Raw genomic sequence first — 60,948 nt, forward strand, 5'->3', positions numbered from 1 at the left:
AATAATAAATAAAGTAATGTAACTGTGATTGATTCAGCAAATGCACTGCCACTATGTAGTAAAATATGAGCACCTCACTTTAATGTTCTTTTAAAATAAAGGCTTTGCCATATTCAACACCGTAGTTGTATTCAGAAGGATTATAGCAAGTTTTCATTGATCTGACATTATGTCAGATCAAAGTCAAAGTTAATCTAACATGATCTGACATTGTATGGCAATGCTTAGCAGCATGCGTAAGCATGCCTGCTGAAAATTTTTGGGATTTTTAAAGCTTGGATGTAAGTATTTTGACAAACTATACTTGAGGCTGGTTTCAACAGACGTCTTTTCTGGGTGGTGTGTAGAGCTTGAATGGTGGTTTCTGGTCTTGTGAAGGACCTGGTTTGGCAAGAATCACTGGTTTACTGATGGACAGCCTCATAACGTTGGCCAGACGTTTTTTGTGTTAATTTTGCTACATATCAGCCACTATGGGGAGCCAGCACAGCCCTGTAATCTCATGTCTGGACTCCAATCGTGGTCTGCCTTCATTTTGAAGTCTATCCCTTGCCCATCCTGCCACCCCTTTGTGAGCACTCATGATACTATACTTTGCTTGTCCAACTGCTCAGATTTTCTATCTTATTTGGCGGGAAACTCTACAAGCAGCTACAAGTACTGGAAGTGGCCTGAAAGGTAATAGATTGATACATCTTTTGTGTAAATTTCATGCGCGTGCTTGCTATCCTTGGCAAGTTATATATATGCTGACTTTTGAATTCTTTAAAACCATTTATCTTGAAGCTTCTAATACGCAATTTGGATCGTTTTCCCATAATCCAGTCACATAATAAAGCAGAAGCCATACTATTGCTGACCACAGCATGCTATACAATTATTCACTGGATATATCAGTTCAATAGCAAGGAAACATTACACTAGTGTTTTCTAACTGGTAATATTAGCTGACTACTTAATAGTTATGTACTGTACATGATGACTAACTTTATGTACATGTTTAGTACTGTGTAATATCAACACCTCTTATTATCGTGTTAGCTATCCATAAATGGATTTATATGTAAACAAACTAGTGTAATAAAATTAAAACATGTGATAAAGATTGCTGAAAAAAGTGGAGTCAAACAAGCCAGTATGTTAAACACACAGAGATCTCTAATAGGACTCAACTTTTTAAAATATAATGAAGGTGCTTTCCAAGTTTTGTCACATGTCTTTGTTCTTGACACACATGTATCATTATGACACAGAGAATTTCATGTAAAAAAATTATGCACTCAAAAACAAATAAATTTAAAAAGATGTGAAGAATAGTATAGCAGTATAGCCAAAAAATTTAGTCAAATTGTGTATATACTTTTTCATAAAACCATGAAACTTTCCACGTAAATAGTATTTCTCATGACATGTATTTTTTGATATAGTGCCATCGCAGATTAGACCTTTGGTGACCTTTATAGCCATTTTTGCCCAGAAATTTGTGATTATTTTTGTCTTTATCTCCCTGAGGCATTACTTGGCATGCTAAAACATGGTACCAAAGTAAAGGTCTTGTTGAATGAAACAACTTGGTTTTTATTTACAGTTAATAGGTAGTTCTGTTTTGAAGTTATGCTTGTTTTTATCATCCCTAAAATTCTCTGAGTTTATCTGCCCTTGGGGCATAAATTACCCATGGAGAGGTAAATTATCTCTAATTTTATGGGTAATACGGTCGGCCATTGGACATTTACTGACCAATTAGCTTGAAGACAGCCCAATTACCTACTGAACTCTGACACACCTGCAAAACCTCGCCTGCAGGGCCGCCCACAGGGGGGGGGGCAACTGGGGCATTTTGCCCCGGGCCCCAGCCTGAAAGGGGCCCCAGGAGGCCCCATGAAGGGTCCCCTGAATACCTGTTTAAAAGATCGATATACTCTAATAGAGCAGTCAGATCTAAATACACTAATAGAGCAGTCACAGTATTCTTCAGAGGAGCAGTGTAGCAAGCTTATAGATAAGGAGATATGGTTGGTGATGGGTAGTTATTGTCATTGCCAGGTTGTGACCTTTTTTTTTTTTTTTTTTTTTTTTTGGTCTTCACCTTACAACTTGGGTCAAGGGCCCCACTTTAACTCTTTGCCCTGGGCCCCTTAATTTCTCTGGGCGGCCCTGCTCGCCTGTAACCATGCGCTGAGGTCTTGAAACTGACTGTGTGACTATATCAAAGCAAATTGTTATCCGGAATGGTGAGACGTTTAAAGGGTAGCCTCACTAGCCTCACTAGCCTTGAGTTGCAATTCGTTGGTGCATGTTCATCCAGGTATAAACATGCAAACACAACACCAACCTATACAGCTATGAAAACAGATATCAGTCTTGCTTTTTTTTATAGTATCTTGCTTGTCACATTGTATTGGCATATGTCGACTAGCCGTAGATATAGCTGCTATATCACATGCAGACCGATGCATGAATAATGAATTGTTTTTGTGTGTATTACAGCAACATGCACTACACCTATGGAGCAGGTTACAGTGATACTAGAGATTACCTGGTTGTTTGATATCCCTCAACTGCATTTGATTCTCAGTTAGCAGACATGGGGTATAGTTGGATAAATAAATATTAATGTTACCAGAACTTCTACCAAACATATCATAAAGATTGGGAAAAGTCTACTGCAGTTTTACTGGAAGTTGGAGGTGGTCCATGTATCTACCCCCTCATTAATGCTGCACCATATGTGTCTGAGATTTATCACTCAGACTATGTGAAGGCATTTTGGGATGAAGTGTTGATGTGGAAGAACAACGATCCAAATGCTTATGACTGGTCTCCGTATTTCAAACATATTGTCCAAACACTTGAAAGTCAAACCAACCCTGAGGCAGTGGCGGAATGACAAGAAAAGCTGCAAAGTTTACTTAAAGATGTTGTTCCATGTGACCTTAAAGCTGATGTTGTAGTTCCAGCTATCAAAAGACCTGTGAACATCATTAGTAGCAACTACTGCTTAGAGAGCTCTTTCAATTCCTTAGAATGTTCAGCTGCTTTAAAGAAAATTTATGATATGCTAGTTTCAAAAGACTTTTTTGTGTCACAAGCACGTCTAGAGAACACTTGGTTTAACCTTGTAGATGTAAGACACCTCACTTCCATTTCCTTGTCATTGCAAGAAATACAGAAACGTTATGAAGAAACTGGCTTTGAAGTTGTTCATGCTGAAATGTATGATAAGCCATTATCAGTTAGGAATATTAAAGATGATGCCATAGGCTATGGGTTCTTTATAGCACGGAAGGCTTAATTTTATCTTTGTATATATATTAATCATTTGTTGTTCTTTTAGTTCTTTGATAGTTATTTATAAAACATATAGTCATGTTCAGAGCCTACTATATGCTTCATGTCACCAAATCTATTGGTATATGGTTATAGTTTGGTTGTTTACAGTTTACACTAACATCATATGACTGTCATGAAATTCCAATGTCTAAAATAACTCATTAAAACACTGGTCATTCTTTTACTAAATATGTAACTACTCACTCCTTAACTATATATGTAATATAAGCTTCTAATTTTATGCTATAATATATGGATATGTTGATGATGCAGTTACATAAACCTGTGGAATAATGTAGCACAGAGAGCTCAAGTTCTGTTTTGTTTAGGAGCTCAAGTTCTGCTTTAATTAGGTAAATATACTATAGTTTATATATAGGTATAGCCACTTGCATATGTATGAGTGGTAAATTTACATGTGCTTTCATTATTTTCATCGTCTATTGTTAAATATGCATACCTGTGTCAGAAGATATGAAGTCCTATGGAAAGAAAGCTACAAGGTCGTGTATGCAAGCATCCACCATAAACAATAATCACATTGGGAGACGATACTCGTATTGGGAGTATGCTATATATATGCAAGTCATTGGCCCATAGTTTTGTGAGGAACACATGATCATGCAGTACATCTAGTTACATGGAATGTGTACTGTTTAATTCATCATAATGGTAGTGAGACTTGAACTACCCTTATACATCATGGCCACCATTGACGTAAATTGTGTAAGTATTTTCAGGTTATAAATTGAATAAGTAGTCTTTTATAACCACAAAATATTAAATTATATATATATTTCTGAATCTACCAACCCCTCCCTCCCCCCCCCCCCCCCCCCAAGTGGGGAATTCATGCAGTTCAACATTTTATGTAGCTAGAGCTTGGAGCGTTAATTATAACAAGCATGTATAAAGTTTATGCAAATTACAACAAAAGAGTGTTTGCATTCTAAAAATACTTCAGTGGCATGTTGAACCTTGAAATTTCTACTGCTGCACCACTGCTTCACAATCCCTTCTAACAAATGACCAGGCAGGAAACCAGAACCATGCATATAGCTAGCTTTGATAATGGTTACGCAAATTTTCCACTACAGACGGAAGAGTTTTCCATCAACTTTAACTGAACTATACAAATTGTTCATAGTGATTATCCTAGCTGTGTAGGGAGAAGAAGAAGAGCATTGAGTTTGTCCAGCTAATGCAATATACTGTTGAAGAAAAATTGCAACTACGGTGCCAGACCTTTCCTAGGGAAATGACTGAAATCTTGTTACTATTATGTACTCATATTCAGTATGGGAGGTCTAACCTATGCAAACTGGATAATGATAATAATAATAAAAAGGCATAGAACTGCCCCTGAGGTATAGTACTATATATGAGTCCAAATTGTGTCTGAATCAGGAGCGGTGAAGCTGCCAGACCAATCATGCAAAAGGTGTGGGGTTGGTGGAAATAAGTTTTAAATACATGTACAGTTTAGTTTGAAACGTATATACTATATAGATGCTAACCGCAGTATTGTTACAAGTAAAGGTAAACTGTGGCTGTTTTATTAGAGTGTATGCATGCATGCTCTATTCAGAACAATAGTGTTACCAGCAAGTATATTGACCAATAACATTAACAGTATAGAAGGCCATAGCCCCACCTTCCATTTCCACCACACAGCATGTCATGGCAATTAAAAAGTGTATCTATTAGAGACAACAAATCCATTATATAAAGAGGTATAGCTCATAATGTATGTACACTAACATCATATTATTATTCTAGCAAGCTCCACTCCTATAATACCATAACAATTTATCAAATATAATTATTGAAGTATATCTACTGAGAAGTTCACCAACAACTATCTAGTGAAACAACATGTACAATACTATAGCTAGGTCTGTAGCTATATATAACTAATTATGTGTTGTATGTACCTGTTAGCAATCACCTAGCCGGCCTATAGCTAGTTATAGTTGCCTTGACCCATGCAGTACCCTGAATCATAATCATAATCCAGCATATAATGTAGCTAGTCTATTCATTCACTTGCAATTCCTACATACATAAATTTTGCAAAGCTGATTATTCTCAGTCTTAATTATGGCGCTTGCATGCAGTGGCACTATTGCATGCGCACTAAATGGAAAGTAGCTAAGAGATTTTTATGGGGTTTAAAATATTTGGGGAGTTGTCAAAACTATAATAAAAAGATTGTGGCTTGCATTTTGGAAATAGGCAGCTAATTGTACACGAAAGGCAGTGCAGTAGTGGCTCTCAAACAAATGGTAGCTATGTTGTCCCAGTCAGGATTGATAAAATGTTCCAGCGGTCGAATGGCAGGGGCGGATCTAGGATTTATAAAAGGGGGGGCTAACTCAAGGTACTGATGTCTTGGGTAGAGGTGTGTGAAGCACATTTCCCTTTGGGTATCACACATTTCCCAGCATGCGAAACATGCTGGAACTAGGGGGGTCTGGGGGCATGCCCCCCAGGAAAATTTTGAAAAATAGATGCTAAAATACTGCAATTTGGAGACATTTCCACATAAAATTCATAATATTTTCTGCCTGTAGATATTTTATATACTGCCTTTAGATTATAGGTATGGCTCTCTGAAGTATTTCGCTAATGGAAAAGTTTGGGTAGGTACAGGCAACCAAGTACATGATGCACCCCTCTCACAATTGCACAACACTGAATTTAGAATAATAATGTTGAAAGTGGAAAATTTTGAAATTTGAACAATACAAGATTGAATCTGAGAGCATTTTCAATGGAAATTGTGTACCTGAATTAAGTATTGTCATACATATTAACTACACAAGTAGATGAATGAAGCCCTTTAAACAGACCAATGCACTTCATTGTATGTATAGGTGCAGGCAGATTTGGAAAAATTCCATAACAGAACCAACTACATGTTTCCAGTGAATGTTCTATTAGAGTAGTTAGCTGACTGCTCTATTAGATCTTGTACACCTCCAATGCTGATCCGGGTCCTTGCAGGCCTGCCAACCTGGAAAGTAAAAAAATCTTGAGATTTCTGTACCTTTATTGTAGTATTGCAGTGTGTAGTAAAAAAAAACTGGTAGATGCTATGCTGAGACCAAAAAAAAAAAAAAAAAAAAAGGTCTTGACTTTTTAAACTTGAAATCCGTGACATTCGCGCTACAAACCGTGAGAGTTAGCAGGCCTCAAAAACCGTGAGATTCGATCTGCTGCCCTTGAGCAGGGTAGTGAAACCGTGACACTCACGGTAAACCCGTGAGAGTTGGCAGGCCTGTCCTTGTTGCATAAACTTTAGCATAAATCCACTGATAATACCTTGGAAAAATGTTTATAAGGTGGTTTTATGAGTATTTGTATTATTAGTGATCATATAATTATGCTAAGACAGAATTTCATTATAATTTTATTTTTTTATTTTTTACAAGCACGTGATTGTGGGAAACGTTTATGCTGTTTTTGCTCAGGACTGTTTCCTCTCGTGTTCTCCGCCACTACGTTGAGACGCTGTTGTACCGTGACATGTTATTAATAACGGTACCACCTAAGGCTAGTCACTGTGATTTCAGGTTCGTTTTTTCTTCATGGTGTTCTTTATTTAGATTGAGGCGGCAAAATGACAACAACCCCACGTTCCAAGAGGAAGCGACCACCGCCAAACTCACCTGGTGATTCTGATGCAACGATCTGTCCAATCTGTTTGGACCCTATCATAGATGCCACAAAAGATGCAGAAGGACAAGAAGCCATATACTGTGAAAGTACTTGCAACGCCTGGATTCACAGGCAGTGTGCCGGTCTCTCACAAACACTTTATAAAGTCTACCAAGATGGAGATGATCCATTCTATTGTCCCCACTGTCGCCTAGCCATTCAAGAGCAGCAACTACATGAGCTTACATCCGCCATTGATAGCCTCAAAAAAGAAGTCACAGACTTGAAAGCTGAAAGTCCCCAACCCAAGGAAATTGTTGGTATCACTCAACATATCATTCCAGAGCCACAACTGATCACTTCAGAATCTTCTACCAGCAAATCACAGTCTACTCCTTCACCAAACAACAAACATGTAGCTGTGCCTGACAATCCCATAGATCGCAAATTCAATGTCGTGGTTTATGGCATCAAAGAGAATCCCACTGGCACTCCTAGGAGTGCCCGCACTAAGTCAGATATCGATTGTTGTGTCCACATTTTGAAGGAAGCAAATAATGACATCACTGAACAGTCTATTAGAGACTGCTTCCGACTGGGAAAGTTCGATTCAACTAGAACAAAGCCAAGACCTCTACTTGTGAAATTATCTCGTGCTTTTGATGTAAATACTATCCTTTACAATAGATCCAAAATCCCCGAAGGCACACAAGTCAAACCGGATATGAAGCTGAGAGAGCAACTACTATTAAAGGAACGTTGGAGCCTGATTAGTTCAGGAACTGATAAAAAACACATTAAAATTCGTGGCACTAAAATTTACGTTAAAAACCAAATACATGGTGAACTAGTTGATTCAACCTTTGTACCTAAATCTAGATCTGAAGCATCAAACACTTCTAATAGTAATTCTACAATGGAAGTTGTCACACCTACTACCTCTCAATGACTCTCTTTTCTATACCAATTCCAGAAGTATAGTAAATAAACTCCAGAAATTCCAATCTGTAGTTTACTCTAAATGGTTCGATATAATTGGCTTAACAGAAACTTGGCTCTCCGATAGCATATTTGATAATGAAATTCTACCCTCCAATTATACCCTGTTTCATCACGATCGTCAATCTCGTGGTGGTGGGGTCCTCATTGCAGTCAACGACAAAATCTCCCAGAAATTAACTCCACCTGTAAACTTGGAAGCCGTATGTGTCATACTGAATCTACCTAATCCTGTCACCGTTTGCACAGTTTACGTACCTCCCAACAGTACTGCTACTTATTATGAAACCCTGTTCGATTTTCTCTCAAATTTATCTAATGCTTCTGATCAATTAATCATTCTTGGTGATTTTAACTTTCCAGACATAGACTGGGACTCATTGTCAAGTCATTCTCTTCCTTCCAATCAGTTTTGTGATCTGGTTTTCCAGACTGGTTTAAGTCAGCTCATCAACATACCTACCCATAATCATGGCAACATACTAGACCTGGTTCTTACTAATTTAGATGACAATATTTCCAATTTACAAGTCCATTCAACTCCACTACTACCATCTGATCACTTCAACATTACCTTTTCACTGTCTACAAGTACTACAATGTCTTCTAAGCCAACCACTTACTTTACATTTGGTTATTCCAAAGGTGATTACCAAGGTTTACATGACTACCTATGTTGCTCTGACTTTACATCATGCTATTCAAGTGATGACGTTGAGTATATATGGCACATTGTTGAATATCAGATAATTACAGCCATGGAACTGTTCATTCCTGTAAATAAAGTTCATTCAGACCGACACCCCATATGGTTCAATTCAGAAATAAGGCACTGCATCAAACGTCTCAGAACTCTTCGACGTAGAAATAAGCGGCACCCAACATATCACATTTCCCATATCATTGACTCCCTTGAGAACTCTCTTCAAGACAAAATAAAAGCAGCCAAACAGAACTATGAATTTCACCTTATAAACAATTTTGCCCCAACTAACAACAACAAAATATTTAAATATCAAATCTATCACTAAGTCTAATACTAATCCTCCTATCATGAACTTTGACTCTTCATCTGCTAGCACTGACTCCAGCAAGGCCAATTTGTTTAATCAATATTTCCACTCTGTTTTTCACAATCCATCTTCACCAGCAAACCATGACAATTACCCAGCCACACATGAATCCTTAAACTCCATAACTATTACTGTCACTGATGTTTTTGAAGCTCTCATTTCATTAGATGTTGAGAAATCTTGTGGCATTGACAGAATTGCTCCTAAAGTACTTCACAGCTGTGCTGGACCTCTGTGTGAACCACTACATCATCTGTTTTCTATGTCACTACGTCATGCCACCTTACCTTCTAGCTGGAAAATTCACAAAGTAATACCTATCTTCAAAGCTGGCGACCATTGTTCTGTAAGAAATTATTGTCCCATCTCGCTCCTATCCAACACATCTAAAGTTCTTGAAAGACTAATCTACAACAAAATTATCACTCACATTAGTAAATATATTAGTTGTTCTCAGTTTGGTTTCACTAAAAACTGTTCAACCTTACAACAAATGCTAATTTTCCTAGACTACATAATTAAGAGCCCCTCACAAACTGATGTGGTGTACTTCGATATCATGCAGTAAAGCCTTCGATACCGTATCTCATGCCATCTTGCTCAACAAGCTTTGGTCTGCTGGAATAACTGGTACACTCTGGGCTTGGTTCGGGGAATATCTGACTGATCGATATCAATGTGTTTGCATTAACAACTGTTACTCCGATTTACTGCCAGTTCTCTCAGGTGTGCCCCAGGGCAGCATACTTGGCCCCGTGCTATTTCTAATTTATATAAATGACATGACATCATACATACACCAAAGCCAACTCCTAAAATTTGCCGATGATACCAAGTGTTTCATGCACATCTGTACTACATCTGACTACATCGCTCTGCAAGAAGATATCATCGCTTTATTTAATTGGTCCAGAGAGACAGATCTGAATTTTAATCTAAAAAAATTCGTACATTTATCATTTAAATGCAAGTTAGAAACCACCTACACCATTTCGGATATTACTATACCACATAATGACTCACACAAGGACTTAGGGCTCATATTATCTGAGAATCTAAGTTGGGACAAATACTACAAATCAATCTCTGCTCGTGCATACAAGGTATTGGGACTAATACGTCGTACTATTGCTTCTACCCATTCTACTTCTACATTGGTCACATTATATATTTCAATGGTTCGATCTCAGCTGCTCTATTGCACCCAACTATGGCGTCCACACCTGATGAAAGACATTTTAACTCTCGAGCAAATCCAGCGCCGTGCCACTAAGTATCTATTAAATGATTACACCAGTAGTTACAAAACCCGTCTAGTAAAACTAAGGATCCTTCCTCTGATGTACCTGTTCGAGTTACAAGATATATTATTTGCAATCAAATCAATCAAGGTACAATCTAAACAGTTCAATATTCATGATCATATCAACTTCAGCTCAGCTAATACTAGATCCGGCACCAGCAACAAATTGATTATCCCTCATCATTTAAATAACGTATCTAGACATTCTTATTTCCATAGATTACCAACTCTCTGGAATGCCATGCCTATCCTTAACTTGGATCTAGCATTTCCTCTGCTAAAATCAAAACTAAAAACTTTTCTCTGGGATCATTTTATAACTAACTTTGAAGATAACAACAATTGCTCATTGCACTATCTCTGTCCTTGCTCAAGATGCCACCAGTCACGTCCACCCACCTCAAACCTGAACTACTTGTAGAATCTGTATGTATGTGTGTATATAAGTAAGTAGGTAAATAAGTAATGTAATGTAATGTACTTTCGCGGCTGTTGGTACATGTTACCAACAGACCTTTGGTGTGTTTACACCATAAAGCAATAATAATAATAAATAATACTCAGCATACAAATCAAGTAAAGCCTAAATATGAAGGGGGGGCTTCAGCCCCCAAAGCCCCCCCTCCCTCCCTCCCCTGGATCCGCCCCTGAATGGCGTTGCCTCTGAGCTACTTTCGTCTGCTCTCATCACCTCAATCCAGGTATCTGTGGGTGTATATTGCATGCTTATAGGTGCAGCTAGTAATTGTTTGCCATATCTCTATCGCTAATTTGGCATTAGATCTTGGCTAGCAAACTAGAGGCGTGGCTGGCTCAATGTTGCCCTTTGCTACTAGCTAAAGGAAAGTTTTGATAGCTACATTGGCAATGGCATACATGCGCATGATGTAATGATTTTTGAATTTAATTATAGCTACCATGCTGCATGTTCTTCACAGCTAATCCGTGCGCAAAGAATGTAGCTAGCTAGCTATACGGCAGACAGAATCAGTGTTATACGTATGTGCACATTAAAGAAAATTTCAACGCGGCTCCCTTATGCCAAATGGTGCAATATGAATCGCAGTAATCACTGGAAAAGCATATAACTCCCTGCTATACTGAGCTAGGAGGCTGTTGCATGCAACTTGATAACTGAAAATTAGCTACCTTCTGACCGCATTACAGATGGGTGGAACCGGCCTGCATAGCTATTCCGGCGTAGGCATAAGTTAGTCTCTGGCCCTCAAACCACAGGGCGCATGAACCACGTGACTATATTATATATAGACAAACGATGGTTGCATTAATTGCGCACATGGCTATAGTGCATGTGACTGATGCATGATTTACACAAAGGGATATATAAAAATTCTTAACCTTTGAAAGGAGGCTATTAGGGTGCAGGGGTTCCACAGGGGTGCAAGCACTGCCAAGCAGAATATCATCTCTAATGTCAAAGTCTATAGCTATTGAATTGATTATAACATACCATTGCCCAATTAGCCAATGCTTGTGGAGCGACAAAGAATACTATAAGATTCTCCTGCTCATACAGGATTTTTAATTACAGAAACTGGAACCTATTGGTTTGCCCAATCTGAACTTTTCTGCATGCTATAATTATTATCTGCACTAACTACATCATTTATGTTACAGTGCCACTGATACAATGGAACATCGCTACAATGATGCCAGGTACTATCTGCTTACCCGGAATCCCAAAGATGTGTTTGATGAGAAACCAGGGCCAATTTATGTTCTGCCATGGCTTATCCATGGATCAATAAATGTTTCCATAACTTCTACCAGACATATCATAAAGAATGGAATAGTTCTACTGCAGTTCTACTAGAGCTTGGAGGAGGTCCATGTATCTATCCCCTCATTAGTGCTGTACCATATGTGGCTGAGATTTACCACTCTGACTATGTGAAGGCTTGTCGGGATGAAGTGTTGATGTGGAAGAACAAGGATCCTAATGCTTATGATTGGTCAACATACTTTAAACATATTGTCCAAACACTTGAAGGTCAAACCAGCCCCGATGCAGCAACCAAGCGTGAAGAAAAGTTGCACAATTTACTAAAAGATTCTCTCCCCTGCGATTGTAGAGCTGACACAATAGTTCCGTCTGTTAAAACTCCTGTGAACATAATTAGCTGTAACCACTGTTTGGAAATCTGTTTTACTTCACTGGAAGAATATGCAGCTGGTTTGAGGAAAATTTATGGCATGATAGTTCCCAGAGGGTTCTTCATTTCACTGACAGCTATAGAAATATCTTGGTGTGAGTATGCAGGCAACAGATACTATTCCTCTTATCCTTTGACACTGCAAGATGTACAAACACATTACCAAAAGGCTGGCTTTGATGTTCTTCTCACAGATAGTTTTGATGAACCACTGGAATCCAAGGGTGTGATCAACAATGCCAGTGGCTATTCCTTTATTATAGCACAAAAATCATAACTGGAACAATGTTTGTACTTTTTTAGTGAACAATCACATCTTTGCACCTATAAATGTTTTATGCCTGCAGATAACATTTATGTGTATAGCTATCGCACAAAAAGTAGCATGCTACAGAACTTAGATTTTAGTATGGTGACCTGGGATGCTGAGAGTAGATCAGAGGTCAAGAAGAAGAGTTAAAATTGAGACTGCATTTACACCTGCACAACAGTCTAGAGAGTTGTAATGAAATCAGCAATCAACTAGCTGTTCCAAGGTATTTTGTGCTCTAAGTTTAAGTCTCACTCCTGCATGAGATTTAATTTTTCATCACATCTCACTAATTTTACAGCCCTTCCCCTTGTTTTAGCAAAAACCTTGATAGGGTACTTAAGTCTTGGTTATGGTACACCTGCACCTAAATCCTCCCCTGTAGCTATACTTTAGGATACGTAGCTATTAATAGGATACAAAATATTATTGTGTTTCAAAAGGGCACTCATTTAATTCCACTTTGAATGTAAAAGATCATAGATTTGCTTCAAACAAGCCTGAAAATTTTGATTTGTGCTGTTGCTCGCCATGACTGAAATCCAAGCAACCAATTGCATGGTCTGGTGCTCCAGTCTGATATGGAACTTCACAAAGTTGGTAGCTATATTTGATGCATATATGGAACTGATAACCATAACCATCATGCAATCAGAGGCAGATTTCCCAGCATTAATATTTATCCCTCTTCAGGCGTTGCGACTTACTTTACCATGGACAAGTTGAATAGCATTCAAATAACAGACATACATTATACATAAATATGTTTTATACAAATAATACCACAAGGAAGGGAAGTTGGAGCATCTCTATTTTTTTTAGAACTTTACAGTAGCCAGCACTGAAAGTCTAACAGCAACATGTACTGCAGCCATCAGACTACCTAACCTAACAAACAAGAACTAGAGACTTCCACACTTAACCTACAGTAGCTAACAATAAGGTGAAACAGGAAATGAAAGGAAAAAAATTCCTCCTACCCCAGGAATCAAACTGCAGGCCACCCTATGTATAGTTAAGCACAAAGCCTGAAGTGGTTTAGCCTGCACTTGAGATACTCTAATAGAGCAGTCGCAAAACGCAAAGTTTAATATAGCCAGGGCAATTCATGATCAATCATTTATCTCTGTAATTACATATGCATCTATAACTCCTATAGTCTAGAGAGAGTTGTTGACTGCATCAAAATTGAATGAACAATAAATTTTCTAGATACTAAATTATCAAATGTACATGTAGTCCATGTGGAGTGTGTACTGAGTGGTGGGGAAATCATACAAGCAATTCATTTACTATTACTTGGTTAATATATACTACGTAAGCATAATAGACCCCAGCAAAAATGATCAAAAGTCTCATTATTGATGTTCAATATGACTGACAAGTACTTGTTTAGAAGTAAATCACTTACATGACGAAACTATTCCTAAGTCACTGTTTATGGTTAGTCACTTAAAAGTCAATAAAGTCTTTGTTGAATCTCATGACCAGAAGTCTCTCAAACCATACATCTGTTAATTGATTTCGTTTCGGTGTTAATACAAGTGCTCCTGAGCTGAAGAGACGCTCTACTGGAGCACTGGAAGGAAGTGTTGTATTGTACTTTAAAAAGACCTTCTTTACAGTTGGATAGTTCTGTAAGCATTCAAGCTTTTTTGCATCTCTGAGATACTCAGTGGCTTCAACATCTACTGAGGTTTCATCATCAGTGTCAAATTCATAGAAGTCTTTCTTCTTCTCTTTTTCTTGGGATTTTGAGCTGACCTCTTCCACCTGAATTTCATCATTCCTAAGAAGTCGCATTTCATCAAGCAGCATTTGTTTGTACTGATCTCTTTTCTCCTGTGCTTCCACCCATCTTAGTTTAAACTTTGGCAAAGTTACAGCTGCAATGATTGCATCATGGCTGTCAAATTGTGTACTAAAGCGTCGTCTGATTGCATTATCTATGGAATCAACAAGTCCAACTATTGTTGCTGAAAGTTCAGACTTCTTTGCCTTAATTTTCTTGATTATGGTTTCTAGCGTTGGCAGCAAGGTACCATAGTAACAGTCATCTTCATCCTGGAGTATATCCAATCCTCGCGACAGTGGCTTCAGCACAGTACAGTATTCTTTCAAAAACATGATCTCTCCCTCATTAAAGCCACACAAGTCAAGCTCAGCACATAAATCATTTAAATCCGCAAGGGAATTCTCAACCATCCTTTCTATGGCATCATAATAAGTGTTCCAACGAGTTGGAGAAGGAACTAAAAGCTTTCCTTCTAACTTGTCTTGCAGTTGATCTGAAGCAACAGTCAAGCAACTGACCCTGTTCCAAAGAGCCATACATTTACCAAAAGTGCTACTGTATAGGCTGCTAGATGCAAGAGATGATGAAAGGAATTTGTCGACATCAGTACTGGCAATTAAGTTGAGAATGTGAGCCGCACATTTCTGGTGAGGTGGTAATCCATTCTCAATTTGTATTAAATAATCTTGTGTATCTAGTTGATCAGGCACCATCAACTCTTCCACATCTAAAAAAGTCACTTTCTCTTCAAGCTCAATGTCATCTTGATCTTCTACAGTATCTGATGGTTCTAGTGCAAGGGAAACATCTGGAATTGGAAGCACAAAAGTGGTAAAAGCTTTGACAAAATTAAACCCATTGTTGGTAACTGTGGCACTTACTTTACCAGAAAGCCCAAAGGACTCATGGACATTTTCAATTTTAGATGTAAGAATGCCGTATATGTGATGACCCATGACTCGTGTACAAGCAATAGCAGCTTTGTGGCGTTTCAATGTACTGGGATCTATCCAGTGCACGGTCATCCCTAGGTAACTTCTTCCGTTAGCTGTCCACACATCTGCAGTTGTGCATACTGTTTCCACCGTTTCCAATGCACCCATTACTTTTGCTATCATAGAGTCATAGGCCTCTTCCAAGAACACAGTGAAAGATTTTCTGTCTGGCAATTGCACATTGCTTGAAGATATACCACGCACCAATTTATTAAAGGCTGGAGACTCTACCGTTGATAGTGGCAACATGTCTTCAACGATATATTCAGCAGCCAAACCTCGCAACCAAGATGGAGTAAGTTTACTCATTGATGGCAGTGTACACTGCCTCTTTGATTGGGTTTGTTGTTCATCATCATCATCACCGTCCAATTTCCGTTTCCTAGTCTTATCTGGTGTGAATGGTACTAGTGGCGTCGAGAGTGGCGTCGCGGAGAGTGGCGTCGCGGAGAGTGGCGTCGTCTGATGTACTTTATTCAAATGCTTCCTAAGGTTTGCAGTAGTACTACGAGCGCTGGAGAGTGTTTTGTTACTTGGTGCACACAACTTACACCGAACTCGCATGTTTTTATCACCTTCTTCCACCACGGTGAAGTAGTGCCTAAGATTCCATTGGTAGAACGTTGCTTTCTTTTTAACATTCACGCTTGCATTAGTGCCACCGCCATCATCAGAGTCTTGTAGCTCCTCTGCCATTACTGAAAATGTCAAATTCAGTGTTGAGCGGTTGCGTTACAAGTAATACAACTCCAAGTTACTTGACTTACAAATGTAATGCGTCACAACAAGTAACGTAGTAATTAATCTCGTTTAAGCCACTACTGAGTAACGCCTAGCAACGAAGTAGTAATGAAGCCACCAATCAATGATTGAAGATAACTGACCACTCTTGAATACAATTGTAACCAAAGATAACACAACAACAGCTGAACTCAAGTGCGATGCATGTCACTTGATAAGGTGTATTCGTGTTGTTGCTCAGGGGTGGTAAATATTTTTTCTGTATATTGTTTGTGTGCTTTTTAGTGTGTAATGTAGTCTATGTAGCTACCTAGTTTTGTATGCGGTATGTAAAGTTTTGGGAGCACCACGTACACCAGTTAAAGGCTTTCAGTAACTATAATGCAGCAAGTCTGCATCATATACTTTAACAGTCTGCCCACAGCCTGGGTATACGTACAGCAATTACAACTACAGTACTGAACTAGCTACAACTATATATGACTACTCTTAAGGGAATATGTCTACAATTTTATGTTGAACCACGGGTGGTCACAAATTACAAAGGGACTGCTAGTTATAGTCAAGAAGGCAGAAAGTGTTAACATCAGAGGCTACAGGATTGTGGGGAAAAAAGCCTAACTATAGCTATACTATGAAGAACTCCTGTGTGCATAGTTGACTGTTGTTTAAGCTGGAATGAACTGCTGGTATATAGCACAGCAAATGGTATGTGCCTGTGTACAGTGTACTCTAGTACTGAGATAGATACATTAGTGGATGATATATAGCTATGTTATATTAGTAGGTGAAAATTGTACTGCATGGGAATATATGCATGGTGGTTGTATTGGTGTACACGTGGTGCCGGTGTTTTGTGTGTTGAGGAGGTGTTTGAATAACCTGACATTGAATTTCTACCTCTACAAGTATACTAGCTGAGTTACCTGACTGCGTTTAATGATAGTTTGTCATGAATTTGTTCTACATGTGGATAAGGGTTATAAGATAATCATGCGATAGTTGTGAGGATATATGTAGTAGATTTTGCTGCACTAGTCTGACAGTGTCCAAACTTATGCATGAACATAGGAACTAAGCATACATGACTTTTGCAGGCTGGGAAAATGACTAGCTAATTATAATCGGAATGAAGAATCCTTTAGTTTTTCAGTTGTCATGTCGTCAATACAAACACATTCATATTATAAGAATAAAATGGCTTTTCAAAGGATAAGGGTTATACTGAAAGATCTGTTGTAATGTTTAAAGGATTTTATAACACATGTGTATGTACAGTCACATGAACGGTTGACTGCTGCTGCCATACCAATGTACCATGGCCACTAATAACATTTTGTGGTATAGTTGTGTGTATTGGGTGAGGTGATCCATTTAAGAAGTGATCTTTCAATTGTTTCTTGAGGTGGTGGGTGTATTTATGGTGTCCTGATATTAATATAGGGTGAGGATCAGTTCCTCAGTGCATTTTTAGTTACTCATGCAAAGCAGCCAAAACATTTGAAAAGGCTATAAAGTCATTACTACATGGCATGCATTAGTTTCAACCACTTGCTGGTTGCTTTAGTTTAAAGTTCTCACAGTCAGTATTGCGAGCCAGGCATCACTCCATCCCTATGGTATACAAGTACAGCAGAAGTACAGTAAAGTGCAAAACTGACATGGTTGCTTCTTGCAATACACAGGCTAACTGGTATACTTTATTTATTTATATTTTTGGCAAAAAGCCTGTACACCAAATCACGATAGAAAAAGATACATATTATTAGTTCAATGCATATCCAGCTTTGACTTGAAGTCATTCAATGAGCGTGCCTCAATAACATGCTGGGTAAATTGTTCCAATAATTCACTACACGATGAGAAAAAAGTTACTTCGTAGCAAGCAAGAAGAATGGCACTTGTAAATTTTTTAATGATGTCCTCTGGTAATTCCTGGTGACTGTGTGAAAAAAATCATTTACAATGATATCCAATAAATTATCAAATATCTGATATAGAAGTATCATGTCACCACGCTGATGACTATTAGAACAGTTAAAGTCTTCAAACTAATGAAATTTTGTATAGAACCACATTTTAGTAGCTACAGATAAATATAATACATAATTCTATTACTTTAATAATATTCTGTATGCAGGTAAAACTGTAACTTACAATCATCAAATGTTCAGTCAATTGAAACAAGATATTTCAGGCAATCAGTGTCGGGGATGACACATAAAATGTGTTATGTAATATTATTACGTTTTGTATATAGTAACCAAGTAATATGGTGAAATATACTATAAAAACTAGTAATATAACTCAGGTTACTTTACTTACAAATGTAACATGTTACCTAAGTAATGAAGTTACAATAATGACTCAAATGTTAAGTAATTTTATTGCATCTAATCTTGTTACTAATCCACTTAGCCACAACTAAGTAAAGAAGCCGTAACAAAGCCCACCTCAAATTAATGAATGTGATAACTTAAGGCTGTGCAAACAATTATAATTACTTTATTTTATGAGTAACTGTAACTAAATAGTAATAGTATACATTTAGAAAGTAACAAGTTACGTGCTTTTAGAAAGTGACTACCCCAACACCATGTGTATATGTATATAGCTATACAGAACATAGTCATAAAGTTCAATTGTAACATTTCATTCATAATGACTGTTTTTTTTCTCCATATCCTTCACACTTTAGTGCCTGAATACTTATAGGCTACCAAGTATGTAGAACACTTTCAATTTCAACTCTCAGGCATGCATCTTATTAGATTAACTAATCTGGAAATTAAGAGTATTTGTTCAGATTTAGTCAAGATTGTAAAACACATACAGGTTTCAAGCTTATACAGGTTGACCGAGATAGTAAGGTGTTAGATTTTGCTTCTATATCTGATATAGTGGTATATATTGGTGCATCTGCGGAAGCACAGCACACACATGCAGAGTTGTTAATGCCATCCATATGATGCTAAATTTATCTGTGAAAACACATGTGTGTCTGCTTTTCACGAAATTAACGATGACAATTCACAGAGAAGATTATACAAACATCTAGGGAGTTCATGCATATTACTTTAACACAGCAAATGTACGAAGTACAATCCATGCAGATTCCAAGGGTTCTAAACTCTATGGTTATTTGCATGGATAATGTTTATATATAACAAAAATAAATTAGTTGGCATTGATACCTGACTTCCATACAAGAAAAACAATAATTGTGACTGAGATTCTACATCATTTAAAGGCTTGCACTGTACTAACATAATTTAAGCCATTATACTTTGAACTTACTAGTGTTACAAATAGAAGTCTGTGATCCACAAATGCATGCAGCATCCCTTTGTTACTGTGTTATTTGCATTTCAAGGGTATGTCGTAACTGTTAATTGTATTTGTTGCTGGATATAGAAAGTTTCATCAGACATTAAAGCACTTGTAGCTATACTGCAAACAATTGAAGGATAACTTAATACACAGGTACACACTTCCTGGGCAATCCTGGCTATAATTAGGCATTAACATCATAAAGAATTGAGTTAAAAAGAGAAGGCACTCACTGTACATGGGACAAACAAATAGACTAACCAATTATTGGCCTGCCCGTGCCTGTATATCTGCCGTACTTGCACATCTTCACATTAACCACAATAACGTGAATCAGTGCTTTATGAATGAAGCATGTCCTAAACTGAGTAGCATACATGGTGATATCATCATGAACTTGTTTCGCCATCATTCAAGCCTAATAGTTAAAGTGATGTGAACATGGAGTTAACTAAACAGCAGAATTGCATGTAATCTAACCAATAATTATCAAGACATGTGCAAATTATGTGGTGCTATCCTATCATGCAGGTACTGTAATAACACGGTCAACAGTATTTAAAGCACTTGTAGCTATACTGCAAGCAACTGAAGGTTTGAGCTTAACTTATTACACAGGTACATACTTCATCACATCACAAAGAATTAAAGTTACAAAGAGAAGTCACTTAATCTAATAGAACACACAGGAGAAACACAGACAAGTGTACATGCACCCAATTGGCTTGCCCATGCCTGCCCTATACCTATCAAATGTGCTACTGTATACTTTTCCAACAGTCTGTATGCTATGAACTTACTATAAGCAAAAAAAAAGTTAAATTAGAAGAAGTAGCTATACACCAAAAGGGTAGACAAAATTAAAAAAAGTTATGCCTGTGGCTGGGTTCAAACCCACATCCTACAGTAGTAACCGCAACAACTTCAGGGAGGTACTTTACCAGCTGAGCTGTTTACTGTGTTTGTGGTTAGCAATGGTATGCAGCTGAAGTTTTCTCTACATCATGGCCTTCGACATGCTGTAGCATCGGACGAAGGAACGACCGTACATGTAGGACCATCGTAGTTTACATTTTCACATTAACCACAATAACTGAGGTGTTTAAACAGAGATAACAAACAATAACATGAATCAATGCATTAGGAATGAAGCATTAAAGATCATGTCCTAAAGTAGCATGCATGGTGAACTTTATTCCACCATCATGCAAGCCTAATAGTTAAAGTGATGTGAACATGGAGTTAACTAAACAGCAGAATTGCATGTAAGCTAAACCAAGACATGTGCAAATTATGTGGTGCTATCCTACCATGCAGGCACTGTAATAACATGGTCAACAGTATTTAAAGCACTTGTAGCTATACTGCAAGTAGTAAAATTAACTTAATACACAGGTACACACTTCATCACATCACAAAGAATTCGAGTTACAAAGAGAAGGCACTCGAACATGCACCCAATTAACCTGCCCATGCCTATCAAGTGTGCTACTGTATACTTTTCCAACAGTCCATATGCAGTATATAGCAATACCTGGATGCTATATGTGAAAAAAAGTGAGTTAGAAGCAGTATGTACCAAAAGGGTATATAAAACGGAAAAAAAGTTTTTGTCACTGGTGGGATTCTAACAAAGTTAACAGGCCATTGCATGGCTCTTGTTATGTCTATTGAATTTCTTCCCAAAACATATTGCAATTTGTTCTTAAAGTAATTAACTGATGGGGCATCAATTACATCACAGGGTAAAGAATTCCATTGTCAATTGATTATATGGTCAGTAAAAACTTTGATCTTACGAGGAGCTTGGATCTGTGTTTAGAAAGTTCAAAACCATGTCCCCTTGTAAAATTGATTGGTGACAGGGAAAATACCTTATGAGTACTATTTGTAGGGGGGATGGATGTATGGGGCACCCCTTCCAAAATTTTATTATACGCTAGCTAAAAAGATAGTAGAAGTTACAGAAAAGGTGCAGTTGCATCTAAAGCATATATACATGGGTAATGAAAACATGGAAAGAGTGACAAGAGAAGAGCTAATCTCTTCTAGGAATCATCAAGAATAGATAATTTGTAAAACTGCTAAAAAATGCTAGCCATCAATATACTCTAATAGAACAGTCAACTACTTTAGTGAAACATCTAAAGACTAACTCCTAGACCCACTGCTGATAAAACATCAGTTTCTACCCATTCATATACTTTTAGAGCAGCAGTTTACATTATTATTGGAATTCTACTCTCGAACTGTTGACTATACAGAATAAATTTCTGGGTATAGTTCCTCTAGAACAGAATAATATTGTCTTCTGTGGAAAAAACTGATGTATGGTTTACCTGAAAAGCAACTTTCTTTCTTATTGCAAGCCAGTTGTGACACCTTACCAACACCTTTGAGTGTGGCTCACTGGAATATAATCGCTAGTCCAGTATATGTACCCTTTGTCACTCCACTCAGCCTACAACCAAGCATATTTTAACTGGTTGCTCCATTGCATTTGATCAAGAAAGATACAGCATCATGACCCCATTTGCAGGTTCTTGTTCGCAACTGTAAGAAGGATTTATCACCATGTTATAAACTTTATGCTGATCTTCCTGGCTACCAGGCGTGTGTTAGTCCCCCAAGTACTATTGTCACATCTACTCTAAACAGACCTGATCTCGTGCTAGTTTCTACAGATTCCATCATGCTATAGCTATTAGAACTCTCTGTGGTTACTAATACTCAACATCACTTTTTGGCTGCAAGGAATTGTAAAGAAGATTGCTATGGTTCAAGCTTCAACATGATGGATTTTTAATTGATCTTGTCACAGGCTGTCTAGGCCAAATTTCATGCCGGTGACCATTACAAAGCTTAGCAATGTATGCCATCTTCTGAAGTGTAGCTACAATACGTTGCATACTTCAGCAGGCAGCTCGGGTTGCCATCTCCTGTTTGTACACGATATTTAACTCTCAGGCTTCAACATCATGGGATGTAGTTAGTCGATCTGTTGATATGCCATGTATAATTATGTTTTATAAGTAACTTATTTTTGTCTTGCCAGGGCTCCAGGTATTATTACTTTTTTAGTAACTTGAGACTAGACTCCTGACCCTTTGTAATATGTAATTGTCAAATTATTGTGATGTCTCTTGAAATTGCAGAGCAAAAGCAACAAGACAATCTTACATCACTACAGTCAACATGCATACTCACACATTGCCTGAAATCACTGTTGTTAAAGTGACTCACCATACTTTTGATCTCAGAAAGCTAATTTTTCTGTTCCTAGATAAAGCATGCTCCTCATGCTGAGTATACTTCTCACACTGCACTACTAGTTGCATCAACCAGTTGCCACATTTTTAGCCCAGCCCCCATTTATAGATTCCCCTAGCTTAATACCCAAAGGAATCCTAGATACTCCCCTGTGTCTGTATCCTGGACTCCAAGCCTTAATGCAGTAGCTACTCAATACCGATGTGGTTGGATGTGTGTTTTATAAAGGATGTTAGCTAAATAAATCTGTTGTAATACTTTGAGTTGCAATATTATGACTTTTGACAGTAACCACTCAGTGGACGTTATCTAGACTCCAAGATCCTTTTCACAGTCTGTGGTGGAAAGACTATGGTCAATCGTAAGGAACTAACACAAATTTCATTGCCACAAAGCACATTTATTTATTTATTTACGTATCCTTCAAATTGAAAGTGCACAATACTGAATGGAAAATAACAATAATAATAACATTGTCTGGATCTGTGATGGTGTAAGACATGGGAATTAAATGTGGTCAAACTGGCATGTATTTACATTTCTTTACAAAGCACAAATCACATTGCATCCCACAATTCATTCACGCACTTGTGAAGTACATCGCTCACGTGATTATTAAAACATTAGATTCAAATAATCGTCCATTCCTATATAATTTGTTGTTTGGAGTTGGTTGGCCCTTTTCATAGCCTGTAAAAGCCTATTTGGTACTGAGATTCCGGAGTAAAGTCAGATTAACAATCTATGGTTCAATGGAACCAACTTTTGGTTTCAGTAATAACCACTAGTACTTCCTTTATTTTTATATTATGCGGAGATATTATGTATCCCTCCAGGGGCCATCAAGGAATCGAAGCTACAAAAAGCTTTATACCTCAAAACTTGAACTATAGATATTACTCTAATATCTTTGCTTGAACCACGCCCAAAGCCTGTATGACCACACCCATTATTGTCGCATCATGTTTTGAATGACGCCATTTTTTTGTCGCCATTCACTAACGTTGTTGTTTAATGACATCCAAGGATACTCCAGCGAGTATACCACAAACTGGTGAGTGTACTTTTGTGTTGTACTCCATATAGGCTAGGGTCCTCAATCCGAATTTTTTTTACAAATCGATCCCCCTACCCGAGCCCCTATAGCTACCATTGTGGGACGTTCATGGACTGGTAGTATATCCCATAGCTAGATCTACCATGAAACCGGAGACACGATTGTTATCTTCACAGAAGTTTCGATTTTAATGGGGTGGAATAAAACGACGGGGACTAAGAGAGATAAAACCGGGGCAGGGACAGGGGACGGAAACAGCGAAAGTGGATAGTACTAGGGACAGGGAAATGAAGGACTACAGTCAGGACTCCCTACTAGAGTCACATACAGTGGATGTGTATATATATTAAGGATGGTTTTTATTTATTTATTATATTAATGTTTTATAGTGCGCACACACACAAGCACTTGATGAGCTCAGGTACACACACAGCCGATACAAGTATGACAATGCACATGGTGTACTAAAGGTCTGTAGGCTTATGCTACAGCCAAAAGTAGTATTACAAAGTTATAACAAGTTGATGTGCTACTTCTAAAAACCAGGTGCCATGCAGCTAGCTAACTTATCTGGAATTAACCAGTAGGTTTTTGGTTGTGCAATAATACATAATTTATTGTAATTCTTGGATTTCATAATTCATGAAATTTTTCTTCAATTATGTTATGAACTGCTGAGGAAGCGCTTGTTATACAAATCGCTTTTAACAACATATTACGCACAGAAGTATCTTCTAAACTGTTTTATAGTTTGACTATTGTGTTTTTTTCCCACAAATTCTCTTGACAAAACCTCAGAGCTGCTCGTCATTTTCGTTCGCGTACGTAGGGGATACACACCCTTCCCAACTTGAAGAAATAGGCTATTCGTGGTAGTCTACGAGGCTAGTACTGTTGTTTCTCAATTGTTAAACGCCTGTAAAACCCAAAGGGAAGGTAATTCATGAAGTCTGAGGAGAGTCGCCACACCGTATTTCAGACTGCCGAAAAGAAACCATCTCAGAGCAAAGTTTACCTGCGCGGAAGTTTAGTACAGCCTTCATTTTGCTTTTATTTCTTATGTAAAAGCTGCTTTTACCATTTAATGATTTTGCTCGTGTGAGTGCGTACAGACAAACATAGATAGGTAGATAGGTACACACACACACTTTTACGAAAACAATTTCAGTAAACCAGATGCGTGCCCACAGCAGTCTTAGGCCAACTGTGGGCGAGCGCCTAGTTTTAAAAAAAGAGATCACATAATAAATTGTTTATAACTGTGTAGTTAATTCAGTAACACATACCGACTACAGGGACAGAGGTAGTGCAGTGTATGAGGATTGAGGGGTCGAAGTTATGAGTGAAATGATCCCAGAAATGTGACTTAACTCCGTTCCTCATAGTATCAACAGACAGATTAATGTTCAATTAATGGAAGTACATTCCATAAATGACAGATCCTTACAAAGTAAAAGTGTCGTTTCTGAGTGGTTTCCAGAAACCGCCGGTCAAACAAGATCGTTGAGATACCCTAATAGAACAGTCGCTCTAATAGAGCAGTCACCTTAATCATGAATAGTATACTTTATCTTAATAGAGCAGTCACCATAACCCAAATGCAAAATGATATCAGAGTCTAATTTTAATGCTTCCTATGGATCATGTCCCTGTATAGATTACGCATGCACACTAAGGCATGCATTCCACATAATCATGGCTGTGTATAGCTTTAGGAACTGGCATTACACAAGCCTGGATAGAAAACCGGTTATCAAAAGATCTTTTACTACTTACAAAAATTAATGCTAATTATGTGTAAGCAAGGCTGAAAGATCCAAACACTACTGGAAAAGTATATCCAGAAAAGATCTTTTGATAACCGGTTTTCCATCCAGACTTGCCAGGGCCTAAAGCTACACAGCCATGATTATGTAGAATGGAAGGCATACCTTATAGTGCATGAGAAATCTACTGCAGGAGTCTGGGGAATGATCCTTGGGAAGCATTGAAATTAGACTCCCAATTATCATTTCGCATTAGGGTTATAGGATGACTGCTCTATTAGAGTGACTGTTCTATTAGGGTATCCGATCTTGTTTTACCAGTTTCCGGAAACCACTCAGAAACCATCCTTAAGCAGATATTATACATCCGCTGTCACTCTGCATGTAGCTAAAAGGAGTCCTAACTGTAACCCTTCATTTCCCTGTCCCTAGTATCCACTTTCACTGCTGACCCGTCCTGGTTTTACCCCCCTTGGTACCTGTCCCCCGTCCCGGTTTTACCACACCCCATTTAATATCTTGCAAAATGAAAATTTTAGTTTTAAAATTTCTTGCTCCAACACAGAGGACTGGATAAACTTCCTACTTAGCTAGGTATTATCTAGAGTTATTGTAGGGGTTTGCTTTCTTTAAAAAAATCAGAAAGCGAAATGCGAATTTTCAAATTCAAACTGTCTAGCTACCACCCAAGACAAGAAAAGCCAACTCTTCCTCATAGTGATGTGATAAGGTTGGATGCATATGCTGTTAATCTGGAAAGGATCTGAGACTGATCACCATCTGGGTGAAGAGCATCAAAATTTCAGTTACTCCCTGTATTCACAGGCTTTAGCCTTCTCACAGGTCCCTAGTGGGATAGCATTTAATAATAAAATAAAAATTTTCATGCGTCATTCCATGGGATTCTCTCAATGGTGCCAATGTCCTTTCCATGCAGTACTTCTGATGCCACACTGGTCACCTAATTTTGTCTAGAATAATGATAAATGATGGTCCAAAATGTTTGGTAGTAGGTAGTAGTAGTTGGTGTTTCTGTGATTTCATATGATGCAGTATACCAGCAGCTTACCAGGAGTTTCACCCAGCTGCATCTTGAATCGAAAATCAGGTTTGTTTTGGGATATTTTGCAACATAATGGTGATGTAAGGTGAACTAGTAAAGATTTTCAGTTGCTGTGGAGCATGAGGAGGTGAAGTCAACTTTGTACAATTTAGCTGCCTCCTGTGACACAGAGCTTATAACGACGCATGGAAGCTGTGGATGAAATAATAATTGACAACCACTGCTACCAAACGTTCAGGGACATCTTTGACCATAGTTGTAGTCAATAACTGAGCACTGTTGTGGCTGCAGAAGCACTGGAAACGGCTAGAAAGCGTGATATAATTCTTTAACGCTGCAGAAAATTTTGACGCTCATCACCTGGGGGTGGAAAAATTTTGTACGAGATTTCAAATCTTTGTAATTTGGCAAGATTTCAAGCAATTTATGGAAAGATTTCAGAGTGTTTAAAATCTTAGATATCTAGAATAATAGCATTGTTGGCTGCAATTTGTGAATTTGTACAGTTTATAAATTACACTGCGCATTTTGTGAATTAATAATTTGTGCAACAATTTATAAATTGGTGCACATTTTGCCAACTGCTATAATATCATGCATTTTATGAGCTCCTAGATATTGGTCCACTCAGTATACCATATGTACCGCTGTCACATTCTTGGCCAAGTGCATGTCTTAGCTGTCTTCCTCTTCTATGACTAATAGGAATGGAGACACACAGCCATCCGATCCAATACACTGAACTACACAGGTGTATAGAACCCTATAGCATGATTATGGGCGCACAACTGTATTGCAACTTGCTGTTGTCAATAAAGATGCCCCTGGGGAAACCAGTTGAGCTGATTGCCTCTTAAGATTCAGTGTCATTGTTCTTTCTCATACCCTGAGCTATGACTTTTACAACTACTGTCAAACAGTACAGTAGTACTGTTTAAGTAGGGATCCCCAAAAATGACCACGCCGCCTAAAATGCTGCCTTCAAAAATCATCCTGGAGACAAATTACGCCATGAAAATCACCTTTACAGAATAATATTAGTCCATCTAACATGAATTACAGCATTAAAACAAGAAAACATGTACCGGTGACTAGATATAGATTTTTTGAAAAAAATTTCCAAAACTTGAAATTTGGTCTGCCTCACTCACTCACTCATTTACTCACTCTCACTCACTGACCACAGTCGCAAGCCTAGAGGCCAAACGAAGCAGTGCATGGCCACCATTTTATGCCACAATAATAAACCCATCAATGGGTTGTGCCTTTTGGGGTTCCGACTAGTGTAGGCCCTCTGCGCCTTGTTGTTTCTTTTATCGTCAATCAGGCTACGCTTGTCTTTTCCTCATCAAACAAAACCATATCAGGGCATTAATTTTCCATATCAACATTTTCTTTCAGCAGCATATTGAGACACCACAGAATTATTTCAGAGCTGGATTTCAGAAGCGCTTCAGTCCTGGTGCTACTATAAGAGGTACACTAGCTAGATATCTGCAACTTCGCGACTGGGATCCCATTCACGATCACACCCATCAAATAAATATCTACACTGTAGGTATCAAATAAATATCTACACTGTAGGTGGATTAATGGTGTTAGAATATGGAGACCACACCTCTTAACAATCTAGCAATTTACTTAACAGTAGCTAAACAAGATGACCTCATAGCTAGGTAGCTGCACACCCCTTTGTTGACTTAGATACTCTAATAGAACAGTCAGTCTAATACAACAGTCATGCATGATATTCTAATAGAACAGTTACAAATTACACTGTAACTAGCTAGCTGTGCTACAACAAGTAGTGTTACAACAAAAAAACTGAACAAACTGATATTTTTAACAAGTTGATGTTGTGCTACTTCTAAAAACCAGGCGCCATGCATCTAGCTAACTCATCTGGAATTAACTATAGACAGTATATACTACTATGAATTAACCAACTATGTATTACTACTTTACAATAGGGTAGTTTTGGGTTGTGCAATAATATGATTAGCTAATTCTCGTATTTCGTAATTCATGAAATATTCGTAATTCGTTCAATTACGTTGCTATGTACTGCTAAGGAAGCGTTTGTAAACGAACCGCTTTTACCAACATATTACGCACAAAATCATCTTCTAAACTGTATTATAGTGTGACTAACGTGTTTTTTCCCACAAATTCTCTTGACAAAGCCTCAAAGCTGCTCTTCATTTTCGTTTGCGTACGTAAGGGATACACCCGCTATTCCTGGCATTGTACGAGGCCTGCACCGTTGTTTTTCAGTTGCTAAATGCCTGAAAACCTCAAGGGGAAGGTAGTCTGAGGAAAGTCACCACACCCGTATTTCAGTCCGCCGAAAAGAAACCACCTCAGAGCAAAGTTCACCTCTGCAGAAGTTTAATACAGACTTCATTTCACTTTTACTTCTTACGTGAAAGCTGCTTTTACCTTTATTAAACGATTTTGCTCACGTGGGTGTGTACGGACAAACATAGATAGGTAGATAGGTACACACACACAATTTTACGAAAACAATTTCAGTAAACCAGGCGCACGCCCACAGCCGGCCTTCGGCCGGCTGTGGGCGTGCGCCTGGTTTAAAATTGTTAATTTAAAAATGAAGTAGGGATCTATGCAGTAGTGAAACAAGAGATGAATGATGGTATTACAGCATAGCTCAGTGGGAAAGTCCCTACTTTGACATATTAGCTATAATTTTGCTCAATGCCTAAGTAGGGACATTTCCACCGAGCTGTGCTGTAATACCATCATTCATCTCTTGTTTCACTACTTTTATTACATAGATCCCTACTTCACTTTTTAATTAACAATTTATTACATACACTAATAAAAAAATACACAACATATTTTGATTGACTTCAGGCATATTGCTAATTGTTATCCTATATACAATCTCCAGTATATTGAGTTACAACAGCTCCATATCTAGATAATATCCATGGTTATAACCATTTTCATCCTGTCTTGCCGTAACTGCATGCCTTCTTAAGCACCACACATGGTATCCCAACATACAAGCAATTTGTTATACCTAGCTGACCTATGGAGTTAACACATTTTCAAATGCATTATAATCTCTTCAATGTGGATTAAAAGTCTCACCAAGTGAGCGAGCTGCATCGATTTCTGAAAACCAATCATCCTGCAAGAATGCATTAGTCATCCAATGGTTCTATAAACAAATAAACATTAATCTTAACTGAGACCAACATATATATGGTCAAAATTTAAAACCTTTTTGTTACCTTCTTATTAATAAGGTTAGCTACTGGAGTTACTGTAATTATATAGTTATCTGCAGTTACAGCCAGATATTTAGTGATGGGTGCATAGATACCCCACTTGTATACCCACAAGCAGGCCCACAAGTTTCATGCCACTTATATGACTGCAATTAAAGGGGTCAGTGGAAAAAAGCACATATGAAAAATAAAATGGGTCTATAGTGGGCATTAAATAGAATTTCAGACACTCCTGAATTGCCATAGACTATTGCAAATTTGAATTTGGTTGTGACTTAAACTTTTAAGCACTGTTGTGGAAACATTATTAACATGCCTAACCAAGCAATTTTGTTTTTACAAGATCGCAAATGTCAAAGTGTGGATTACCCTCTTTTTCCACTGACCCCTTCAATTAAATTGTAACTAACATGTGCAGAAGAATGGACATGTCCTTCTTTACTGGATTTTACCTTCATCTGAAATCTCTTTTAAAGTGCATAAATGTATTTAGCTATATCTAGTTATAACTAGACTGCTGTACATGTTTTGCATATTAGTCTACTGCTACTGAAATGATACATGGGAGCAATGGATTTGTAACTCATCTGTGTTTGTAAAGAGCTCTTTATATTCCAGCCCAACTCTAGAAGTAGTTTACTTTTGCATTCAGTTTTTTTTAGTCACATACTAGTTGCTGTTCAATGTTTTTGCTCACATGGGTGCTGATAGACAAACTTGTCAACCTATAATTTGTGTAGATTGTAACACACACGCACACACACACACACATACACACACACACACATACACACACACACACACTTATGGATATCAGTATCAATTATTTTTCTATGTATGAACAACTTTACACAGGTTCTGACCATCCTGAGCTAAAGTACCTGTATAGACATGTCAGAGATTCAGTTGCAGTGAAATGGAGAAATATTGGGGTAGAGTTGTTGGAACAGAACGATGTAGAGAAATTAAATTTAATAAAGATGAACAATGCTGGGGATGCTAGTGAATGTTGTGGAGAAATGTTGGAGTTGTGGCTTCATAGACAACCCAATGCATCTTGGAATCAGTTGATAGAAGCTCTGAGAGCTCCTGGTATTAAATTGAATGATGTGGCATCTAAAATTGAGGGAATGTTGGCTTCCTCTATTGAAGGTAACATTGTTGTTATATGATATGTTTCCTACAGTTGCACTTGGATATTGATCTTGATAAGGCACAATTTTGACCTAGTTTTGCTAAAACAGGGGCTTATATACCAAGAGCATTTGTGATTGAGTCTGGGAAGTCTCCCATGATAACTGGTTTACGTTTTCACCACAAACACAAGGCTACATGAATATGCATATGAAGAGTCACTTTCAAAACTATCCTATAGAGTTAAGTGGTCAGCCATGCAGTGATAGTTGGCAAGAGCAAAAAATAAATCTACAATATGCAAATATATTTGTATCCTTTCTTACACAAAACTTTCAAGCTTGCAAGGAATGATCAACAAGTGCTCCATGTAAGTCTGCAGACAGCTATGCACAATGCAAAGTAGTCATTATTGTTATTACATAAGCCCTTCCCCTCATTTGAAAGCTGCTTATATCATCTAATGTGCATATTACGTAGCACCACCTCTAGAAAATCTGAAAGACTAGACTATAGACTATGATGGTTGACTGCACTCTCCTCTATAATGAAAGCAATGATGTCTCATGAAGCAAGGCTGTATTTTCTCTTTGTAATTAGGTGGGGACAGTATATGCTATTTGGTAGAGATAATCTCCCTAGCTACCCGATATGGTAAAGGAGGAAAACAACTATCTTGATAATGCAAGACTACAATGTTGTTCCATACTAAATAAGAAGCCAAATTGTTAAGTTGTGGTAAGGTTTTCTCAGAAACACAACACATTTTCTGTGATGTACCAAAATTTACCCTTGTGTAAGAAGCATGGTTCCTACACGTGTAGGGCAACATTAAGAAATTTTGTAGGAAATATTGCTACACTGTTGAATTTTGTAAGAAAGATTCCTACACATGGCACAATGTGTAGGACATTTCAGGAATAATTCCTACAAGTGTAGGAATTATTCCTACACTGCAAGAAAATGTCTTACACTTTGCTCATTGTGTAGGAATCTTTCTTACATAATTCATAATTCAACAGTGTGGGAACATTTCCTATAAAATTCTGCAAAAATTCTCAATAAATCACTACACATGTAGGAACCATGTTCCTACACAAGTGTAAAATTCCTTCCAGCACTTCACCCCAAAATTATGATTTCTAATGATTCACTTTGAAACTTATCTCTTAAGTGCATACCGTAGTGCACCACATGCAGTTAAATTATCTAACACAATCAAATTCTCATCACACTGCATACACGATTTGATTCTGAGGATGAGACCTGGTTGAAGCAGACAAATATATCCTACACTATCCAGAAAATGAAGTAACAGCGGTCAATCAATTCTAAGTCTTGATGAAGCTAATTATAATACTTTATTTGTAATGTTTAACATGCATACATAATTATGTACCTCACTAGGTGTCTCTAAAAATGGATGCTTAAAATTTGCAACTTGCTTTAAGAGCTTTTTATCCTTCAACCCTTGTGTAAAATCCCTAAATGGTAAGTCATTTAATGTAGTACATAAATATAATGCTAAGTGTAATGGGACCTAGTCTGGGAAAACTAGTCTTATTGCCTATTTAAAAGTATTGAGAAATGCCGGTTTTAAGCATTTATTGTGTTGTAGCTCGCCAATGGTTGAAGCTACATGCACCAAATTTTCACAGAGCATCCACTGTACAAGTAGCCAACAGTCAACCATTTTATATACATGTAGTTTTTATCTCGATGTTGCCTATATCTGACAACTCAAAAGGGGTGGTGGAAGAGTGGTGGAGGGGAATTGTTTACTAAACAAAAAAGGAACGCGTGTGGATGAATTAGGCCAAATTATGGCCATTATTGTCTCAAAACTGGCTAAAATGAAAAAGGAAATTTACAGCACAGATTTTTATTCAATACCACAAAGCTGTACAGTCACATACAGCCATTCCCAGGCTGGTCAGAGCTCCATTTAGGCCCCAGACCACTCGTATGGATTGCCACTGTGCTTGGGAAAAGCAAACCATCAAAAGCAGACCACTCAAATCTAGCTCATTTTGATTGTGAATTTGATACTTTATTTGAGTTTTTGGTGAAAAATCAAACTTGTTGTCATGGGTGATGAGACCAATTTTCTCAGATTCAGTCACATATAAATTATAGCTAGTTTTAGAAGAGTGTCAATTCAAAGGGAGTTTCAGGATATCCTTGATGGATTCTTTGATGGTATTTTTTTTTACTAATTTGTTGTATTACTTAAAGGTTAGCATCATCAATTTCATTGAAATTCCATTCTTCATATAAGCAAGGTTTCATATTTTTGTTGAAAATTCCTTGAAATTGACTTGTGAGCCATGAAAACTGGTTTTCAAAGCCTTTTTATATGTCATGGAATTAGAAGGCTGCACCTTTTTTACAGTTTGTCTGTAATCATTGACTGAATTTGGTGATGATCTGTCTTTTTATAATTATTGTTCTGATTTGTGCTAGCTTGTAAAATTTCTATTTTTTTACATTTGTTTGCTGACATTTTTAAGCACAATTCATGATAAGTAAACTTCGGACCATGAACTTTTATAACACTTCATCGAAGGAAAGTACAGTGTTACAATTAGAGATGGACCGATACCACTTTTTACCGATATTTCCAATTACCAGTATTTGCACTGAAATTATTTGCCGATACTGATACTATACATTGAAGCCTAGACAAGTTTATTATAGAAATTTCATTGTTGTGATACATAGCTAGCTATTAAAATATCACAGTAATTGATTGATCTCAGTTCAATCAAGTTTTAAATGTATAACAGCTAAACATGATAAAAACATCATTGTGGATTACTAATTTCTTGATTTGAGGTAGATTTCTTGTAAGCTTATTGATAAGGCAATTAATTTCGTGGGCGGCCGATAATTGTACAATGTTTGTTACAGCTTTTCAACCAAACCTTTTCATGAAAAGGCAAGCCAAGTAATCATAAACTTATTTCTTGAGGAACAACTGCATTACCATTTAGTTACAAAGGATTCACGTGCTCTAATATATTAGAATACACACGGAGCAGTTGCAGCAATACTCGGAAAAGGGTAACAAAGGCTTTGTTTCGCTACATTGTTAGCTCAACTAAGTTACTGATTAGCTCAACTAAGTTATTAGCTACTGGAAACTTAGCTAGAGATGGTTTAATAAAAGTGGTGAGTGTCTACTGTGGTATCTGTACCTTGTATTACCGATACCGATCCGATATCGATACCACTGGTATCAGGATACCGATACCACTGGTATCGGCATCGATACCGATACTGGTATCGGTATCGGTCCACCTTTAGTTACAATTGCATGATGAAATGCACACCCCTGTAATAATTACTAGTAAGCAAAGTATCCATTTTTGCTTTCTATTGGGCTATGTATTTTTGCTTTGTATTGAGGGGTCTGGAGGTGAGCCCCAGACTTTGACACATTTGTACATTAAGATGCTTTAAAATTTACTAGTTTATGCTCTTCTAATTATTACCCATTTAAATTTGCTATTTTCAATATAATACAAGCTATGTCCTTCTTGATATACTATACTTTACACATGGAGAACAATATTTGAAACTAGTCTACTGTTTAAGTGAGATGAGCAGCTGACAGCAGTGGCAGAGTGATAAAAGTTTGGCGGAGATCCCTAGTTCAATTCCTGAACAATTTTTTTAGACATTTTTTGTACACATTACTTACGGTGACTGTTCTATGAGAGTGTTTTGATTCACACGTTCAGTTTCTCCTTAGCCAACACTCTCAGCACCTTCACACCACAAAAGGTTTGCAGTAGAATGGTTAGTCTATCTGCATACTGATTTTAAACATATTTCTATACCAGTGGTTGACCATGCAGTCATTACAAAATATCCGCTTGAGAATTTTGAAAATCACTTGTACGTAACTTTGCACCACGCTGTACATAAATTTGTACTAGTAATAGCATAGGTAGCAGTGAAATTTGGGGTAAATACCATGAGTGTTGTATTGGAAATGGGGATAAATTTCCAATACAACAAGAGTGGTATTTATCCCAAATTTCACTGCTACCCATGTTATTCCCAGTTAATACCATATTCGCTGCATATACGCATGCTGTGCATTAGAGTTGCTATGTACACAATTTGTCACTATTTATTATTATTTAATTTTGCTGTGAAAACTTCACAAACAGAAGAATATACACAGATATAATATAATAAATAATGTTAGCTATTGATTGCAAAATAATAGTTACGTAGCAGAGATTTGAATATGTCAGTGTTTTCCGCTTCAAAGATGTAGCGAGGTAGTACATTCCATTGCCTTGATGTTGATGGTATAAAAGAGTATTTGTAGGTGTCAGTGTTACAAAATGGTTCGATGAGTCTGAACATATGGCATGATCTGGTCTGTAGCTGGTACTGTGATGTCTGTAGATGAAACTCAGGTATGTATTCAGGTGGTAAATAGACATTTTGTTTAAGAATGTTGTATAGCATAGTTAAGGAGAGCTGTTCTCTTCGAGACTCTAGTGATTCCCACTTAAGTTCGTTAACCATCTGTGTTACACTAGCATGATAGGAGTATATACCTTTGACATATCGTGCAGCACGCCTCTGAACGTTTTCTAAAGCGATCTTGTCAGTTGTTAAATGAGGGTTCCAGACTGTAGTTGCATATTCAAGTTTAGGGCGTACTAGGCTAAGGTAGGCTCTCTCTCTAAGATGAATAGATGATGTCCTCAAGTTACGCTTTAGCAGACCAAGCATCTGATTTGCTTTGGAGGTGATAGATTGGATATGTAGGTGCCACTTCAAATCACTCTGAATAATGATGCCTAAATATTTGTAATGTTCAACAGGTGAGAGGAAATGATTGTGTAGTCTGTAGGGAGTAATGATTTTATTTCTTCTAGGATGTAAAACAGTCATGGTAAAGCACTTTGATACATTTAGTCTCATCAGCCATCTCTGCTGCCATTCTTGTAACGCACATAAATCTTCTTGTAACCTCTCAGCATCTTCAGGGGTACGGATAGCCCTATATATTATACAGTCATCAGCGAAAAGTTTAATAGAACTATGTAAAATGGATTCCGGTAGATCATTGATATAGATGGAGAAAAGAGTAGGGCCAAGGACTGTGCCTTGAGGGACACCAGACAGTACTGGGCATCTGGGAGATGAAATACCATCTAGCACAACACACTGCGTTCGATGATTCAAAAATGAGGAGATCCAGTTTTTCAAATTTCCTCTAATGCCATACCAGTCTAATTTGTACAGTAGACGTTGGTGTGGTACTGTGTCGAAAGCCTTTGCAAAGTCAGTGAAGATAATATCTGTCTGTATTCCAGTATCATAGCAACAGGATAGATCATGTAATAGTGTGATAAGTAATGTTTCACAAGAACGAGAATGACGAAAGCCGTACTGATGATCACTTAGGATGTTGTTGGTTTCTAAATGTTTCATGATGTTTGAGTTTACAATTTGTTCAAATAATTTAGAGACAATGGAAGTTAGTGAAATTGGTCGATAATTGGAAGGTTGTTGTCGGTTACCCTGCTTAAAGATTGGTGTAATATTTGCAGATCGCCACTCATCAGGAATGACTCCAGAGTCTAAGGAGCACTGAAACAATGTTCTTAAGAAGGGGGATATAACATCAGCTGTTTCTTTAAGTACTCTTCCATGTATTTGATCAGGTCCACAAGCTTTATTGGGGTTGATGTTAAGCAAGAGATTGTAAACGCCTTCTACAGATGTGTTCACATCAGACATTGTTGGATGGGGGCTGGGACCCTTGTCTGGTAGTGAGGATTTTGGTTCCTTAGTGAACACAGACTGGAACTGTTGGTTTAGTACTTTAGCCTTATCCAAACTAGTTTCATAACTAGTGCCATCGCATTTCAGCACAGGTATATTGGTATTTTCCTTCCTTAGAGCTTTGATGTAAGACCAAAACCTTTTCTGGTTTGAGTGAGGATGCCCTTCTGGAGAAATAAGGTTATTTGTATAAGACCAGTATGCAGATCTTAGTTCCTTCTGGACAAGATGTTTCAAAGATTTAAATTCAGCATAGTTGGCTTCTGAAAATGAATTTTTACATAGTTTATGCAGCCTATCCCGTTTTCTCATCAGTCTTTTGATGTTTTGATTCATCCATGGCAATCCCCGTCGTGCTTTTGTATGTTTATGCGGGATATATTTGTCTACAACCTGGGCAATGGAGTGCTTAAATTTTGACCACAACTCTTCTACATTTGTCTCTTCAAAAGTGCCAACGTGGTCGGATGTGAGAAGGGTGTAAAGTTCCTCTTTGAGTGCATTCCAGTTTGCCCTGTTGTACATGTAGATGGATCGTGGGATTTGTCTGGTATGATCTACTTTAGCATTTACTTCAAAGCAAACGATATCATGGTCACTAATTCCAGCTATGCTTTGAATGTTGAGTATGGTGGAAGGTTTATTTGAAGATACTAAATCTAGTGTGTTGAAATCGCGTGTAGGAAAAGTGACAAGCTGTTGAAGTCCATGATCTTGCAGGATTTCTAATGAATATTCATGTATTGCTCTGAACGATGAGCTATGTTTTACGAGGCTTTCTGACCAGTCGATACCTGGTAGGTTGAAATCACCAGTTAATAGGATAGTGGGGTTGTTCGTAGTTTCATTTAATTGGTGTAATGATAAGTCTAGTTGGGTGAGAGAGTATTCGTCATTGATATGTGGTCTATAGTATGCTGCTATGTACAATGGGGAGCCAGAAATTATTAGTTTTGCCCATATGATCTCGCAGTCCGTGCTGAGAGAAGGTAGATCAACAGATGAGAGCTTATTAGAAACTGCTAGGAGCACTCCTCCATACCCATCAGGCCTGTCTTTGCGATAGATACTATAACCAAGTTCAGGTGGGATTATTTCACTATTCATGACATCTGGGGTTAACCACGTTTCTGTTCCAGCAAGAATGTCTGGTTTCTCTTTATCAATCAAAGCTATCAGATCAGGTTTTTTATTCCGGATTGATTGAAAATTTATAAGTAGAATTTTTAAATGATTAGATGTCTTATTACATGTTGCAGGTAGTCAATTAGAAGCTTGGTCAGGAGGTGGAGTTTTTGTAGCAGTTGCAGATAATCTGTTCATAAGTTGCAATTGTTGGTTCTGAATTGTTGCATGAAGTTGCATGTATCCAATCAAAACCAAGTTTTCCTGGTTTTGATTGGATACACACTTGTCCAGACACATTGGCTTTCCTTGGCTGTACAACACACTATCATGTGCCCAGTTTGGTACTGTAATAGAAAAATTAATATCAATGAGTTAAAACATGAAAACCAACTACTGTATACACGCATTTAACAAGTTGTTTTAATACAGCAGTCATTTAATTAATAATTATAAATTCAAAATAGTACTAATTTCACTTAAAATCTAGTTATTCTGTTTACTTGTAGAAAAATTAGAGAGATAGACAAAAGCCACCATATATAATACAAAAATCTAATTCATAACAGCCAAGCTGTAAAATAGGGTGCAGTCTTAAATAAGTAGGCTAGTATGAAAAAATGTATTATCAAAGATGATGGTATTTGTCAATTAATTTGTAATGTCACAAATCAAGTGATAGTGTATCACTGCAGCCATTTCTTGCTTCCACCCGACCTTTGATACCATATCTTTTTCATGCTATCGTATTTTGGATGGCTGCATCCTCTTTCACAGCTTGGCTGTTTTGGATTAGATATGGTACTACAGTGCTAGCGTATAAGCTGATGTGTTATATTATACAGAACCAAAGCAAGCTACTGGCAACAGCTCTCACTCTACACCAGTTGATTCGGTTCCAATAACATTTTCTACAGATGAAGATATTGAATCTGCATTTTTGAGACTATCACTTGCCGTAACTACAGGAATAAGTGAAAACAATTTCTCTAATTTACAAAGAGCAGCAATTGAAAAGGCAAAATCACAAAGATTTCCGAAATCCCATGAAATTCTTCCTATTATAAATGCAGCTAAATCTTTTCAAGCATTGTGCACAATGTTAGCAAATAGCTCATACTGGAACTTTTTAGATATTAGGATGATAGAAGCTATGGCATCTGTTTCTATGGTGCCTGCTGTACAAAAATCAGTTGAAAATTTCAAGAAAACATTTTTTGGAATGACCATAGAAGAAGCAGCTCCCTATTTTCCAGTAGATCTACGTATTAAGCCTGGCTATACTCAAGTAATCGAATCTCTTGACAAGGACCCTAGGAAAATGACCATTGGTGAACTGCATAAACACCGTTTCTACTTGGAGACTGAGCTGTTTGAAACAGGAACTGATACCTGTACAATATATAGGATTGTAATTGGGTCAGTCAAACTTACATGACAAATTTACTTTGATCATGTTTACCAAGCATACTCATCAATCACCAAGAAGTATTTTCAACTTCCATCTTTAGGAATTACTCACTTATCAATTCCTGAAATATTAAGTTGGGCAGGTTTACCTATCCCATGGTGTGGACAAGAGGTAGGAGAAATTGGTCCTATTGAAAATTCACCACTCCATATCAGACATGAACCTTATCCATTACCTTTAGGGCTAAGATGGTCTAATCCAAGCTTTGATGAGCTTGATATGAACTTCCAACGGGCTGTATAGAGGGGCTTTGACTTAAGACAACACTTGCAATGGATTATGTTACATCCTAATAAAGGGAATTTATTGTTTGCAATCAAAGGTAATGATTTATTGGTGACAATTTATTGTACCCCATTATGTATCAGAATTGGAAAAAAGAGGTTACCTGTGGTACGTTTTCGTCATTCCAAATTCACTGATGATGGTTCACCTCAACTATTATACAATACAGTACTCAGAGAAATAATGAGAAGAGTCAACTTGATTGGAATATCACAGTCAATGGTGTTGACTACTTCACTGGACCTTGTTAGACCAGTTGCTATTCTTACCTCATGGTTTTATTTTTTCTTACATCCATTATTCCCACCACTTCCAAGCAGCTCTCCAAAAACAACTGGTTTAAGACAATTGATGTCAAAAGACATTGCTAAAGGATTATCTTTTGTCAATCAGTATATGTCACAGTTTGAGATTGGGCAATTCTTTCAAACTGAAGAAGAATTTTCTCACTATTTCTTGTGTCCATCGATGCCAGGCTATGTCCACACGTATGTTGCTGAGGATCCTATCACTGGTGCTATAACTGATATGTTTGGGTTTAAACTAACTGATACTATAACTGATAGATTTGGGTTTAAACTAACTGATGCTGATAAAACCAGAGAAGCAATAGTTACTACCATTATTCCTACTAGGTCACCTGCAAAACAACTGATTGTTGACTTACTGCTGTGTGCCAAACAAAAAGGGGCTGAAGTAGTTAGTACTATCCAATACGGACTCAAAAGGGACAATTTTGAAACTTTATTTTTCAATTGTAATTTTGTATATTTACACATCTACAATTACAGGTACCCTGAGGTTGATGAGGACAACTGTTGTGTGCCAGTTTTTTAAGTGCTATTGTGTGCTATGTAGTTAAGTACTATTGTGGTATGCAATGTTTATGTTGCTGTAATATTATTGTAACTATATAAAGTTTATGCATTACTGTATGTATTAATACATGAATGTAAAAATGAATGGTGTTAATGTTTTTTTAGTGTTTTGTAGTACCTACAGGGTGTATACTCAAGTTGAGCATGTGTGTGTTTAAGCACTTGTTTCCTTCTATATAATGTTATATGTACATATTGAATGTTTGCTCTAACTTCATCTTGGCATATAGTAAAAACCCATATTAATCCCTGTTATATGAGTACATAACATTGCAGTTTGTGGTATAACCACCATATCTCTGATATCAGTTTTGTAGCTCTTGCTGTGTACAAAATGTGTTTAGTAGTTGTGCATATTAGTTGCTGTATAAATACACATTTGATTTTAGAGGAGCTGTGACAAGACAAGTGTGTGTGTGTGTGTGCATGTGTGTTACATGAAACATAGTGAATTTTGGACCATTATAATATTTAATGTTTCTTAGCAGCTGGGGGCTGTGCCCCTGTTAGTTACCAATAGCTGTTGAAAACATCATTGAAAAATCCTGGCTATGACCCTGGATCCACAGTCCCTAAAGTAAAGAGTTAGCTTTCAACTAGACTATTTTATTTAGTTTCAAGTGATGTTCTCTTGTGTGAAGAACAGGCATCGCAGGTAAAGTATTTGGCCAATCAAAATTGTAAAAAAATAGCTAAGCATAAGTCTGCCCTGCTAGTTGTGGGACTTTTGTCTGCTCTTTACTAAGCATAACAAAACACAAATTTACTATGTCTCTATGATGCACATACCTGCACACACACACACACACATACACACACACACACACACACACACACACACACACACACACACACACACACACAATTATATGTGTTTAGGTAGCCTCACAAAGCCATACTACATAACACTATTATGAACCCCATAATCAATGAAAAGCTTGTCTTCAGTATTTAAAATCTGCACAAAAACAGTCAAGTTGTGAGAAAATGTGTGGCCTAAAAAGCTTGGGTGAAAAGGTGTGAAACCAAAGGTGGTGGCTGCAATGATGTTAAGAACTCACACAGCCATTATTGTTAGAATTTATTAGCATATGCACTATATAATTTCTGTTGACCAGGTTTACAAAAGTGTATGTAACTGTTTAGAGGTAGTACTTTAAATAAATACCTTAGTATTAACTACTAAATACTATAGTGGCCTGATGTCAACTGGGAAAGCAGCCCATGCACCTGGCTGTAACACTAGTAGGTACCAGGGAAGAAAATGCCAATTGTCCATGTCTCGTATATATAATAATTATGTGACCGGATTTGCAAAAAGGGGTTTTCCACACACATCAAATTCTATGAACTTAGAAGGCCATACCTCAGTGCTCAAAAACATGTTAACCTTAGAATTTTTCCATCCACTAAGCCATGTTGGCACTCACTACTGACCAAATTTCAAGTATATATCATCTTTTTAATCTGACGTTATGAGTAGTCAAATTTGGGAAATTGGATGTGAGTGCAAGTCCCTTTTTCGCAAATCCAGTCACAATTATAGTGGGTGAAGGTAACTTGGGTGCCCACACCTTCATCTGTACAACACAGCACAGCCTCCTATGAGTTACTAGTCCTGCCTCGGGAGGATTTGCCTCATAATTATACAGCACCTGAGTAGTGCACAGGTGTTCCAGTGCTAGTCTACTGGGTAGGCATGACCATGCTAGCATGGCAGCTGAAGACTTTTTGCATCTAGTGAGAAGGATTTTAGTTATAACATGTAAACAGATGTGCCTTATATACAGTCATCAGGATAATACCGCAATATATCAATCTCACTTTAATCCTTCAGACAGAATTGATTGCTAACATACTGCAAGTTTCTCCACCATAATATAGCCAGTATAGTCAGTAACATACTGATGATGATGACAAAAATGATCACCATCACAGCAAAGATTCATACCAGCTAGGGAACCTGGTGATGATGGTGTAGTTGGTATTGGGATAGTTAGCGGTGTAGATGGTGACAATAAAAATACTATAAATTAATGGTATGAGGCTATTATGCTCATAAGTTTGAGCAATACTTTAAAGAGAAATGCCTATTATTCAATATGCCCAAAATTATACTGCCATATGTGTCTTTGGCTGTCAGTGTCATATTTCACTAACATTAGTCCAGTTATATAGTTGTGTTACAGTAAAAGAAAAAAGCCACGGGCATTGTAGATTGCATTCCCAGATTCCAGTGGTTCATCAAAATTATTTTGTGAGAACATCACAGCCAATCTTTTAATAATGTGTCTGTATATACATCTTGCAGTGTCATTGGATAAGAGGAATAGTATCTATTACTCACACCACAAAATTTCTATTGCAGTCAGAGAAATCCCCTAGGATAAGTATTAAGACCACATTTTCCCATGACAATACTTCATCATGGCATGCCTTTCAGATAGTGGGAGTGATATAACTCAGCCGAATAAAGTACAATACTGATGAGGGGTATATTATACCTCCAGTAAAACTAGTATTGATATGTTTGGTAGATGTTTATTGATCCACTCATACCCCATAGCAACTAACTGAGAATCTAAAATGCAGTTGAGGGATATCGAACAGCCAGGTAATCTCTAGTATATTAATGTAAACCTGCTCCATAGGTGTATAGGGCATTATTATAGTTCTGTATGCAGCATTATGCTGCTAGTATACCAAATGCTTAAACAAAGGAAACGATCACTGAATCATAAACCCCATGCATATTAGCTAATTCGCAATAAACCAGCACTAAAGTAAGGATTAAATTTGCACTTCAGGTAATGATTCTGCTTGTTCAGTAAACACTTTAGAACAGAAAATATTGATGAACGGGAAAATGTGATGAATCACAATATTATTAATCAGCTTTGACGAATAAAAATTTGATGAAAAGAAAAATCACAGATCTAAACACTGATGACACTTATTGACATTTGACAAATTAAAATTCGACAAAATTTTAACGTAATCGATTTGTCACATTTTTCTTTTGTCAAAATTTTCTGTCATATGGTAGCTTGAAAATTTTTTCCTTACACTCGTGTGCTATTAAGGTTACTGGTAGGTAGTTAACTATTGGGAACATTATAAAGTATTCCACACTTTGAAGCATTTGACTTTATAAACAATGTGACAATGAGGCAAGTAAATTGTATATGGCTCCAAATTTTGCTGTGTTAGCATAGCTTTGTGTTGCCTTTGATGTGTAAAATCATGCTGTCTTTCTTATTTAAGATTCTTGCCTTAATTTCCATCCCTGAGATTTAACTACCATACACCACTAGTGTTTTACTCTGATGTAGGGAGTATCAGTGGGGACCAGAGTTGTGAAAACAAGATACCAATGTCAAGACCCTTTTCAGAGTGCTTATAATGCACTAATTGATATGTACTATGTACTGTACGACAGAAAATTTGACGAAAGAAAACTTTGACAAATTTGACAGATTGGTTACATTCATCAAACGTCAATAAGCACCTCAAAAGTCTGTATTTAGGTCTGCCATTTCTTGCTTTTCATCAACTTTTAATTCATCAAAGCTTATTAATTGTGAATTCGTCAAATTTTTCTTTTGTCAATATTTACTGTTGTACGGTAGTGCCTTAGCTATGTGATTGAGAGTGATTGTGACATGCAAGACTGAAATGATAAAACATCATCAATGTCCAGAGAAATGATGGGTCTTCAGTCTCCTTCAGTCTCCAGGTCCATGTTTTTTACCCAATAATAGCACATAATCAAGAGTGCATAATATTTGTATGGGGGAGAGTGTCTAACTCTCAGTATGGCCTGTACAAACACCCTGCGTAAAGTTCGCCAAAGTTCACCTTTTATCAAATCAACACCTTCACTGGGGGATAGAAAACTGTTGATTGGTGTTGATTAGTGATGATTAGTGTTGATGAAGGCTTGAACTCTTGACATAATTATGATATCATTACCTCAATTTCAGCAATTGCCATGTTGTTTATATAATCACATTTGGAGTATTGTAACCTCCTATATTATAACAATTTTCTTTATGCAGAAACTAGTAGATGATTTCTAAAATTGTAGGAATATAATACAACACTATTTAAGTGTTTTTGAGAAGTCAACTGTACATCAAGAATTATCCCTGTGATATCAGTCATTCTTACAATTTAGTGGCTTGATTTTCATCTCCACAAATTGTAGTGCATACCACTTTCCATTAAGTTGTATTATTGTAGACATCATTGAGCAGTATTTTACTACACAACTTGTACCACCATCCACCACTGTATTTTGCACAATTACCATCTGGAAATCGATCATTGTCACGATCATGTGAAGAAAATGCCCTACCATTCAACCATCTATCACGATCACCATCTGGATTAAATGGATTGGTCAGTCCAACACTATCAAATCTCGATATACTCAGTTGATACTGATCCTCAGCTGGTCCTACTGCAAACTGTTTGTAGTAAAGATAAGATCTTGCCCCATTGGATAACTCATAGTCTATTTGAAGTTCCCAATTTCCTCGACTGGTGAGGCAGTTCATAGATCTCAATCCAAGCCAAAATTCTCCATCAAGGCTACCAAATCCATCCTCATATTCTACCCAATACCTGTTCTTAAAATCAACACTTCCATCTTGTCTCCTCTGAATAATAGTCCATCCTCCTCCTCCCAAGGTAGTATCACAATATACTCTGTCACTGGAACATTGCACTCCACAGAAGTTACTAACAGTGTAAACTCCTGAACTTTTTAAGTGTAGCAAACTATGAAGTTGTGAATAAAGATTTTTATGTGCTTTAGCAGTGATACAAATATTATTTAGTGGAGAATAGCCATTCTTAGGAGGTATCAACCTTTTTTTTTGGGTCTTCACCTAAAATCTAGCTGTACTTTTGATCAGAAATCAGTCACCAAAAATCCTGGAGCCGTCTATGGATTTGGTAGTCTTGATGGAGAATTCTGGCTTGGATTGAGATCTATGCACTGCTCACCAGTCAAGGAAATTGAGAACTTCAAATAGACTATGAGTTATCCAATGGAGCAAGATCTTATTTTCACTACAAACAGTTTGCAGTAGGACCAGTTGAGGATCAGTATCAATTGAGTATATAGTGTTGGATAGGCCTGAGTCAAACATTCTCAATATTTAGCCCAAAATGCTTTTAGGAATTTCTCAAAATTTTCACCTTTTATGCTCCTCAGGTGTTCCCATTATGCTTGCATTATGCTCATAGGTTAGCAACATTTCTTACAATAACCTTGGAACATTTTAATTAGTGAATGCTATGTTAGAGTATTTCACTACAAAGTGACTTTTCTGTTAGAGAGTTATAATGCTCTATTTACAATTTACATTGACTGTTCTATTAGGGAGTATCAATCTATTTTCATGAAATTAAGCTCCATAGTTTGAAATATCCACCTAATATGCTAGCATTATAACATACCAGCCTATTATGCTTTGTATTATGCTGACATATTCCTATCTATATAGTGTCGGACTGACTGATCCATTTAATCCAAAGGTGATCATGTTAGAATGTTGAATGGTATGGCATTTTTCACATGATCATGACAATGATTGATTTCCAGGTGGTAATTGTGCAATACACAGTGGTGGATGGTGGTACAAGTTGTGTAGTAAAATACTGCTCAATGATGGCTACAATGACAGTAGTACAATACAACTTAATGAAAAGTGGTATGCCCTACCATTTGTGGAGATGAAAATCAGGCCACTGAATTGTAAGAATGACTGACATCACAGGGACAATTCTTGATGTACAGTTGACTTCTCAAAACACATAAATGTCGGTGTTCATAGATGTGTAATAGTTTTGTATTATTCAGTATATTTCCATTTCATATACAATGTTAAGAATCATCTACTAGTTTCTGTATAAAGAAAATTGTTTTACATATAGGTAGCCAGCAATGATCACAATTATAAGCATGGTTGTATGAGAATCATTATTATAACTACAGAATGTGCAAATTAATTCTTTATATTATTCCATTTATATTGTTAACTACCTGCCAGCCTTAATAGTACACAAGTTAGAAAGGATCATTACAAAAAGTGCTTAATTTAGCCAGCTTTATTGCTATAGTCCAAAGTAAGGATTAAATTCACAATTCATGCAAAACAATTAGCCTAGATAAAAGCAACATATTACACATGCATACAGAATACTTAAGCTTACTTACGTATGTGTTTCACCACACCCATGGAGTAGGTTTACAGTGTTACTAGAGATATATACCCTGACTGTTTGATATTCCTCAAATGCATTTGATTCACAGCCAGCAGCCATGCAGTATGGGTGGATTGATGAATGCTACCATAACTTCTGCCAAACATATGCATATTGAACAATTCTACTGTAGTTTTACTGGAAGTCAGAGTAGGTATAAATACATATCTACCCCTCATCAGTTTTATCACCTTGACTATAATTATGAAGGCTGAAGTGCTGTTGTAGAAGAACAAGGATTTAAATGACTGGTGTTCATCTTAAAGCAACCATGTTGTCCAAACAAATGAAGGTCAAACCCAGAGGCATCAGAGCAAAAGTCAAAGTGCTAAGGCTCAGTCCCTATGCTGATGAAGGAAACTAGTTTAGGAGAGTCTGCACGCTCCCCCAGGAAAATTATTACTGCATGGTCACTAGCTACTTTGAGTTTTGGTTTCACCAAGTTTGATTTTCTTTTACTTTCAACCAAAAAGTGGTGAGGCTCTGGCCCCATTGGTTGGTGGCACCTACTCTGATGCAACTATCTTGTTTCACTAGTTTATGATGCTTGGATCCCTACGTATTGTTTAATACACTAGGGATAATGGATAACATATAATAATTGAATAAAATTGATTAATTAAAAATATCACAATATTTAACAGATAATGTATGATAAGATGGTGGGTGTGTGGCATGCATACAGTCTCTAAGCTGGGTTGACTTTAATTAACTCAATGTTTGAAGAATCCTTTCTGAAATTTCTGGATCGTGGACGAACCCGTGACTTTGATCTGTGGAAAGAGAGATCAATTTGTTAATAGTAAACTTATCACTACATGTGCATTTACCATAATTCACTTTATTTTTGTGCAAAAAATGTTGGGATAAAAATTTCATGTAAAAATATTTTTGTTTAATATACATGAATGACTGCTCTATTAGAGTTGTTTGATCTTGTGTAAAAATTTTTGTGTAAGAAATCTTTGTACAAGTTTTGCATATGAAAATTATTTTGCAATGAAAAAAAGCAAATTATAGTAGTCAACAAGCAAGAGTACAGCATTTGAAATTGTGTGGACACGTCACACTTGTATGTCAGACATTTTGGATTAAATCTTAATTTTAAAAGTACACAAAACACTATACCTAACTTACAGAAAGCCATGAATGCGATTACTTTATGTTATCCAGTACACAGCATAAGGTGATTATATTCTGTTGCAAAATAAAGTTCAGATGCAAATTATGCAAATCCATAATTATTATTAGCTGCTTAAAAGTTCACACAACTAACTGGCTATTTGCCATGTCTGTTGTTAAACTCAAAGTTGCTATTCATTAAATGTGACACATGTGGCGTAATTACTACTTTTAATGCCATTGTTACTAAGTACATCATTAAAGCATCACGAAATGTGGCAAATTAATGTATAGCTACCAGTGCTGACAGGATTGAGTCACACAGTAACTAATTGACTATACTACAGTAGTAAGTTAATATTAATTCTTCTCACTACATTCCAGGTAGCTATATACATAATATACTAAAAATACTCTGATCTGCTGCCATGAAAACATGGATATATTTTCACATTAATTACTATGAACTCACATGCATGTTATAAGATACTCTATAAAATAATTCACTTTATTTTCATGCAAAAACTTTCTCATGGTCAAAATTTTAGAAATATCAATGCACTTATCAATGTCAAGTTCCACTGAGGATATGGCCTGCAATCCATTAAGACAAACAATCAATTTTCTTTAGGTAAATTTTTTCATGGACTCGACAAAAGTAACACAATGTTTGTCTCTACACAAAATTATATCCTCATAATTATATTAGCAGTGAGAGCATTTTAATAATTCATTTGTAAAGAAAATGTCAACTTTGAATACACAAAATTTTGCTGGTTCTTAAAAACTTAAAACTGTTGGTGAAATTCATTTCCTGAATTTTCACTATCACAAGTACCTATACGTAGTTTCACAAGTACAGTTACACACACGACAACTTACTTAACATAATATCTGCAAAATAATATACTCAGTATAATCAATAACAAAAGCAGGATGATGTTAGCAGTGCTTTCAATTGCAATCACAGCGATGGCCCAGCTGGGGACATTATTATCATCACACCTATCTGGTGATCTTGGGGCAGTTGTCACTGGTGGTACTGAAGTAATACAGAGTTGAATGAATAAGTTACATTCAGTAGATAATGGTGGATTTCCCATATCGCTGACATTTACAATTAGATTCCATGTCATATTGGATGTTGGTAGCTCACCATTGGTTATAATTTCACCAGTAGTGGAGTTAATATTGAGGAAATGTACTTCATCTTCAAAGCCCCACAATGAATAACTGAGAAGTGCATTGTTACCATAATCTGGATCTGTGGCTCTGAACTGTAAGACAGAAGTATTAATAGCTGTGCTAACTTCCAAGTGAATGTTGGGGGTTGGGGGACATCTTGGTGCATTATCATTAACATCCAATACCATTATGGTTATCTGTAGGAGATGTGAAATATAAATTCTATACATATGTTGCCAGATTTACGAAAAGAGATCTTCCACACACATATAAATTTGATGAGCCATAACTTCAAATCGGAAGAAACTAATTTGGTCAATAGCGAGTACCAACATAGCTTGGAGAAAAGTTCAGGGTTGTATGTTTCTTGAACATCAAGTTATGGCCTTTCAGGTTCATGGAATTGGATGTGTGTGGAAGACCCCTGCAAATCCGGTCACATATATTTATTATGCTCTGTGAAATATATATCAGTAGTGAAATCTGTGGCACAATAGTGAACGCCACTACAAATTTTAGCAACTATCACTAAGGGATCCAGTGATGTGATCACTAGCTTGCTACAGATCTCACTACTTCTTTATTACGGTGCATAATGTTTGTGTAGTGTGAGTACAGTATTTAAAACACTCACAGTACAGTACATTACACTTACAGTCAATTCATCAATGTCAGATCCAAATCTTGAGTAACATCTATCTTGTTCCATCTGGTCAATTATCATTCTTTGTCTAGCATCAGTTGCTAACACTACTACAACATAACTGTCTCTGGTTTCCCTGTCCAATGGTCTGGTAAGCAATATCTCTCCAGTGTTCTTGTTAACACTGAATAGCCCATCATAATCACTTCCTATTTGCAAGTTATACTCAATATCAGCATGCACAACCATACTGTGTTCAATTGTTGCATCATTATCTATAGCTGTGACAGTATATATAACTTCTCCACTATGTTGGTTCTCTGAGATAGATATCACATCTGTGGCATTCAGGAATGTGGGTTGATCAGTATCAAAGGCTACGATCACTTCAGCAGTTGTGTTTGCAAGAATCTCCCCACACACCACCCACTCAACTTGTATTAATTCACCTCTACCTGGTGACTGAGCTACTAAGGTTAGACCTTCAACTGTTATGACACTTTCATTTAGAGAAATAATATTCAGTACAGATGGATTAGTCAGAAGAAGTCGTGAACCATCTTCCAAAATTGCTGTTACAGTAATGTTCACTCTAGCATTTTTAAAGAACAGGCCAGGAATAACTTGCAGCCTTAATACCGATGGCTCAAAACGCATGGTAGATGCTTGCTGGACTGATAATTGTAAGAAGCTAACAATAGCATCAAACTGATATATGCCAATGGTATGGTTTTCCACTTCAATCAGACGTGACCCCAATCCATTCCCATCTGGTCCAACCATACTAATGGCTGCAAATCCACTATCCACGGCATTTATTATTCTGCCATCCACTGTGCACATCGATGTGTTATTGGATGTGAACTGTAATGACAAAATACAACAGTTAAATAAACTGATTGGGTTAAATCACGTTCCATTTAAATACAGAAGAATACAAGGACATCAGAAAGTGTGTTATATTTTGTACTCACGCTGTGTACAAATGAGGAGACATCAGCAGTTACATTAAGTTGAGCAATTTGATTGGAGAAGGTAGCCCATACTGACACCTCAGCTGGTTGATATCGTGGAGTATCACTACTACAATTATCATACCAGCCATCCACTGGACTGAGGATATAGTCTGATAGAAACATGGTAACATTCATTGATGACCACACATAGAAAGTGATTGGAGAGCCTAATCCTGGAATGACATCAGAACCAAGTATGCTACTGGCCAGCCTGACCATGACCCTTGATGGTAGATCAGTGGTGGAGTCCATGGGTATGGTTAGTGCCTCACAACCTGTAATGCAACATGAGATTGAAATGTAGTAACATTTGACCTTATATACAGCAATGTATCAATCACGAACTGTACATACCATAGTTATGAATCTTTTACACAGCAGTATTGTTGATATGAGGACTAAGGGACTAAATCAAGAATTAAAACTTCGCTGTTTTGAATGTGTTATCAAAGCTGAATCACTTTATAGGAGAACAGAAGAATTAGTATCACTGACACTTACTTCAGCTAGTGACTTATGTGGCACTTACCCCCAGTGGGATGGATGCTAAGCTATTCTTTAGAGTTACTACCCAACAGATTAGAGTATTCAAGAACAATATTTAAGACTGAACTAACTGTAGGGGTTGGTAACATAAATAAAAACTTGAATTAGTTTTAATATCACCACATTGGCAATTTTTTAAGAAAAGCTACATATATTCAAATCCACCATTTAGTGTTCTTATGTATATACTTACCAGTAGAGGAAACTAAACCTGTACTGGGAGTACAGGAGATATCAAGGCTGGACACATCTGTGGGCAGCTCGAACACAACTGTGTCATCTCTGATGGTGTTCAATGGAATGTTGTTGTCAATAGTGTAGATCAATATGGGCACAGAGGAGCTCTCTCCAGTGGTTTGCCTCATATCAGCCAAATCTGGTCTTTCAGTAGTGGCCACATAGAAGCCTGGAGCGACTGCTTCAATGCGAGCCTGTGTGTGGCAACAGACCAGTACAAATTACAACAGCTTAATACATCCACCATATGCTAAGAATATAGGGATAATTAGCTTGTTAGGCTTGACAAGCCAGCTTTACTCTCTTGTGTGTAGGTTGGAGAGCTCTTAAGTAGATTACTTTGTACAGAAATTTTATTGAAGTGAGATACGTAAGTCATGTAGTATAGAGTTGAATAAAAAGTAAATACTAGAATAGCATTTGTTATACTTAAATACATTTGCATATAACTTTGTTGTGTACGTGTATGGTTCCCACATGAAGTATAGGAGTTGTAGTCTGATGGATGGCACTTCCATTCTGGTATTTGAGTTATTTATTATAGGTAGGTTGTAGGCTAGAACTTCTCTTATATAATGAAACATAGAACATTTTGTTTGTTTTGTTGTATTTACTAAGCTTGCTTGTTTTGGTTTGTTGTCTTTGTTTGTTTGGTTTATAATAACAATAATAACTAAATAATTACCAAAAGAATTTCTGTGAGTAATTCATCTCCAGGTGATGAAGGAATTCCAAAGATCAAATCATCTGAGAATAGAGTATTCCTGTGAATAGAAGTACCACATAACAAATGTACTGTACACGTTACAGTGTGTCTTACGTCAATGCCAGGTGGAAGTAGTCATCGGTAGCACCATTATCATCTGGTGGTGGTGTAATGAAGCTAAGGGTTGCCATCAAACTAAATCCTGCTTGACCAAAGTCAGCTTCATTGAGAGCATTACACCTAACAGTAGTATTGCCAAATGCTACAAAACAAACAGTGATAAAATACACGTGTTAAGAACAGAATGGGTATCCTTACAGCACTCCCAGTTGACTCCTGCAGTGCCATTGTTAATGACAGTCACTCCATTCTCAGTAATAGTATTTGTTCTGATGATGGATACACGTTGGAGGACCATGTCTCCATTAATATTGGTTTGTTCAGGGGCACCATTTGTAACTCGAATGTATATTTCCATGGTGTAAATCTCACTGGATATTGATAAATGTGTTGGTCCTATTAATAGCATCCTCGCATTGCTATCAACTGCAGCCACATTGTATATCGGGTGTGTTTCGACACCAATGGTAGCTTCTTTAGTTACAACAACATTGCCAATGTCATTTAGAAGAGAAGCTGACACAGTGACATGATCTCCAACATTGTCAGGTTCTTTGTTGAACCACTCAAGTGGGAAGTCTACTAACTGTACTACACAGAAACCTTGATTTTCAGTTGTCATGCAACTACCAGTCTTGATAATGTTCTGTATTAGTCGGAGCTCTTCAGAAGGAGTGATAGTCACCATTATCAGAGATGGTAAAGGAATGGTATTTCGTGCATCTTCAGCTTGGATTAATACCGTGATTGTTCTTAGGTCATAGTGAATTATCTCTTGCAGTACTAACATTTCAATGTTGATGGCAGGATCTCCAACAATTGGTATGAATACGTCACTGAAGCCTTCAGCAACTGATGCCCCAAACTGAGCTGTGACCATTGTTGTGTCACCAATATCAACAGCAAATGGAACACCAAGTTGTTGATCATACACTATGTCTTCAACCCAGCTAGGATATCCCAGCAAAGATAATCCATTGCTGGGTAAGAATGATACTACTTGGCTCTCAATAAGAATAATGTAGACAAGAGTTGTGTCATTGAGTTGTGGAGTACCCATGTCCCTAGCAATGATTGTGAGGGTCTGTAGTCGGTTAGAAGTACCATCATATGGTTCAACAGCACTGATAACGCCAGTATCTGGATCAATTCCAAACATGGTTACATCAGAGATTAAATCATAAGCAATTTGCTTGTTAGTTGTCCTGTCTGCATCTGTAGCAAATACAAACCCAACCTCACTTAATGGGGAATCAATTTCAACATAGTACTGGTTTTCAAGTGCTTCAATAAACACTGGAGCATTGTCATTGACATCTCCTATGTTTATAACAATCAGTGCAGTAGACGTGAGGCTAACATTTTCATCATCTGTAACCACTGCTATAGCAGTGTACACATCCTGTAGTTCTGTGTCTAATACATCATCAATTAGAGTAAATTCGCTGTCTCGATTAAAATCAAATGGAAAGTCAGTATCGTTGATCAGAGAGTAAGTAAATGTTCCCCCTATATCTGGATCATCAGCTACTAACAGCAGACCAGGGACCCTTGTGCCGTTAGGTGAATTTTCATTGATAGATACATTATAGACTTCCCTGTCAAAAAAAGGTGGATTATCATTGATGTCATTTAGAGTAATGAAAACATAAGTAATACTTGTTCTCGGTTCAACTCCATTATCACTAACTTGAATTTGAAGATCATAAGATGCTATGTATTCTCTATCAAGTGGTCTAGTGATGGTAATGTTTCCATTATCAGGATCGATGAAAAACTGACCGAGCTCATCTCCACTAACAATAGAGTAAGTTATTCTTCCATTTTCATTGAAGTCTCTGTCTGTTGCTATGATTGTAATCACATTAGTGTTGACTGCAACATCTTCATCAAATGTCATTGTTTGATTAATGGTGGTGGCATCTATCTGTGGTGTGTTATCGTTGATATCTGCCACCTGTATTATGATATCAGCTGGTCCAATAGTGACAGTAGATCCATTTGATAATGTATATGTTGCTGTAAAAGTAAAGAAGTAGAAACCAATTTCTTCAAAATCAAGTGGTTGTATAAGCCTTAAACCACCTGTTACCCTGTCTACAAACATAAAGGTACTACTAGCATTTGTAGCAACTAAATCATACACCTCAGAGTTTGTAGGGAAGCCAGGTTCAACTGCCAATACATTGTAGATTATTGTATTAACTGTTGTATTCTCTGGTGGCTGCACAATATACACACCATCATTATCAAAGTAGCAGTAGTCAGATCGATGAGTGTTGTTGATAAATGTGAGTGGCTCAAAACCAGTAGCCATTGTTCCTATTCTAACATCTTCTAGACTGATCAGAGGTGACCTTTGTGAAGTGACATCAACTAAAACACTTTGCTCAATGTTTTTTGTGAGTGCAAAGATATTGAGGTGGTCATAATCAGTTCTGTTAGAATAGTCTCCAACAAGTTGTATCACAGAAATTCCAATGTTATTCAACACTGTGATGGGGGTGACCAACTCTAAGGTGTAGCCATCTTCATTGGGATCAGCTTCATAGAGTACAGCCATATCTAGTTGTGACACATACCCTCCAAATCTGGGCTTCGATATGGACAGTAGCTCTACATCAGGGTTGGTAAGAAAGACAAATGAATATATTGATCTAGGATCAGGTGGTATATCTCCTATACCACTGTAGGACACCCCCACAAGGAGTGTACAATTGTCAGAATCTTGTACTGGAGTTGCCACTATGTTACGCAAATAGAAAGCCAAACCAGTCACCAACTTAATTCCAAATACCACATCATCTACACTTGTAATGGTGTCATTATTGAGGTCATTTTCAACAGTGACATGAACTAGATCTCTGGAAAGTATGATAAACTCATTCTGAAGTGCAAACAACAACTGACCCACTGATACCATAGAATTCATTACATCATAGTAATTTTCAGATGCTCCAATTATAACTGCACCAGACCCAAAATTGGTAGAAGAATAACTGTAGCCATCATACAGTAACTCTATGGCTGCTTCAATAGGTGATACACCCACATTCAAAGCTTCAAATACTACATCAAACTTCAATCCATTTTGTACATTGTAGTGCTCATCTCCCAGCAGCAGACCTGTTATAGTGACCTGACCAGGAGGAGCATTAAGGTTGGTCAAGATGGGTCTGTGAAATGGGACACTAACACTTACAGCTCTAAGCACCATTTCACTGAACTGGAATCTGGCTATATAACTGGTGGCATTGATAGATACATTGTAGAAGATAGGGACAGTAAATGTATCTGAAATGCTAACTGGAGGAATAGGAATGCCTGTAGCTGATCCTACCAAAATAGATTCACCATCATCTACATTAGCTATGAACAGTCCACTGCCTGAGATATTGTTTGGGTTATTAACTAGTGAAATGATAAGTTCAGCCATCTTGTAGTGGTCTTTGTGAATAGTTATTGCTCCAGTGTCCAGATCAAAGCTGAATACACTGTCTTCTATTGGGTCAGTAGAATAACTCAAGAAATCAGAAGGACTATTACTGAAATAATCATACACGTTTGGTATTACTGTGTTATCACTCAATTGTAGTGAAATTGAAGCTGTCTTTTGTGTGACATCATCTCCGTCTGATACCATAACATTAATATTGGTGATTTTTACAGGATCATCAAGGGTGTTGACCATTATTATTACTGAGTCAGTGAAGCTAGTGAAACTGGCATTGATAGTAACCGTCACGTTTTCATCAGTGATGCTACTAGGACATGGCGTAAATGCATATGGTTTGGAGCTGCAGTTATCAGCATCTACTGATAACCCAAATTCTGGAATCTGTACTGCAGAACCATCAGACAGTGTGGCAGAGAGGATGACACTTGCCAGCTGGTACACTGGGTCTGTGAGGTCAGATATATACCTTATGGTGTTCAGGCTAACTTCTGGAGATCCATATGGTACAACACTCAGAGAAACACTATTTATTTCTACTACTGAAATACTTTCTTGACCAGTGTAATTTTGTCCAAAATAGTTATAGGCAACTTCTAAAGTAGCAGTACCATTGTATTGTGTTGTAATATCAAATGGCGTCCAAATGTTGGCAGTATGTGGTCCATCAAATACAGATTCATCTGTCACGTCTACAAGAGCACCATCACCAAAGTCTAGCCAAACTGTAACAGTTGTTCTATCAGGAATACCAACTGCCATCAATCCAGCATCAGAGTGTGCTAGTCTGTTATGAATAAGATTGACAATCAGGCCTACTGGTTGTGGTACCTCAACTAGTATATCCACATACCCATTACCAGAATCTACAGTAGGAGCAGTACATATCCATGCCACATCAAGTGTGGATATGCCAGGATACTGGCTAACAATCTCTCCACCTGTTCTATTAATGACAGCAGCACCACTTATGGACTGTACCACTAAGCTGTCACTAACATCCATCCTTGCACCGTCAGTGAAATAAATCACAGCAGTCAGGTAGCCTGTAGATGGAATGCTGGCAAAACTGGTGGTGACTTCTGCAATAACATAGAGTGAACTATTGGTATCTCCATATGTGTCTGGTGATGCTGTCACTGTTAGACCAGTAGAAACTTGAGGTAACACATTGAAAACATGAACTGGGTCATCGGTAACCGTTACTGTTACATAGCCATGAAATCCTTCAGCGTCTACAGTGATGTTAACTGTACCAGGACTCAGTCCAATGACATTCAATCGATCCAAACTTACAATACTATCATTAGAGGATCGCAATGTGTCATAAAATTTCACATCTTGCGATATGTCATAAAATTTCTCACTTATCCTTACTTGAGGTGAAACAAGATCTCCAGTGTGGAAAGTAGCAAATACATCAATCCAAGCTGTTTGGTAAGTTCCAGTGCATTCAATATAGTTCAAGACATGATCAGATAGGTAGAACTGAAGCGTTCTATTTGGAAACCAAACTCTAACTGGTAATTCTGTGGCCAAACCCAATGCACTGATGTTAACTATGGCTGGATCAGCTTGTTCTGTATTGGAAATACCCACAGTAATAGTACAGCTTGTCGAGTCAATATCCAAAGCATTACTATCATAACTTAATTCTATGTCTTCACATGATACCTCTGAGTATGCTGGGATAGGTGACCTCCTGACAACATAAACTATAGCACCATCTTGTTCAGAATCATTTCTCAGAGTACTTGGGTTAATCACTTCTGATAGTGTAGTTGAGTAAGCAAACAGTTGCTGTGGTTCATTGTAAATCACTTCAATTGTGGCTTCTGCATCAGATGTTCCATTTCCGCTAAGATGGACTGCAGGTTGAGGGAGATCTATTAGTCTACCTTTAATTCCTGTTACAGCAACTATTTCACTTGACACTGTGGCTGTCTGTGGTAGAGCATCATTGTTCACCATCATTTGAACTCCTAGTATGTTGTCATCATCTGATTCCTCCCTGTTCGTGTATCCTGACTTGTAGATACAGAGTAAATTTAGGTAAGTGACTTCATTGTTTTGATTACATGTCCACTGTTCATCATCTACCAAGCCAGTAATTGTAATATCACTAGAGGTGTTGAATGTCATTTGAAAAGCTACCACAGGATCTGGAGTATACCCCATGACTCTTACAACAAAAGTTTCTCCATTTGTTACAGGATAGAATGGAACACGTACAACAATATCTCGCAGTTCTGACTGTGGCTGATCCAATACTGGAATGATGCTGATACTGGGAAGAATAAAATCATTCAGATTCATTGAACTGATGTGAACATTTGCTTCACGTACTCCTCCTGCTTCTACATACCATTCCTTGGGTATTCTTGCAGTAAGTGAGCAAAGCCCCGAGTGTGACTCAATGTCACATGGTTCACCAATGACTGGAATAATACCAGATGATCCTAGTGGAGACACTACAAGAGTCACGTTAGTCGGTTGTACAAAGGTTTTATAAGCACTGCTATGCAGCTGAGCCACAGCTGTAACAAGAGGACGATCAAAGTAGATGGTGGTCTGGTGTAGCACTGCATTAATAGATGTGGCAGGCGTTGGCGCTCGACAAAGTAGCGCAATGCCAGCTAATGGTGGATCTGTTATGAACCGATATGGAGCCAATATTCCATCAATGTCATTAAAGTACAATTCTTCAAAGAATTCCACAGGCTGTCTATAAGTAACACTGTTATCTCTTACCTCCTTCTGTACAAAACCAGTCAAATAGCCAGGTCTATATAATGCCTGAAAGTAAAATCGAGATCCTTCAGCAACCCTAACTTCCACATCTATTGTACAGCTGAGTCCTCCTACATCCTCAACTAACACAGTAATATTGTAGACAGGAATTTTAAATCGATTAAATATACCACTTGCATTTGTTAAAAGAACAGCATGAGTATCATTCAGTTGGTTAATATCAAACAACTCATGATAACTATTGTCATTTGGTAGAATTGTAAAGCTGAGCTCTGTATTATTTAAATCAATGTCAGCATCAGAAGCAACTAGTGTAGCTATACTTGTTCCAACTGGATAATCTTCAACAAGTAAAGCAAGGTGATAGTCAGGGATACATACTGGTGCGTTTGAAGAAGATGCTAAACAAGAAAAACAAAAGAAATTAACAAATAGAGCAGACCAATTGAGATACCCTACTAGAGTAGTTATCTTAATCTACTGTGATAGACACTGCAAGAAATTTTTCTCAGATTCAGTTTCAGAGAGTATAATTTTCAAAACTTTCCCTGGGGGAGCATGCCCCCAGACTCCCCTAGGTTGGCATGCTTCACATTTTAGTGTGTTTCTCACTAAAATTATGTGTTTTGTATATTGGCTTGCTATAATTATAACTAGGCCTGGCATCACCAAAAGTCTGGCTATGCCCCTGGCTTCATCTTGTATTGTATCTCTTCACTCTCCCCATTGTTCTGTATGTTTTATACACACGTGCAGCAATTTTTCAACTATATAGTCAGTTTGCATTTAGGCCACTCCAAATGAGACTGTGGTTCCTGTCCTGATGTTTTCATTATTCAGTGGGTGGAAGGCTTATTATCATTATTCAAGATGTGACTGCTCTATTGGAGTATCTGGATCTTGAGAGGATTTCATGGCCATGAAAATGGCCTCTTTGCAAGCTAGCAACCACCAGAACTGTTCATTTTTAAGTTTCATTGTGCTTTTTAGCAATGCAAATTAAAGGCTCCATGAGAAGTTTCCAGAAAGCAGCACAGGTAGTGGTTTTGAAAAAAATAATGGCATGCAATGAGGGTGCACAGACGTGATGTAGGTGGAGGATGGGAAACTAGTCTCATCTGGAGTGACCTTACCTGAGCCCCACCAAATATAGTAGAGGTGGACATGTGTTCACTCCCAATGGTTTTGTACTGGAGCAAGCATGTTTTTGTTGTAAACTTGTCTGCATGTGAATTGTCTATATACACTAAACATATAGGATATCTTAAAAACCTATAGTAGTAATAAACTAAATCTTAACAAGACTGATTATAGTACTATTAATATAGGCTCATAAGTTACCAAATTCCTGTTCTTTAAATCCTCTCAATTTGCTCTAAACAGCAGATGCAGTGGTCTAAAATGAATATGAATAATTGTAGTGAAACTTACATCCACATTAAATGTTTGGATAGGAAGCTGAATATAGACTCTTATTTAGTCTAGACTATACATACGCTGAGAGATATACACCATAGCGGTATAGCAGTGGTGAGTTTAATCATTAAACGGCAATATAAGTTTGCAATAGAGCGAATGCTTCAGGAAAGATGACACTAAATCATCAGGAACCTTGTAAGTTAACGGAAAGCTGATAGTCTTCCTCTACATTTAGACTTCTTTCTCACCCTCTTCATTATATTCTTGCTAGTTAGAGCATTATATTTTATCTAATGTATACAATGTTTATATAGTATACCTACGTGTGTGTATATTGTTATTGTTATTGTTATTGTACTGCTTTACAGTGACCAGCACTGAATGTAACTACATAATGTATGTATAGTGTTTCGGCTGCAATCACACAATTATAATTGTGACATACCACCAATCATCTCCTGTAGAAGTAATATCATTACAGCAAACTTCCATAAGAGATGCTCCATCTTAATCAGTTAATCTTGTGCAGTTGAAGTTTCTGTGGGTTAATTAGCTGCATGTGCTGGCTAAATTAAGAGAAATATTAATAACTTATCTAACAAGTACAACTTACAAGTGCTTGGCCAGATATAACCATAATGATATG

At 37.3% G+C, this 60,948-nt stretch overlaps 6 protein-coding genes and 1 long non-coding RNA gene across 7 annotated transcripts; 4 read left to right on the forward strand and 3 right to left on the reverse strand.

Moving 5' to 3' along the window:
• Positions 1–2,231: 2,231 nt before the first annotated feature.
• Positions 2,232–3,295, forward strand: LOC136259233 (phenylethanolamine N-methyltransferase-like). Its single transcript, XM_066052720.1, has 4 exons — positions 2,232–2,308; positions 2,491–2,542; positions 2,627–2,858; positions 2,955–3,295. The coding sequence occupies exons 1-4, from the start codon at positions 2,232–2,234 to the stop codon at positions 3,293–3,295; spliced, it is 702 nt and encodes a 233-aa protein (XP_065908792.1).
• An 8,819-nt stretch (positions 3,296–12,114) lies between these two features.
• Positions 12,115–12,819, forward strand: LOC136259234 (indolethylamine N-methyltransferase-like). Its single transcript, XM_066052722.1, has one exon. It carries the CDS (start codon positions 12,115–12,117, stop codon positions 12,817–12,819), a length of 705 nt encoding a protein of 234 aa, XP_065908794.1.
• Positions 12,820–23,920: 11,101 nt separating this feature from the next.
• On the forward strand, positions 23,921–40,837 carry LOC136258488 (uncharacterized). The gene is made up of 3 exons (XM_066051802.1): positions 23,921–24,037; positions 30,979–31,275; positions 39,042–40,837. Exons 1-3 carry the CDS (start codon positions 23,998–24,000, stop codon positions 39,632–39,634), a joined length of 930 nt encoding a protein of 309 aa, XP_065907874.1. The 5' UTR covers positions 23,921–23,997; the 3' UTR covers positions 39,635–40,837.
• LOC136257414 (uncharacterized) lies at positions 29,802–30,669 on the reverse strand. The gene is made up of 3 exons (XR_010701972.1): positions 30,534–30,669; positions 29,984–30,053; positions 29,802–29,921 (listed from the first exon to the last, which is right to left on the reverse strand). It is a non-coding gene; the product is annotated as an uncharacterized lncRNA (long non-coding RNA).
• Positions 39,947–40,789, forward strand: LOC136259235 (uncharacterized). The gene is made up of 2 exons (XM_066052723.1): positions 39,947–40,623; positions 40,744–40,789. The coding sequence occupies exons 1-2, from the start codon at positions 39,947–39,949 to the stop codon at positions 40,787–40,789; spliced, it is 723 nt and encodes a 240-aa protein (XP_065908795.1).
• Positions 40,838–45,053: 4,216 nt separating the features above from the next.
• LOC136259236 (angiopoietin-related protein 2-like) lies at positions 45,054–45,986 on the reverse strand. The gene is made up of 2 exons (XM_066052724.1): positions 45,841–45,986; positions 45,054–45,612 (listed from the first exon to the last, which is right to left on the reverse strand). Exons 1-2 carry the CDS (start codon positions 45,984–45,986, stop codon positions 45,054–45,056), a joined length of 705 nt encoding a protein of 234 aa, XP_065908796.1.
• Positions 45,987–47,752: 1,766 nt separating this feature from the next.
• LOC136257711 (cadherin-23-like) lies at positions 47,753–56,005 on the reverse strand. The gene is made up of 8 exons (XM_066051002.1): positions 52,877–56,005; positions 52,673–52,820; positions 52,538–52,616; positions 51,809–52,046; positions 51,028–51,344; positions 50,066–50,917; positions 49,108–49,607; positions 47,753–47,876 (listed from the first exon to the last, which is right to left on the reverse strand). Exons 1-8 carry the CDS (start codon positions 55,893–55,895, stop codon positions 47,792–47,794), a joined length of 5,238 nt encoding a protein of 1,745 aa, XP_065907074.1. The 5' UTR covers positions 55,896–56,005; the 3' UTR covers positions 47,753–47,791.
• Between the last annotated feature and the right edge of the window lie 4,943 nt (positions 56,006–60,948).

This window comes from Dysidea avara, chromosome 6 (genome assembly GCF_963678975.1).
Source record: "Dysidea avara chromosome 6, odDysAvar1.4, whole genome shotgun sequence".
NCBI lineage: Eukaryota > Metazoa > Porifera > Demospongiae > Dictyoceratida > Dysideidae > Dysidea > Dysidea avara.

Excerpts from the sequence above, each read along its gene's own strand:
- LOC136259233 (XM_066052720.1), top strand. The coding sequence starts at position 2,232 with ATGGTGAGACGTTTAAAGGGTAGCCTCACTAGCCTCACTAGCCTTGAG. Across the intron at positions 2,309-2,490 it reads GTTGGTGCATGTTCATCCAG|CAACATGCACTACACCTATG; the intron begins GTATAAACATGC and ends TGTGTATTACAG. Across the intron at positions 2,859-2,954 it reads TATTGTCCAAACACTTGAAA|TTCCAGCTATCAAAAGACCT; the intron begins GTCAAACCAACC and ends CTGATGTTGTAG.
- LOC136259234 (XM_066052722.1), top strand. The coding sequence starts at position 12,115 with ATGGCTTATCCATGGATCAATAAATGTTTCCATAACTTCTACCAGACA.
- LOC136258488 (XM_066051802.1), top strand. The coding sequence starts at position 23,998 with ATGACATCCAAGGATACTCCAGCGAGTATACCACAAACTG. Across the intron at positions 24,038-30,978 it reads AGCGAGTATACCACAAACTG|GTTCTGACCATCCTGAGCTA; the intron begins GTGAGTGTACTT and ends AACTTTACACAG. Across the intron at positions 31,276-39,041 it reads GTTGGCTTCCTCTATTGAAG|AACCAAAGCAAGCTACTGGC; the intron begins GTAACATTGTTG and ends TATATTATACAG.
- LOC136259235 (XM_066052723.1), top strand. The coding sequence starts at position 39,947 with ATGTTACATCCTAATAAAGGGAATTTATTGTTTGCAATCAAAGGTAAT. Across the intron at positions 40,624-40,743 it reads CTGATTGTTGACTTACTGCT|GTACCCTGAGGTTGATGAGG; the intron begins GTGTGCCAAACA and ends CTACAATTACAG.
- LOC136259236 (XM_066052724.1), bottom strand. The coding sequence starts at position 45,986 with ATGTTTGACTCAGGCCTATCCAACACTATATACTCAATTGATACTGAT. Across the intron at positions 45,613-45,840 it reads GTTCTCAATTTCCTTGACTG|TTTGCTACACTTAAAAAGTT; the intron begins GTGAGCAGTGCA and ends ACAACTTCATAG.
- LOC136257711 (XM_066051002.1), bottom strand. The coding sequence starts at position 55,895 with ATGGTGCTTAGAGCTGTAAGTGTTAGTGTCCCATTTCACAGACCCATC. Across the intron at positions 52,821-52,876 it reads AGGAGTCAACTGGGAGTGCT|CATTTGGCAATACTACTGTT; the intron begins GTAAGGATACCC and ends TTTGTTTTGTAG. Across the intron at positions 47,877-49,107 it reads TTTTGCAGATATTATGTTAA|ATCAAAGTCACGGGTTCGTC; the intron begins GTAAGTTGTCGT and ends CTCTTTCCACAG.